Source organism: Amphiura filiformis, chromosome 3 (genome assembly GCF_039555335.1).
Source record: "Amphiura filiformis chromosome 3, Afil_fr2py, whole genome shotgun sequence".
Lineage (NCBI taxonomy): Eukaryota > Metazoa > Echinodermata > Ophiuroidea > Amphilepidida > Amphiuridae > Amphiura > Amphiura filiformis.
In genome coordinates this window covers 58,182,557-58,254,645 of record NC_092630.1, presented here as the reverse complement: position 1 = coordinate 58,254,645, position 72,089 = coordinate 58,182,557, and the positions used below count along the sequence as shown (strand labels likewise).

The window sequence follows — 72,089 nt, the reverse complement described above, 5'->3', positions numbered from 1 at the left end:
AGGATATACGGACCGTATCTATACTTGATTGCGGATTACGGAATGCTTTGGTTGACGCCCTTTACACCTTGTGACACGGATACCTGTTACATGGATAGGTGCACCGGGAGGTGCACATGCAATCGATGGGATGAGATTTGTTAAAAAAAGAAGCGTAGAAAAGAAGAAAAGAAGTGATGATGACAATGATTATGGTGATAATATATTACTAAAGACACTGCCGCCGACGACAACGATGATGATGATGGTTGGCGAAGATGGCGTGATGATGATAAAGACGACGACGATGGCAACGACGACTATACGGCATGTACGACGACGATGATATGACAATGATGATGATGCATTCTCATGTAGGGAGGCGGATAGGTGTTATAGATGTTTTCACTGCTAGCAGAAATCATGTGAATCTGACGGCACTTAGGGTCTTTAAGGTATGCCGATTACAAAAAAGTGGAAAAGCCCCAAAGACTGTCATAAAACAAGACCGCAAAAAGTCAAGAATTAATAAATTAAAGCACAAAGATGGAACTGTTTAATTCTGCAAATATGTGCAAAGTTCTACCAAGACCTGTATACTTCAACAAATACTCAAGAGAAAGGCAAACCAAAAGACGTTAATACAAGCAACAGAGGTACCTCCAATACTACAGAATGAGGTAGAAGATGCCTTAAGACAAATGAAGGACAACAAGGCAGCAGGCATTGATGAAGTTACAAGTGACATAATCAAAGTCGGAGGAGAAGAGCCAATACTACAGCTCACAAAACTTTACAATCAAATACTGGAAAGAAAGAAGATATCAAAGAAATGGAAAAAACCTAAAATTATTTTACTTCACAAAAAGGAGGACAAGGTAGACATCAAAAATTACCGCCCAATCAGCCTTACTTTCACATATAAGTTTCTCGAATATTATCAAAAACAGATTAAAAGCTACGTTAGACCAAAATCAGCCCAGACAGCAAGCAGGTTTTAGGGGAAGATTCTCAACCACAGATCACCTATAGGTAATAAATCAATCTTCTTTGTTTCCAGCTCGATTTTTGTTGGTTTTATAGACTACCAAAAAGCATCTGACTCCAAAGAGCAAATACGGATATGTTTGTTGTACTAAGGAAGATCGGAATAAATGAAAGGTACATCGCCAAAATACACATAGATAATGATGTTTCCAAGGAGGTGAGAATAGAGAGAGGAGTGAGACAGAGAGATACATTATCACCAAAGATTTTCACAGCAGTTATGGAAGAGGTTTTAAAAAGTCCAACCTAGAGAGAAAAGGAATGAACAGTAACGGAGAGATTTGCAGATGACGTTGCACTAACAACAACATCGGTGAAGGATATCAACTGAACGGCTTGTGCAAAGAAAGAATACATATTGGACTGCAAATGCCCAAAGCAAAAACACAGTTTATGTCAAACTTTGAGACAAAAGAAACAATCGCCATAGCAAATCACCAGATCAAGAAAGTTGACAACTATAAGTAACTAGGACAGACCATGAGAATGGATACCAACACAGCTGAAGAGATCCTAATCCGTGTAAAGGCAGGATGGAGATTCTTTGGTATGCATAAAGAACTGTTGGCAGATAAAAACATACCACTGTCACTGAGTTTATGACCAGTGTGTGCTAACAACTATGACCTACAGGCTGAGTCAAAAAGAAGTAAACTCGTGTTTGAGGAGCTGTAACTCGAGATCTGTAAGGAATCTGCTAAAAAGGAAAATACCACTGGAAAGAGCAAATTCTACACGTCTACATAAAAACAGGAATTGTTGCAATTGCTCACAGCAAACTTAAGTTATACTCATTTGAATACAACCACCCATTTTTGTAGCTGCACACGGTTTCACTTCCCAGGTAGGGGCCTACCTATCATATTGATTGGTAAGGCGCGATATTCAAATGCATGTTAAAAGGGCTCTTTTCAATATGAATTTTACCTCAGTGCACTACATTCTAATGAAACGGGCCAAATGACAACATGGCACCACAATTTACCGTACGGGAGCGCACGTTTCTGTCGACAAAGTATCATGAAACTAAGAGTCCCACCGAAGCTCAGCGTCTTCTTTGTCTCCAATTTCCTATAGCTAACCGGGTTTCGTGTAAGGGAGCAGTATATAAGAATGTGAACAAGCTCAATGTGCATGGGACGCTAATGAACAGACAGCCGGAAGCTTCAGGCAGACCACGAACTGCTAGATCACAAGTGAACATTGCTAGAGTTAGACATGCGTTACAGCAAGAATATTAGCTCAATCCTTTACCCAACATTCCCCAATCAAGCTTCTGCCGGATCGTTCGTGAAGACATGAATTGGTATCCCTACAAACTATAGTACCGTCATGGACTTTGTTGAATATTAATTAAAAGCAAACGTTTTCTGTTCAACAATAAATCCTGTTAGCAATTGCAACAATTCTGTTTTTTTATTTAGACATGTAGAATTTGCTCTTTTCAGTGGTATTTTTATTTTTAGCAGATTCTTTGCAGATCTCGAGTTACAGCCCCTCAAACATGAGTTTACTTCTTTTTGACTCAGCCTGTATGGTACAGAGACTTGGTGAACAACAAGAGAAATGGAACAAAAATGGGTAACAGCACAGAGAACTATGGAAAGGAAAATGCTCCACCTCTCATTGCATGATAGAGTTTAAACATACAGAAATCAGAAAAGTAAGCCAAGTCAAAGATATCTTGCAGAAGATTAAAGAAACAAAGTGGAGATGGGCATGTAACTTATCAAGAACTGAAGATAACAGGTGGACGAAGAGACGTACAGAATGGCAGCCAAGGACTGGAAAGAGGAGAAGAGGAAGATAAGACGTTAGAGAGTAGTGCCGTACTATTACGCTGTCTTACCTATTCGGCGAGGATGACAATTTTGACCTCCTCGTCTGTTTACAAACAGACCATTCCGCTTGTCCAAACACTCAAATATCAGAAGGATGGTCCACAATAGCGTGATTAACGTAACTTGAATAGGGATTAACAAGCTTTCAAGTAGAACCATGTGCTTCTTTTGTCCAATTTGCCATCAAGATTTCATATGGAAACAGTTCAGACCCAGAACACGATCATGTCAGAAAATAATATTTTGTTCTAGGACTGATAATTCGGACTAGTTGGAGAAATGACATCACCACCTTTATGAGTACAACAGCTTGGGCATCAGCGGCTATGAACAGAAGTAGATGGAAATGCTTCTTGGGGTTGATGCATTTATATTTGATTTTTTTAGGGACAATTTTCTTCATAAAAATAACACAAATCACGTGATTTTTCTCAGGGGGGGGGGGTGCTCGTGCATCAGACGCATCAACATCTCAGTAGTATGCATGCATTATTTTGTACAATTTCACTCCCAACAAGTGATACGCATTTATCAACCTATAAATAATGCACGTGCGCGTACTAATCGAAGTGCTTTCGGACGCATTTTTTCTTGCGGGTTGATGCATTTAGATTTGTTTCTATTTTCCAACATTTTTAGTGACAATTTTGTTATTTAAATAGCCAAAATCAGGAATTTTTTTCTTATGTAAGAGGTAGGTTAATAAATGTGTATCATTTGTTGCTAATGAAATTGTACAAAATCATGCACATGTACTGAGATGTTGATACGTCTAATGCACCCCGTCCCCCCACGGGGCTTGTGCATCAACAGCTAAGTACACGTGCATTATTTTGTACAATTTCACTCCCAACAAGTACGTGATACGCATTTATTAACCTATAATTATGATTCATCCCCGTAAATTATCGGCACCTATAATTGGCTGATCAAGCCAATCCGCATCTCGTGCCCCGCCCTTTTCATTCGCTAAGTTAATATCACAGTACGTTCATATAGTCTCCTCCGCCGCAGATAATAATAAACCACAGAACTGTATTTGTGTATTTATTGTATATACTCAAATTATATACGTTGTTCGGTCAAAAAAGAATATTGTGTTTTAGTCTCTGGTATGATGCGGCATTTCTATATTGTTGTTCTTTAGTTTATATCCAATAAGTTGTATTTTGACCATCAGTCAGCAGCCCCTAGTATAACACGTTTTTTTCTTCGTGCAATATAGCATTATAGCTGTTAGTCGAAGCAGCCAAAAACAAAAATCGGTTTTCATTATCTATATCAATATATCATTGAAAAATGTTTGATGTTTTGCAAACGTTCATTCTACAAATCTTATACTTTGAAAACTTGCTTGATTTATTGTTGTTAATGAGTTATGTACGTTTTACAAAAGTGTTGCTGATTCAGCCCTCTTTACAACATCTTAAGAACCACAGGAACTACAAAAGTATATCTGTGATAATTGAATTCTTCTACATACTCGCTATGAAATGCAATTCTTGCCAAAGCTCACTACCATTCGCAAGATGCTGTGAACTACCAAATCGCAACAGTTTAAAATAGTTGCTAACCTTAAAGACGCTTGAAGCAGACTTTCTTCTTTTTTTCTCCCGGGTATTTTTTTAAACAATGTGCGTGTCAGACCTATAGCCTTACGTTGAATTGCAATGAAAATTCATTTTGTTAATTTAATCTTTTAGATTTACACAAAATGGTAAATGTTCACATCACATTACTTAACTGCACTGATCATTTAACATTTTGCTTTTGAATTCAAAAATACCAATGACTCATGCAATGCATTTATAAAGCGCTTCAAAACTTCTCAGTCGTCCTTAAGGCACGAATATATCGCGCATACCAAACATTTCTAAAGTTTAATCATTTTGATTTACAGATTATGTATTTTACTCTGCGGATATTGATAAAACCCATACCTTACTTTTATTTTAATCACTACTTATACTAAAATATCGACTGGCGCATCTCAAGCATACTTGTCATTTGTTGAAGAACATTTTTTTAACTTATTTGTTGTCGCACACACTGGTACAAGACCGTACCGAAGAATTAACCATAGGCAAGGTAATTATTTGAAAGAAATCGGTGTGTCCAAAGAAAATACTTCGTATTACTTGAAAATTACAGATAAGAAGTTGTGTGTGGGCATAAATAGAGTCAAGCACAGTTACGAAAATAATTGATACCATTATGAGGCTTACAACTGTACCAAAGCAAAATAGAACAACCTTTAATTGATTAAAGTAATTGTTCTGACATATAATCAAACTGTTAAAGTAAATATATGAGTGCGTCATTGTCAACACTTTATAACTAGCACTGTGGCTGGGCAATGTGTCTGTTTTCAAATGGGAAGGTCTAATAAACTCCGTAAAAGGACGTACAAGGACAGTGTCGCCATTTTTGTTTTTGAGCTATGAGCTGATGTTCTTTACGTTTTAAATTAATTAAAATGAATCATGACTTTGGTATACATGAGGTATCCCAATATAAATATAATGGAGTGTTTATTTGGGAAAAAATGAAACGAATGTCCCCCTTAACGGGTACGTGAGATACTTAAGTAAGGATCTCCGAAATTTTTTTCAATAAATTCTTAACCCTAACACCCAACCCTGCTTTTTGATATCGGAAGTTAAAGAAGATACGAAAAAGGAGAGAAGATGAACAAAGAAGTCACTTGACACCCCCGGGATTCGAACCTTTGACCCCCCGCATGCCAACCACACGATCACGGACCGGTAGCTACACGGGTTATCGCTGCCCGGGCAGCAATTCCGTGACCATATAACACTTAGGGTGATTGCGTGAGCATATAACACTTAGGGTGATTGCGTCATCGCAGACCCTGGGATTCACGCATGCCCAGCATTTTTCATCGTGGTATTTTGTGGTTTTTTTCGGGTGTTAGGGTTAATTTATCAAAAAGTAAAATTCGCGGTTACAATAAAAGATATTATTGTAGGGGTAATTGTATTATTATACATGTTATAATATGTCTGACACCAATATGGTGTCCCAACTTTATAGTCATTTTAGATTTATGCTCCTGTTTACAGATCGCCTGGAATTGTATATTTAGGTTTCAACGATTGTTGGAAAAAAAGTGATGTGTTTTTGAAAAGCGTTTCCGCTTGGAATGTAGATATCTATTGTGGATCTTACTGTTCATGAGCTTAATTTATAAGCTCTTTTGTCTGATAATTTGCAACGCCTTTTACATACCATAAGGGTCGCTTGCATAATTTCCCGATATTTTTAATAGTATCGGTTTTTAACCAAAAACCTAGCCACATTAGTTCCCTATAGACTTTACTAAAACCGCAGAGAATTAGATTGGCTGTGTGGTTGATCAATTTGAATCGAGAACCAAGCGTATCGTCATAGGCCATGTACATATTGCAGGATATGGTGCTGTTGTAAGAAGTAGTTTTGGACCGGGCCAGCGTGAGCTGGGCCGGTACTTATTAGTCGGAAATAAAACATTGTTGTTTCTAGAATATGAATAAGATAGAATTCGTAAAGAAAACAGGTGGACCTAGAGCAAGTTGTTTTGATAATGTTTAAACGTGTAAACATTAAAGTTGTATGTGAAGGGAATTTTTGTGTTGAAACAATGATGAAAAATTAACAGGTTGTTTAATTTTTTAGGAATGAAATTAAACGTTGTTAAATTGTTACAAGTCAGTCGCTCTGACGATTATAGCATTCACCTTGAGTACTCTTTCATGTGTAGTTTCACTTGGGGTTACCAAGTTAAAGAGACTGCCATAGTCAAAGGTCACCATGGTCGAGGTCGGGACACGCTATTAGTATTACATGTACTACCCCACTGGGTTTAACTTGCAGCTAGCATAGCAGTATGCGACTGTGAGTGAACCTGATAGATAGTGAGGGTCTAGTCTCCTTCACTATTTATACCACCGGACTATAAACTATCTTTGCATAAATTGTACACCCGTGCACTAGTAAAAATTCCTTTTAAAAGGGAAAGCCAGCCTAAATGTAGAAGAGGTCTTGTAATTAGTTTGGGTCACCGTAAAAGGCATTTTTAGGATCACGCTTACATCCAATTTACATGACAGTCCTCCAAACCATCAATAATGAGAACATGCACACTGAAACAGCATGTTTCATTCATTACTCCAAATTGTTTCGTCTTTTTGTCTTTTCTGCTTTTTACCTATGCCTATTATTAATATTAAGAAATAGGCCTACATTGCAGTTTTTAGTTTATTCGCTATATAAACTCACCTTACATGGACATTTATATTTTATATCAATTCGCAATGTATAGTTTACTATATATATACTAGATAGTGTCAAGCACATAAAGGACTGATTACTCACTGCCATGACTACAAATACAATCTTCACTTTTAGACTGTATTTTTCTGATTGTGTTGATTGTTAGTCCGAAACTCCTGCGAAGCTATGGACATGGCATCTTACCTACTCCGTTTAATAATAATCTACATTGTGTGTTTTCTCTTCAATCATTTTCATCATGTTGAATGTAATTTTATGAAGTGTCATTTTATTTATAATTAATAAATTAAGACAATAATTTGTTTATTTTCTATAAGTGCATGTCAAATGGGTACATTGTTCAATACTATAGGCCTACATTTATAAATTATGCCCATATTATAGCTAGGACCTAAAAACTGTTATCCATTAAACGATACAGGATAGCATAGATAATTACTTGAACAATACTTGTAATTGTATATTCTAATTTCAAAACAATAACATCAACTGACCGCAGGTAATTGTGCAACTTGCAGAATATTAAAGGAAGATTACCGATATGTTTGCAGAATGATTTCTTTAATTTATCATCAATTACACGTACATCGTTATATTTTATGTCCCAAATATAATTTCAGACCATCTCTTGCCATCAAATACTATCAAAGAAAAGAATATATCAAAAGCATTACTCATACTTCACATGGAATCAATACTGTCCCGGTCCATCCCTTTTTAAAGGGATTTTTATTAGTATATTCTTGCTAAGAAGAACATTGTGTACTTACCCCAAACGTGTCATATAGTCTGGATGTGTATTCTGGTTCGACAATTATATCCAAAATGGTCGATCTTCGTTATTGGCCAACATTTGACCACGTTTTAAGAAATTACAAACTGAACACCACACCAGCCACACGTTCAATCGACAACTCTCTCGAAGCTTGTACTTTTAACTGTTTGTATCGGTATTCCTACTTGCTTTTTCGTATCGATTGATCTAAAACATAGGATTCGAACTAGCGCCCTGACCCTAATGAACTGTATTCAAAAGTTTTTGGTCAACCTATGGTACCTAAAGTTTCTTAATGGTGCGTTATAGTGTACTTTGCAGAGATTGGACTTCATAGTGTGGCGTCATTGGTGTATATGGGCATATGGGGTGTGTTTGTGTCACAATTGTGTGCTGGGACCGTTTTTCAATATGACTGTATATAGTTTCTACTATCAACGGCTTATGGTTACAGAGATATAAGGCTCTCTGGTTTGTTCGTAGGAACCCTTGGAGATGCCCGCAGAAAGTTAAGAAGCAACTCTACTTCGCCCTAGTAAGACCTCATTTAGAGTTTTTCTGTGCTGTGTGGGACCCACATACAACAACAGACATCCAAAGATTGGAAATGATACAGCACAGGGCTGCTCGGTTTGTCACCAAAAACTACAGCAGAGCCAATGGTTCCATGACAGAAATTCTCAAAAAATTACAATGGCCAACACTTGTGAAACCACATTGAAACCATTGCCACACCCATATCGGACAAATCAAAATGAAAATTACAAGACAACACCATCCTGCCAAATTCAGAGTTCTTAAAACAACTCAGTGAAACGTATATAAACACAGTTTTTATCCTCGCACAATACCGGACTGGAACGACCTCCCTGCAAATATCCTCAACATTAGCACTAGTGCCCTGACCCTAATGTACTGTATTCTAAAGTTTTGGGTCAACCTATGGTTTCTTAATGGTGAGTACTTATAGTGTACTTTACAGAGATTGGACTTCGTAGTGTGGCGCTATATTGGTGTATATGGGCATATGGGGTGTGTTTGTGTCACAATTGTGTGCTGGGACCGTTTTCAATATGACTGTATATAGTTTCTAGTACTATCAAAAGGTTATGGTTACAGAGATATATTAAAGACAAAAATGTATCAAATGTCAAAGCTCAATCACACAGGGCTAAATTTTTTAAATGCTCCCATTCCATTCCCCGGGGGGGGGGGCACTTCCATGACAGATATGCATCATGTGCCTCGGGATAGACCCCCTTTTTCAAACCGGCTTGTACCCAATGACCCCCTTTTTGTGTTATGGTCCTACCTATTACCCAATGACCCCCTTTAAAAACATTCATGTACTCAATGACCCACTTTTTCTATTTCCTGCCGTATAGCCAATGACCCCCCTTTTAATTCCCAAATTTAGGTGGTATTTGTGTTCTCCTCCAGAAATAATGAGATTTTTCACATTTCCAAGGTGGCCAAGTTGTTTTTATGCAGTTTGGCACTTATTTATGTGTACTTAATGATACTCTTTTGGCAATCCTGTACTCAATGACTCCTATTTTACTTTTTGTTACCCCAATGACCATCCTTTTTTCAAAGTTTCATACCGAATGACCCCATTTTTATTCAGGTTGTGTACTGAATGACCCCATATTTTTGTAACTGTACATTTGACCTGAATGCCCCCTACTTTTAACATGGCCGAGGCACATCCCTGCCATTTCAGATAGGGAGTGCCTCCCCCGGTTCCATTCCCATTCGGAATAGGCTCAAATATTTCATCTAGTCTCAGGATTGAAACAAAACAACAACAACAACAACAAGTTGCACTGTATCTTATTAGACACTGAGATACAGGACAATTTAGGTCAAACGACCATTCTGTTGACCTTTGACTTTTGTCTCTTACGCTCGGTAATGGAAACACGGTAGATATTGCTTGTTTTAATCCTTGAACAATTTCAGACTATTATTTCTAAAGAACAAAATAAATCGAAGCATTTGCACCCTGTGTTATTGACCTTTGACATTAGACACCTTTTATAAAAATAATATAATACAAAACTATAATACATTTTTAATCCTTAAGACACGATAGGTTGATATGCATTTAGCAGTAATCTAACACTATGGACCACAATAGCCTCACCCCAATGACATAGTTCAATAACCTTAAATCAAACAATCATAGTGCAAAATGTGACCTCAAGTTGCAGATTATGAGTTTTTGTACCCAAATTTTCAAAGGTCATTCAATGAATGGTCAAATGTATTGGGATTAAAGAACTTTGTCCTGATAGATGAGCATGTTGTGGATCCTAGTGTAAGCATTTGTCATTTTGACCCATGAATTATGAATTTATCTCCTCTTGGTGTTAGCCCACACTTTTGGGATGGATGGACATAGGACAAATTCAAAAATTGTTTTAACCTATTGCTGTGGTAGTTAATCCTGTTACATAATCAAGTCTACGACGAATTGGGATACTACAATAGCATGATATAAACAAGAATACTTATGTTCTTTTGGTAAATATTCCTATTTTCTGTACCCCTAAAGAAACCGGTGTCACCAACACCGTTGGGATATCGAACGGTGTCCAATCAAGATGTAATTCTTATGCCTTTGATGCCTTTGACTTTTAGATGAAACGATTAAAGTAATGATATGTCTTTCGGCATTCGATTCAGGGAATACCACCGACACTGGAAATTGAGTCGAAAATAACCATTTCCACTCTTCTTGTAACCATTAAAATTAGACAGAATAACAGATTCAATTTGACAAAAAAGGATAAATAAGATACAAAAAAATAAGTTTCTGTTCTGCGTGTAAAGAAGACACACGATTTTAGGGAGAAACTTTGTTAAACTAAATTATTATCTTCCGTTCAACCATAACAAATTGTTTTATTTTGCATTTTGACCATAAAAAGAGTTTGCACTAAAGGATACTGACCCATTTCAGGATACTGGGGAGTGGCAGGGTGAGGGAGAGAGAGAATGAGGGAAAGGGAGCGAGAGATAAAAATTAGAGAGGTCCCCTTTTATGGGTTGAAAAAAATCAAGAACTCAGAGAGTAGTCGTAGACGGTGAAATCTCAGACGCAGCACAGGTTAAATCTGGAGTCCAAGGAACTGTCCTAGGCCCCCTCGTGTTTCTTATTTGCATTAATGACATAGCAGACCATATTGACAGTTTTACCAGGATAAGATTATTTGCAGACGATTTTCTCTAATAGAGAGTTATTCAATCACCAAAAGATACAGAAATGCTTCAGAAGGAACTGTCAGGATTAGAACCAAAAAGCACCCACTAATCAAATCGTACAACATGTGTAATGATCAGCTGGAACAAGTCCCACATCATCCCTATCTAGGTGTAGAAATATCTCATACTCTTGAATGGACCTTCCACCTTAATAATATCAATGCCAAAGCAAATAAGGCTCTCTGGTTTAAACCAGTAGGAACCTTTGGCGATGCCCTCAGAAAGGTAAGGATCAACTCTACTTCGCCCTGGTAAGACCTCATTTAGAGTTTGTACATATGCTGTGTGGGACCCACATACAACAACCCATGATGCAGTCATGTCTACAGTAGAATTCATTTCGACCTTTGCAGGACTTAAACCCCATTAAAAGCTATTAAACCAAGATAACACTCATTGAAGCAGCTCAACTGATTAAATCAGATCTTCTCTGGTTGTGCACAAGTGTCTGTTTTCAATGTGTGACATCACAATAAAGCTGGTATTATAGCTTCAGTTGGGTAACCGATTATAAAGGAAACGAAAGGAAACAATGGTATGTGTACTTTTGTTCACGAAATGAGACAAAGACCTGCTTTTTGTTAACCAGCATTCTTCAAAATGAGCAACATAATGATTGTTGACTTAACACGGTTTGGAAATAATTTCTTCATATTTTTGGTGTTATCTGTCGTTTACATATCCTTCCTAAAATACAAAAGTGCGACCCTCTCCAAACATCTAAATTAGCTAAAAATTAGGGACATGTTACAAAACTATATTTTCTCGAACCTATTTAGAATAGTTAAAATGTAGCTTATACCCTTTTTTAGTGGCATCCTTCAGAAGTGAGCGGTCCGATACTAATATTTTCGGTCAAATCTCCATTCAATTAACACGGGGAGTTGGCTAGCTATGCCTTGCCCTCACTCATATTTTACAAAAGTGCGACTATTTCTGAACATCTAACCTAGCTGTAATTTTAGGTCATGTTAGAGAAATATATTTGCTAGAAGTTTGGAGAATAGCTAAAATATTGGCTGGTTATTTTTCACACAGTGATGTATAAACTAGGCATGTGCCCATTCTTCCAACGTACATCATTTGTAGAGTTCACGCGTCAATGGTGAGAGCACTGTGTATTGTGTATAGGAAAACGGACAGTAACTGCAGTATGCAGGCCATGCAATAACAGACGTCCAAGATTGGAAATGATACAGCACAGAGCTGCTCGGTTTGTTACCAAAAACTACAGCAGAGCCAAGGGTACTTCAATGACAGAAATTCTCAAAAAATTACAATGGCCAACACTGGAACAACGTAGAAACAGGGGCGTAGCCAGCTTTCTTGGTCAGGGGGGGGGGGCAAAATAAAATTTTGGGGGCACAGACGAAAAAAATTGCATTTGCATCATACAATACATATGTCTTCGAGCTTCCCGAAAAGGGCTTTATTGGGATGATGTGCGCGCGTAGCGCGAACAAATGGTATTTTACACCGTAATTTCGCCTATTATCCGGCTAAAAAAGGGCTTTATTGTTTCAATGTGCGCGCGTAGCGCGGAAAAAATTTGTATTTTACACTATATTGGCCCTGACTTTTGCTAGAAAAGGGGCTCCTTGCCCTTTTTCTTTTCCTTTGCCCTCCTGATTTTCTCTTTCATTTTTTGTCAGAGGGGCACTTTTCTTTCATTTTTTTGTCAGGGGGGGCACTCTGCCCCCCTGCCCCCCCGCTGGCTACGCTACTGCGTAGAAAGCTCGTTTAACCACCATACAAAGTGCAACCATTTCCATACCCATACCGGACTACATTAATCGTCAAGCAATGAAAATTACAAGGCAATAGCAACGTATATACACTTTTTATCCTCGCACAATACTACAGGACTGAAACGACCTCCCTTCAAATATCCTCAACATAACTAGCACTGAAAGCTTCAAAGCAGCTATTTCCGATCACATCATGAAGTAACCCATTCTTTTTTTATGTGTTTTGTTCATCCAAATCCATCATTCCTATCTCAATTAGATATTGCTTTTAGCAACGTTATTGAGTATTTTGCAGATGTAGATGAAGATGTAGATCTATGTTTTGAATAGGCCATTTGTCACTTTTAAAACTGGACCTTCGTCTAATAAATGCTTGTATCTTGAGGTCACATTGGATTCAATGGAGTGTCATAATGTGCAGGATTAAACAGTGCATCTACATGTATATCAAAAATTAATTTACACAACTATGGTTTAGTTTTAAAATCTTTTTCCAAGCGTTCGGCGTAGTATATTATCTGTATTATATCATCATCATTATGTATGTAAATGCTGTTGTATAAGTCATTCTTCCTGTGAAAAATGCTAAGTACGCATAAATGCCTTATTGTTTATTCATTTTCTTTTGACATTTCTATAAATGCAAAAAATGCAACCGCTTAATGGGCAATCCTTGTATGTATACGTAAAGAAAGTAAATACCTACTGGGCGGTTTGATGAGAATAGTAATGGCTAACTGAACTAATTTAAAAAGAAAAGAAGGCACGCTTTAACCCTTTGATGTAGCTTAATGGTATTATAGGTTCATCCAAAATACTCCGTACACAACATATTTTCAAATAAATCTAGTTAAATGTCCATGTTACTTTCAGGGTACTCTTTTCATTCAATACACGTGTTGCATTAATTTTTTTAAAAGACTTGAGTTTACTTTACAAATTCTCCTTCTTTTAGCCCCAGTATCATTTTTATACATGCCAACTGCGATATAAGTAGTAATGTGAATACCATTTTAACCATTTAAAACCAAGAGTTATCTTAGTTCTTCGAGATATTCACGCTGATTGCGGTTTTAAACTTAATCATATCCGTCTCGAAATGTGAAAAATATGTGGACCGTAATTAGACGGTTATTCAAACTATAATTTGGTATTTTCCAATTTCTAAAATTAAAATTCCGTTAAATTAATCGGATAATGATGGTCAACTAAACATCTCAAAAAAAGTAATTACCCCCTTTAAATAATGGCCATTATTCAAAAACGGGCTATTGTATTACAGATCTGTAAAATGCGTTGGAAGCAGAATTTATTTCTACACATTTTGACACCTCATTTGTAGCAATTGTCTAAATATTGACGTCACAGCGTACATTTAAATCAATGTTACCCAAGATTTGTGTTCAGTATAATGGAAGGAAATCTGTGTAATGATATCTGAGTATTTTTGTATTGTTGTAAGTGCTACTTTCAAATATGGACCTCAATATATTAAATTGACCGGTGTTTTATTGTTTTCTGGGCTATCGTATCAAATGAGGTGTCAAAATGCGCAGAAATAAAATATCTGCTTTTAAAGCATTTTACAGATCTGTAATACAATAGCCCGTTTTTGAATAATGGCCATTATTTAAGGGGCGGGGTAATTACTTATTTTGAGATGTTTATTTGTTTGTACACATGTGATAATCGATCTTTTATATTGACTGACATGCAGTGGTTATTAATTGATTAATTGTTATAATGCACGTAATCGTCAGTTTGGAATGTTTTGAAACACATCACCTTTTTTTACTCGTTAAGCATGTTTAAGGTGGTAGTACACCCCTTGATAAATTTGTGACTATTTTTTGCATTTTTCTCAAAAAATAATAACGCACTGGTAACAAAAGTTATGTATATTACAGGGGAAAGGAATCCAGTTACTACACTGGAATTTCAGTGACTCAAGACAAGCGGTACGTTATTTATGATAAGAAAAGAGGTACCGCTAGAATGTACCTCATTTCCATGTTAACATAATGAACCACTTCTCTTGAATCACTGAAATATCAGTGAAGTAACTGGATTCCTTGCCCCTATAATATAACTTTACTTACCAGTGTGTTATTATTTTTTGAGAAAAATGCAACAATAATCACAAATTTATCAAGGGGTGTAATACCACCTTAAAGGAAGGGGTATGAACGTTTGGACAGTATTTATTGTGGGACATTAGAGCACATCAGACATATCGAATTGCATTCTGAATACGAAGAATGTCATTCTGATATCAAATAATTTTGATTTTTGAAATTCGCAATGTAATACACATTTTATGGCAAATCATTAAAAATTGACATTTTTGATATTTTAACAGTACTCGAAGTAAACTTTATAAATCTGATGATTTATACTTAACGTGTATGTAGGTGGGATGAAAGGTGAAAAGCCGACGATCAATTGAAAATTTTGACCTTTCGTATTGAAGATATGGATTTTTCCCAAAACACCAATAAAAATTAGGTCTTTTTGGGAAAAAAATATAAAAGGTCAAAATTTTCAATTGATCGTCGGCTTTTCCTCCCAGCTACATACACTTTAAGAATATATCATTAGATTTATAAAATTTACTTCGAGGACTGTTATATATCAAAATTTGAAAAATATCAAATTTTTATAATTTGTCATAAAATTTGTATTATATCGTGATTTTCAAAAATGAAAATTATTTGATATCAGAAAAACATGCTTCGTATTCAGAATGCAATTCGATACGTCTGAGGTGCTCTCATGTTCCATAAAAAATACTGTCCAAACGCTCAAAACGCAGTCAGTGCGGTGTTTTAAACATGTTAAAAGCAGGTCAGTAGGTGAAAAACTTTTTGGTCTCAGACTGGGGGGGATTTGCCATTTGGTCTAATGCCATTTGGTCTAATATCCATATCGTCTACATCCATTTTGTCTAAACCCATTTGGTCTATATCCACTACGTCCAATAATCATTTGGTCCTGTAACCATTTGGCCCGATAACCATTTGGTCCGATAACCATTTAGTCTAATAACCAATAAGTCTAAAACCATTTAGTCTAACAACCATTTAGTCTAATACCCATTTGGTCTATAACCAATAGGTCTAATAGCCATTTGGTATAATACTCATTTGGTCTACAAACCATTTAGTCTTACAAGCATTTAGTTTATTAATAAATAGACGAAATGGTATTAGACTAACTGGTTATTAGACCATACGAGTATTAGACCTAACGGTTATTAGACCAAATGGGTATTAGACCAAATGGTTATTAAAGAAATATTAGACCAAATGGTTATTAGACTATATGGTTAGTAGACATACCGGTTATTAGACCAAACAATATTAGACTAAATGGGCTTTAGACTATATGATTATTAGACTACGTGGCAATTAGCCTTTCTGGTAATAGACCAATTGAATATAGACTAAATGGGAATTAGACGAAATGGTATTAGACCAAATGGCAATAGACCAGACTGGGAATGGCCGTGATTTCTCACGTTGGCTACATTTGGGGATAACCACCCTCTATCACTGTCTATCACACGCGACAAGTGGGTGTTTATTTGCCAGATTAAATTCATGGGGTATGAACGTTTGGACAGTTTATTTGTGGGACATGAGAGCACATCAGACATATCGAATTGCATTTTGAATACGAGAAATGTCCTTCTGCTATCAAATAATTCAGATTTTTTGAAATTCCGATATAATACAAATTTTATGGCAAATTATTAAAATGTATATATTTTTTAGTTTTGATATTTAACAGTCCTAGAAATAAACTTTATAAATCTAATGATATGTACTTAAATTGTAGGCCTATGTAGCTGGGAGGAATGGCCGTCCATCATTTGAAAATGTGTATTTGTCATTTTGTATTGAAGATACACATTTTTATTACTTTTTAATTTGCATTAATTTGTTAGTTAACAGTGGTTAATTTATTAATTCGTTATCTTAGTGGTTTTTAGTTGTTTTTAAATCAAAAATAGAATTCTACTCTACGTTTATTTCATTTGAACTTGCGTTTAAAAATGTTCATCGTGATCGTGCCACCCAACGGTTTAACAACCATTCATAAAAATGCAAGCGGTCAACTTATTATATTAAAGCCAAATCAAATGTCAAAGTCGTTTTTGTCGTATACTAATTGGACACGGAAATTCTTTTAATGACGTTTATAAACAGTTACGATGTTTAGACATAAAGACTCTTTTTTAATTGAAAATATTCAAGCCCCCATGCACCTAATAGTATATCATTGCATCTGAAATGTCAAAAACAGCTATAATTGTTTACAAAGAGCAGGATAATTTTAAAGTTATAATCAAGCTAACTTTAGTAAGGAATAAGCTTAATAATTATTTTGTTCTCAAACATATTTCTTGTTAAAAAGGTCGGGTTGGATATACACATGTAGTGAATACCCTAATTCAATATTGGTGTATTTATATAAATGTGAGACGATCTGGTCCATGGGGGCCAAAGGAGGCAATTTTGAAAAATGAGTTACTGTAATTATTACATTATACATACAATAGGCTATCATTTACTGAAAACACCTAAGGTATAGCATAATTGGTTCTAAAGTTATGAAGTTTTTTACCGTTTATTTTCTTATGTATTTTATTGTTTTTTGCTCCACATTTTTACCTTTATCTCAGTTTCAAATTTGCCGCCTTTGGCCCCTATGGACCAGATCGTGTCACAAATTATCTATCAAACAAACAAACCAACAGATAGACACACTGAAAGACAGACAGACACATATAATGATCATGATAGATGAAGCTTCATGCACGTGCTAGAGCTATAATTGTGGGCAAATTAGGAATAAAAAAAAGTGAATGACAGAACCAAACACTCGAAGGTTTTAAAGACAATTAAGATGATGTGAGAAACCATGTTAATTGTGATAATTCATTATGATTAGCTATTTAAAATCAACATTTCAATTAATTTTTAAATTAATTGATTTTTAAGAACTAATATTTTATTGACGTAATGTTTTAAGGCTGAATATTGAACTTGGTGCATATTTGGGTGCAACGAAACAAGTCTCAAAATAATGATGATAAAATACTAATTCATATTGCCTACAGAAGATTAATTAGGCATTCATATAGTACACAGTAGCCTACAATGAGCCGATGTTGAATTGACTGTGCAAGTTTCCCCTCGTTTTCCATCAAATGAATATATCTACGAGCATGACGAGCATACGCCTTATCGATATTTGCACCAGCTCGGGAGATATGCCATAGCCTATATCAATAAGTTGGCGCGCACATCAATCCGTAGCCTGCTCATCATTGTGTTTACGTGTAAAAGGTATACGCATATAGCATTTTATAGAATTCTATTTTGAAACGTTATTCTTGAATTTTATTAATTATATTGGGACAAAATATAAAGCAAGAGTTTTCTTCAAAATATAAAACATAATATAAAAAAATCTTGTCATATAGATTTAGGAGAGATCAATTCCCCAATTGCAAATGACCAGTGGCGGCACCGGGATTTTTTTCGGGGGGGGGGGGAGGGGCATGGGGTGCAAACTGAATTTTGGGGGTGGGGAAAAGGAGGTATGTGTCGGGGAACGAGGGGAAGCAAATACCCCTTGTCTCCCGTAGTGCCTCCACTGCAAGTGACCAAATATATAGGTCAATCGATACATTTGCAACGGCCCCTGTAAATAACAAATGATTGAATTTGAGAACAATATTGATTTCCATTTGACTCTTTCGTTCCGTTTATGTACATTAAATATTTTTTGTTTAGATTGTGTATTTATAAAGTAAATGTATACATGTTAATAACATTAATCTACAAATTAGGTGTGTATATTATAATAGGCCTCCTATATTTCCTTACTGGAAATGTTGAGTCCCGGTGTTGAGTGTACATTACCAACTATTGTAGTTCAATCTGAGACGAAAAGGCATACTATTTTCGTCTCAGGTTCAATAATATGTCATGCAGAGTATAGTTTATTCTTTTACGCACAAGTATTCGTTTATTCTTGTTGAAGTATAAGGCTCTCAAGTTAAAGTATTTGACACATTCAAAGTATTTGACACATTCGTTCATATAGTTATGTATAAATATACACAGTTAAGCGTAATGAAGCGCATTCGATGTATATTGTTAAATGCAATTATTTTGAAATTGTTAGGGTATACACCCACACGTAACTAAGGAAACTCATGCAGTGGACACTTCAATAATTATCATGCTTATTGAACAGATAAAGCTAATGATGTAAACCCAAGAATTCCAATAAGTGTGAAAAAAGATTGTTTTATACTTAACACTACATGTATACGATAACCATAGCAACTGCCAGTGAACTTGTATAGCGGTAACATCAAATAATTTAATAAAGAATACACATTGAGACATTACACCTTGTAATGGGCAATTACATTTAAAATCCACACTACCCCTGTGGAAAATTTAGCTAAAGTCTGCCACAGAGGGCGTATGATTTTCAATTAGAATTGAGAGTCGGGTAACTTCTATTTGAAATACTCACTCCAGTTGTGGAAGATATAAGGTAAGCCATAATACAGGGGGAGTACGGGTTTCAAAATGATTAACCCCGACCAATTACATTTGAAAAACATACTCCCCCTGTGGAAGATATTTCCAAAATCTTCCACAGGGGTAGTGTGGATTTCAAATGGAATAACCCAATTTATATAAAAGGCGGGGTTATTAAGCTATCCATCAAAGGGAATCCGCATACCATTTTAGGACACCTGTATGTAGCACCAAACACCCTTAAAGTACACAAACTCGGGTTTTACGTGCTATAAATATATTTGAATGAATCATTATTCTATTTTTCAAGTCGGGGCACTTCTCAGACACAATCAAACAGATGAAAATTATTAAAGAAAATACGTCAAAATAGTTGCGTCAAATTAGTAATAAGAAGGCGAACTTTTTGATCAGACTGTGATCAAAGCCGGGGATCCAAGTTACGTTGCGTGGATACCAGAATAACATTACACCTCGGTCAAGTCTAGGGAACAACCGGTTTTCACTCCTTCGTCACTCCCGCTGTAAATATTAGATCCCTTAAGTTTGTAGGAGAATACCGCGAATATCTGGTTAAATGTTTTACATACACACGTATAAACATTTAAAAAGGAAAAAGACTTGAATCCGGGTTTCCGTCGTCATTTTCGGACCAGAGTTAAGTTTCATGTCCAGTAAAGTGCAGTAAACACGATAAAGTACATAATTAAGTTCCCGGAGAGTTCACAGCGGAAATGCTCCTATATTTGGATTTTTTTCCCGAACTAGGGTCTACTCGAGTTCGGCGCGCACGGGTTGTATGGTAATAATGTTTACAAGTATACTACTATATAACTGGTCACCTACTTTTTTCTCTCTCATGAACATGTTGAATGTATCACCAGACAGACCCACGCGAATTCACCACACTTTACCTATTTTTATTTGTGGATTCACCGATTAGATATCCAGATGTGGAGTCTAGCTTGAATTCCAATAATTAAGCAAATCTGATTCAAAATCTCCGATTTGATATTCCCGCCTTTGTAGATTACGTAAATGAATTAGTTTTGGTTATTCTTTCATGTAATTATGCACGAAATTTATGGTTAGGGTTAGGATTAAGATTAGGATTAGGATTAGGGTTAGGATTAGCTTTCTTACACGAAATATTTCATGAAGGATCAACTATTTTATAGTAGTTTTATTGTCACTATATTTGTAGGCAGACCTACACATGTACTAGTATATCCCAACCAATTTACCAATCTGTACTTCTTTCCAGCAAACATAAAAATGTTCTTAAAAAATTACGCGTTTTAGTGTTATTCAGAAGTTTTTTAATAAGTGTCGGGTTACATATTTATAAAGGATATAAACGTGTTTAAACGTTTTATATGAAAGAACACTGCAATGTTGTCAAAATGTTATTGTAAAACATTTTTTGTCAAAACATTTTTACACAATATTTTTTCAACTCTTTAATAGCATTATGTTAAAATGCTTTGCGTCAATGTTTTTGGAACGTTATTAAAACGTTTTACACCCTTTATATAACTCGACAATAAAACGTTTTCTGTCAAACATTTTGTAATGGCTTTTTTTGTCACCATATAGATATATCAAAATATCAAGGAGGAGGTAGGCCCTACTAATTACATGTGCATCCTCTGAATTCCAATACATTCCAATTCGGTGAATTTGTACTTTTCATTTACACACAGGAGATTATGAAATATGATTTTTCCATATACTGACCAAAATGTCATTAATATGTCCGGTTGGTCATTGTGGTCGATGTCCAGCATTAATGAAGACACAGGTGTACATTAAAGAGGAGCGCTTTATACTGTAAAATTATGATAAATATATGCCGGTATCTTAAGGGTACACGACGTATTGTTGGTCGAAGCAGTAAAAATATATAATTTTCATTATTTAAAAACTTGCAAAAGTTAATTCTACAAATCATATACTTTGAAACGTGCTTGATTTATTGTTGTTAATGAGTTATGTACGTTTTACAAAAGTGTAGTTGTTTCAGACCTCTTTACAACATAACTCAAGAACAACAGGAACTACAAAAGTATATCTGTGATATTTGAATTCTTCTACACGCCGATATATGAAATTTTTGCCAAAGCTCACTACCATTAGCATGATGCTCTGAACTACCAAATCGCAACAGTTTAAAATAGTTGCTAACCTTAACTTGCACAAGACGTTTTATGACGAAATACGAACAAGTACTCAAAATCACCCATAACCAGAAAATCTATTGAAAAATCTCTTCTACGAACGATCAATCGATAATTAAAATAAAATTTGCAATCAGAAACATTGTCATACCCTGGAAAAGATCATTTGTAAGGAAATAATTCAGCCAAATGACATGATTAACCAATTTCGTCACTTTGGTCAAATTCCAAAAACTGTAATTAATACATGGGCTATTCTATTTGAAATCCATACACCCCCTATTGATGACATTACTTTAATCTCCCATACAAGAGGTGTAGCTTTCAAATGGAGTCACCCATATTTCAGGTAACCCAAATTCCCACTCCATTTGTTGAAGATTATTATTATGTTTTTCCATATAAGGGATGTATTATAGCCCAATATATGTTGGCTAATATAATTTTTGATCATCTTTACTCCAGAAATCAATTAGTAACTGACAATTGTAAATTAATTGTTGTAATCAAATTATGTGACATCATCATCTTGCATGGTCAAATACTTAAGCACTTTTCAAGATCACATTATTATGACATCATACTATAGCCTATATCATATACAGCAAGACTTTTGGCAGTCTATAGAGATATAGTAAAGAACAAGGCAGGGTGTCTTTTTGACATTACTAAGTATTGAATACCCCAGGATTGAATATACTGCCACTTGGTTCCGACTGACTGAATTAAATTAAATCAAATTTGATTTGGTCGAGTAGCTATTTTTGTTTATTTTTAGCTACTTGGTGTGCGAAAAGGTTATCTTCCGGCTGGTGGTGAAATTAAAATAATTTAAGGTTACTACACCCAGGTAAATTAATTGATGCGAACAGATAGTATTTAGTATGTTGTGTTAAACCATTTACTCATATATAATTCGCGTGTTGCAATCCCATCCCACCCCCATTTAGAAAAACACGAATGAATAGTATAAAGAGGCATATAGTAAGGAAATGAATTATAGTATATAATAAATAAATTAAAGCCAATAACAAGTTGTAAATCATGCTCGTAAATGGACATTTGATTAAAAAGTCATTGTTACGTCAATGAAAGAATAAATTTCCATAAATATTTGAAATAAATGAAGTATTTACAAAAATGTTTGCACTCGCAAATTATTTATAATAAAACTAAAGGGCTTACTTAACGTTGTTGTATAAGAAGTGACTCTTTCTTTGAAAAAGGAATAATTGAAGTAAAAATAATTATACAGAATACTGTATAGTGGACGTCAGATTATATAACCACGGTATTTTGAACCAAAATGGTCTCATCGTAATGGCATAGTTCAATCAATTCCATCTAACCATCGTAGCTCAACAATTGACCTCAAGATGTGGAGTATGAGTTTTGTATAGGCTACCCAACTCATTGAGAGGTCATATCATGAGTATACAATACATGTTCATGATGTTGAGGTTAAATGACTGTGCCCTTACAGAAGAGGTTATTTGTGATGTGAGGGGAAAACAGCTTGTGCGCAAAAGAACTTGTAAAAATCAACACCCTAATTAGGAGGGAATGCAACATACTGACCAAAATGGTAATTTTAGATAAACCAGTGTCAGGAAAAATTGCACCCTGCAACATTTAACGGAAGTGGTGACACGGACATTCCTATCTTAATAAAAATGAGCTCGGGACATGTATCCAGATCTTCTCTGGTATGTCAGACCGAATTAAATCGAAATGTAATAATATTTCGACAAAAGGTGAAATACCAATACATAATCGTTAATCGGCCATATAAAAAGCATGCTAGTCCACCATGTCTATATTTATATTTATTCTTGTCAAATTATTGATATTATTGATATTTTCATTAGTCTGTCGATTTTAAGACTATTCTTATAGTACCACCCTGCAATGAGTACACACCCCGGACACACCCATATAGCAACGCATTGTTTTTCTTCTATATACAATAACATAAATAATAGAGATAACAATTACGTAAAAATATCAGGGACAGAGGTTTATTAAAATAATATCAACAATTGACCGCAAATACCAGTCTCATTCTACTGTGGTCTCTATCAAGCTTCTGAAATCTAATGCATAGTAGTATCATGCCCATCTCTACGCTATGACAAGTTTCATTCGCTTCACTTCCGGGCTAAAATAGTCAACGCTGGGAAAGACGCCCGCGCACGGAGTGACTTGGTGGTGGTGGTAAATTGAAGTGAAAAAATACAGGAAAAAAACCCTATAAAATGCATACATAGGGCATTGGCTCGCCAGTTGACGTATTGCGTGACTTGGTTGACAGCTAGATGTTCAGTTTTGTTAAACCATTGGGGCTACTTAACATACCAACACTGAGAAGACTAACACACCTGCCGAATTTTATATAATTCATTATACTCATGGTATTCCTGATTTGATGGTTAATAGATAAGCAGTTTTCAAACACATTATACTAGCTGGATTACTTCTTAAACAAGTTGGAACCACTTGTTCTTCATCTTTGGAAGACAAAAAACATTTACTGTATGATATTGGAATTACTCTTACTAAAGACGCTTCGTGATTTTTCTACTACTATACACACTTTTCTCTTTTTGTGTAGTTTTAGAAAGCCTGATATATATCAAGACAAGAAGATTTTGTGAAGGAAACAAATATAATTTGTACTTAACAACCCTTTGGGTGTGAACGAGTGAAAAAAACATAAGTGTCGTGATTCGACAAAAATGAGGAGGAGGATGTGCAGTCCGGCCACTTGGTACGCCATCCTGGCGTGTGTGATTTTATTTCTATCGATCCTTGCCTCTGTTCAATGTTTGCCTCTGGACAACTCACCTTCTATCTTACACAGAAAATCCCTCTGATAGAAGAGGCAGATGATGATACGGACTTTAGCAACCACGGAAGCATGGACACTCATACAAGCAGAGCATCTCTTACGCATCATAACTTCTACTGGTGGCAGGTAGAAAGAGCGTCTGGCGTAGAAGCCGTTGATACATTAGACAGAGAAAAAAGGTTCCCTAGAATAGTAAGTATTCAAAATACAGTAAACACATTCCTTACTTAAGCGATTTTAGAAAAGCTAAAAATTGAGCAGGTTTGAGCTAACGTTGAACTGATCAAATTTAACTCAATTTCCTCCTTGAATTACGTGCGCTGAGGTCTCGTGGATCGACGAATAGTGCACTTTCAGTCATTAACGTGAGAGTATGAAAATAAACATTCATAGGATAAAGATATAACAAAAAGAGCATTTCAACGTCTTCCGGAAATTTATACTGTAATCAAATCATATTAATTTAAAAAAGCAACCATTATTTTATCTTTAGTTAATGAATTTTATGCATTATTATATCCAATGCATGCTATCATCTTGTCATCTCCTAATTTATTCACTAATTTTTGTTGTGTGATTTGTCTCTTATTAACCATGCTACCCGCCCCTGCTAATAGCGCTTCTTTCTATCTGCATAGTTTGTTTTAACAATTAAGCGTATAGAGTTCGCCGTAACTTTACTTAATGTTCTTCAGGGCAAAGTTAGACTTATCGGGCGTCTGAAAATCTTGACAAAAAGCAACGCCTTCTTAAAACATGCCTTGAAGCCGGGTTAAACCAAATTAATGTACGAAAGATTTGCGCTGTAAGTGAGAAACTTAAGCAAAGTTATTTGCGGAAACTTGCCGAAAATAGATTTGTTGACGCTCTTTATTTTTGCCAATGTGGATATTCTGATTTGATCCAAAATACTTCGTATTTGCTTCAGATATTCCAGACAAAGCTTGATTAAACTCTCTTTTCCTGCAATTTCAAAACCTCGTTTTTAACACCTCGTTATACCCCTGTGCGGTAGAATATCTAATAAATATCCTCTAAGTACACATTGTGACAACTTATAAAACAATAATAATTATATGTTAATAGTTTATATTTAACTCCAGTGTCCTCATTCTATCAGGTCCATCATGTCCAAAGTGTTTATTTATGCAGTTCCCACATCGCGTATGGTTTATATCACAATATTAGAATCGATGCAGGTCTTTGCAGATTTTGCTTTAAGGGTAGATATGAATAGGAAGTAATACCAGTCGAGTCGGATTTTAGAATGATATTGGAACCCCAGAGTAACCCTATTACATTACTGACAGTATTAGCTAGAACACTACACGAAATGAAATTCCGATAAAGATTACCTGTTCTGAATGTCATTTAAAAAACACCATGTAATCGTGAAACAAAAAATCATAAAATTGTTGGGGAAAAAAGTACCAAAATGTGACGTTTTATTAAATCAATTGTGTTATTAATCGTAAAGTAAATGATAATTTCAAGGTGTAATTGCACTGATTTGAGAGCAAAAAATTTATTTCAATAATAAAATGATTTCAAAATGAAAGTGGGAAGGCTTGTTGGAGCGACGCAAACTTGAACGTGCAGTGCATACCAAACGTAAGATTAAGGTGTTTTAACCTTTAACTTGCTATGATACTCGCGATATCATCAAATAAGCTGTCGGAATTGTGTATCTTCTTTAAGGGATAATAACGTTAATGTAAATACCACGCTGTGCCGTCCTGTCATCTTTTTCGTGGATGAAATTAGATAAGTTCCAGATAAAATACTCTTGAACAGATTCGCGGCTTTAATATCAATTATGTGTGATCGCGAACAAGGGGCTGGTGATATATTTCAGTTTATTTCACCTTTTTAACACACATTAAAACAGCTTTTTTTTCCAGTATGAACCATCTTAAACTGTTCTGTATTGCTTATAATGTTTATAAACGCTCTTATGTGACTACTAATCGTTGATGTTGTGGTTACCTAATGTCTCTTTTATACAAATCTAAATCACATAAACCTTTCATGATATTACTAGGTATACCTTCAGTTTAAATTATTATTACCTGAAGAGTAATATAATTATGAACAAGCAAAAATAGAAAAACATGATATGGTCAGAGAGGTAACTAGAGGGCAAATAGATTAAAAAGAAGCAGGCACTAAAATTTAATACAAAAGGCGAGAAGAGGGCGGTGAAATAAGAAAGATAATAAGTAAAAATAAATTCAAAAAACAGACGCCAAAATTTTCTCGGTTAACGAAGCGAAGTGACGTATAAAACAAGCACATGTCGGCGCACTTATTTTGCATAATTATTTTGAATTGAAGAGAACTAAAGAATGACATTCAAAAAGAAAAAAAAGTGAAAAATACACTAACAGACACACCTTTATTTTTTAGGTACAAAAGTGAAGCAAAGGTAAAGCGAACACATGTCACAACATTGATTCCAAATATTGGGTTATTTCAGTTGAAATCACACCCCCTGTGGAAGACATGACCTTAATCTACCACATTGGATTTCAAATGGGATTACTAGTACCTGAATTGGCAACTCCATTTAAAATCTGCATCAGTGTGTCGGAGATTAAGGTTATGACTTCCATAGGGGGTGTATGGATTTTAACAGTAATGGCCCAATTTTCAAAATGCAAATAGCCAAGATTGACAGAACTCGATGTGGACGTTGTAAAGTAGAGGCTTCCGGTGATGGATCCTTTTGACGTCGTGATCATTTCACTCACGGAAAGGTTACGAATCGCTTATCATTTGTGAAAGTTAACTTAAATGAAATCTAACAACACAGTACCTGCGCACAAAGATGCCGAGATGTGTTGATTCTTTAGAGGTATACGCATTAACGGAGGTGTTAGTTCTTTTGAGCTGTATTCTGTCTTAAATGATTATACAACCTATCAATACTATAATAAGTCTGCGGTAGCATACAGTTTAATCTGCCATTAAACTGACTTAAGTTACACTAGCTACGCTTGCAAGAGAAGTTTACCTCTTAATAGCGCTATATAGCGTTGGAAAAGAAAATGGGTTTAAAGAAGTTTTAACTCAACTAACCACCTTTATTTTTCGATTGAAATAAGCATATAAATGGGAGATAGTATTGAATTTATGTATAGTATATTAATCACACTTCTTATAGTACAATTGATATCATACTTAAACATTTTAAAAGACGTTCATCGTTTTATAATGTTTCTGGATAAGTTTGTAGCAAATACAGATTTAACTTAGCGATACTGTACGTACTACGGGCTAAAGACAGCCCCATAATATTCCTTAAAGATTTCGAGAGAAAAAAAACTGAAGAAGAAGAGAACAAAATTCAAAGTTCTGCCTTTAAGTTTTCAGAAAGTAAAAATCACTTTAATACGTTGCTTGCTATTTTCTCTTTAAAGTAGATTCGGTAAACATGTTTTATGCATTTCTGTGTCAAAGTAACTTAAGGTGACCTTGGTGACTGCAATGATTTTTTTTTTCTATTTTAACTTTTCCTTTGAAAATTTGAAACATCAATAATGCAGTCACTCCACTTCACGTCTAACAGTATAGACATTCCGCAAATAGTGCTGTCTTAAGTATAGACATTCATTATATTACATTATTAGCAATTGTTTAATTACATCATATGTGTTTTCATAGATGAATGCACGCTTACTTTGACAAGAGGCGATATCTCCGTATTTATCGTCTGTGTAATGAAATAATTGATTAGATATTGTAGGGGTCGAGATAATTCAGTAATTGCATTGATGTGACTTCGTCTAAAGGTACAACCAATAATTGCGTTGAGTTTGCATGATTTTATTTTGTCTCTGTTTAATCGAAAGAACGTGAACATCTTCTTTAAAGATGAACGTCAAACTCCCTCCGGAGTACGGTTTCCCGCCATTAAGGCAAATTTCTTCGATATATTGTTTCTTTTCTTTCCGGCAAAGTCGTTAGCAAAGCACGCCCCTTCCATATCTTATCAAACGAGTGGCGCTTTCTCGATTTAGCGAACCGTATAGCTTCTAGTGGCACACGATTGTATCAAAATTGCATTGGTGCCTAGAGAATTTTCTTCCGGACATTTAAGCAAATCTGTATGGGTTCAGCGAGGGAAAATGATTTAAAATGTCAAAGGGAGTCTTGATAGTCGCTAGAATGATAAACTACGTCTACTTTAATTAACCATGAAAGATGAACATGCGTAACACTTCCTGAAAATAACCAAAAAATGTAACACTATATCATATTTTTATTTTTTTGTTTCCACAAACGCAGACTTTCTATACGAAGTGTTGTTTTCTGTAAAGCTTCCAAAGAAGCAATTTATGTTTTCAGCAAAGCAAAAGATAATTTCTAATATACTTTCATGTCATTTTTATCGTAATAATAATTATCATTGGTCAGTTTAGGTTGGTGTATTTCTTCACCACTGTTCACCTGTTAACATTATAATTAAATCATGTTGTTTCATGAAAGGTTAAAATAGTTTCATCACTAATTAATTACTAGTCTTAGTAATTTAATAATGCGATTCATTTCCCACTTTTCCACGCCTCGACATTAATCCATTTCCGCCACCGTGTTTCTGATTTGAAAAAACATTCGAATAAGAATACGATTTTTGTTCACATTTTCTAATTGAAACCAACGTCCCATTGCGTCGCTTTAGCACTCTCACGTATATTATAACGGCATCTGATGTGTAAACAGCCGGTCCAGTTAAGCATTACTATTGTACGCAATTCACGAAATATAATATCAACATACTCATTCGCTTGTATGATTTAGTTACATGCAGTCAATGTGAATTCCAAAAAAATGTACTTTGTCTCATAATCATAGTTTAAAGCAAAGCACTTGTATAACATTAATTGAGACATTTTGTCCCATTTGGATGTGATACATACACAGCAAACATAAAACATTTTAAAAACGTTTTGGGGTTTGATTTTGGCAAAAATATTTTAATATTATCAGACTTTTAATGTTAAACATTAAAAGTCTGGTTATATTATAAAGATCATGAAAACGTCTTTAAAACGTTTTGTATGAAAATACATTACAGCAACATTTCTAAAAATGTTGTAAAAATTTTACCGTAACATTGTTTTTGAAACATTGTTTTGCCAAATATGTTAGAATATTTTGCAGTAAGTTTAAAAAAATACTTTATGTTATGAAAACGTTTTATACCCTTTATTTACACTTTATCACCCGGCATTTAAACGTTTCCTGGCAACATTTTCTAACCTTTTGCGAATAATGTCGAAAACGTTTTGTGTTTGCTGTTTATGTATTTTTTTTCTTCAAAAATTGCTGTTTCTTCTTTTGTATGTCTATCTTCATAACACATATTTAACATATTTGCAGTTCCTTGCACTCTGTCTGTTTGATTTAATATCATATTGATTTTAACATACTAATTTCGCTACTAACATAACTAACAATGTGTGGGCAACTTTGCTTGATCTTTTTCAGCCCATCGGTGAAACATGCCGAACTCATCATCAATGTGCTCACACTCATTGCTGCGCTATGAAGCTTGGCATGCCGGTCTGTCGCCGAAAACCCTCAACTGGACAACCATGTCTGTCATCCTCGTCCAAGAATATACGACCGGATACGTCTCAACTTTTTACTTACTGTCCATGTTCTAAAGGCCTGAGATGTGGACGCAGTAGATCAAGATCGAGTCATGTATGCTTTGCTCAACACATACTAACATCGCTTACCCAACCGCGTAACAAAAGAAGCACCACCACAACACACTTTCTACCCGAAAACGTTTTGTCTAACAATTGTTTCTGCAATTTGCTTTTTGTTTTTCTATTACTTTCTACAGCCCATGAATTCGCGATGTAGCGCCGATAGTGACTGTGAAGCTACTCATTGCTGTGCAATGAAACTTGGTATGGCTGTATGCAGAATAAAACCCCTATTTGGACAAAACTGTCGAGACTGGACACCATTAGATACAAATGCTTTATTTTCATTATGTCCATGTGCGGAGGGTTACACATGCAGGAGAATACGCGGACGAGATGTTGGAGTTTGTTACACTTCCCGTAGATAGCAACATCGATATATTACAATATAGTATTCTTCAGTATTTGACCATACACTTTGTGGTTTGTTTGAACTAAAATAGTCCGTTTGGATCTGTCATGGTTCTTATGGATCATCAGGTGGTATTCTACTGTGATCAGATCATACTGATTGTTCCGTCCAATGTGATAAGCTCCGGAGTTGCTTCTTTGAACTATACCTTCATCCAGGTAAATCGCAAAGAAATAATGGGCAAAGTTCGCAGAATGTGTTTTTTGTGAGTGAATAACGCAGTTTCGGAGACGATTGTACTATCTCAGAATAACAACAAGTACCAAATTCAAAAATAAATATGAATGAAATATGAACGAATGAGTGTTATTTTAAATAACTGTTAAAAAGTAAATTATATCCACCTTTATTTTGTCTGAAATGTCACTATTGAAAGTCTAAGTTTTGTTTTGGTTCTGTGAGTGGAACTTCAAGAGTAACAATGGGTGTTAGATTTTATGATTTATGTGTGAAATGAATGAAAAAAAATCCAACTGAAATCCTTAATTTATTTAATTGTAATCCTAGAAATCTTCATCATTTTCAATTGTATTCTGTGGTTTTCAATCGTATTCCTTGATTTTATGTGTATCAGACAAAAAATGTAATTGTTTTGTTGAAAGTGCGATTTATTGTTATAAGTACAATTGTATCAGAAATATTTGCCTCCCAAATACGTTGGTGTTTCTGTATTGCCAAAGTGGGGTCCCCAGAACTGTATAAATGTTGAATATTAAAACCTTGATTTTTATGTTGTTTAATTTTTACATTGACTTCTGAGCAACCGTTTCATATTGAAAGTCAATGTCTTCTTTTTATGTATTCATTCGAAATAATTGATAGAATTTATGGTTACAAGTAGTGCTGTTTAGGCAAAAGGTATGTATCGCCGTGTTTAGCTACTAGAATATTTTTCTAAATCAAAGGTGGTGCTGGCGATGTTCTACTATGCAATGTACAGATGTACAAAACAAAAATGTAACCGTTCTTATTTATATGTGAATTAATTTGTTTCTTTGTATTCAGTCACTAGTTCTCTCCCTCTCTCTAGCGTTATTTATCACTGTTAATACAAAGTATTTTTGGCTAGCCAGTTTGGGTAACATTTGGTTTTATTGGATTCAATTTGTTTTAACTATATAAAACAACCAAAAGTTGTGATGTGAACCGGTTGCTCATAAATCGGATCTTTCTAGCAGAGACGGGCGTATAAAATTAAACGGATACGTAAAACTGACATTTTTTTCAAATAAGAAAATAAAAAGCACAATCATGGAGTTGTGTTTAATTTTGATAATTTCGCTTCTTTGATTAATATCGAGTATGCAAATTTGAGTTATTTTTTATCAAAGATCCTAAAAATAATTTATTTTTAGGATCTTTGCTTTTATTTATTTACGTATCCGTACAAACAATACCTTTCTTGTCAGTGCAATATTGTAGATTGAATAAGTTATTAAGATTATAAAGCTTTGAGTGTATTTAAAAGTAAAAATATAAAATGGCTTTATAGAAAAACAAAACAAATCACGCTATTGTTCTTGTATAAAGGGCTTTCTTTCTAAAATGCTTTCAATGTTACGAGGTTTCAAAAGACAAGCCTAAGTTCTACGTAGTATGTAAAGAAGAGAAATAACTTTGACTTTAATGCTTTTGAACTGGTGTTGCGATAGTTGGTCGAAATAATTTTAGCTGATTTAGACTTATTTTTGACGAAGACCTGAACTCAAAATAAAACATAAAACATCTCTTGGTTTTTAGGTTTTATGGTGAATACCATGGAGAAAACGTGTTTATCTTCTATGTAGTATGTAAAACGAAAGAAATAACTTCAAAGCACAATTGATGTTATTGTACATTCAGTTTTGACTTAATGCTTTTGAACTGGTGTTGCGATAGTTGGTTGAAATAATTTTAGCTGATTTAGACTTATTTTTGACGAAGACCTTAACTCAAAATAAAACATAAAACATCTCTTGGTTTTTAGGATTTATGGTGAATACCACGGAGAAAACATGTTTGCCTTCTATGTAGTATGTAAAACGAAAGAAATAACTTCAAAGCATAATTGATGTTATTGTACATTCAGTTTTGACTTAATGCTTTTGAACTGGTGTTGCGATAGTTGGTTGAAATAATTTTAGCTGATTTAGACTTATTTTTGACGAAGACCTGAACTCAAAATAAAACATAAAACATCTCTTGGTTTTTAGGTTTTATGGTGAATACCATGGAGAAAACGTGTTTGCCTTCTATTTAGTTTGTAAAACGAAAGAAATAACTTCAAAGCATAATTGATGTTATTGTACATTCAGTTTTGACTTAATGCTTTTGAACTGGTGTTGCGATAGTTGGTTGAAATAATTTTAGTTGAATTAGACTTATTTTTGACGAAGACCTTAACTCAAAATAAAACATAAAACATCTCTTGTTTATTTTTGTAGGTTTTATGGTGAATAAAATGTGTGTTATTTTTACAATTAATTCGACATAATAATGGGAAAATAAAACCAGTGCCACGAAGATCATTTGCGTGTCTCTGAAATAATTTTCAGGCACTAGTATGCTTTAATCAGAATTTAGACAGTGACATGCGAGGATCATCATGGTCACTGCTGACTATACATCTACCTCGAGTCACCGACACTAGCTTTGAAGTTTAGTGTATTCTGCGTTAGCTTAGCATTACTTGGTCCGTGCACATACTTTTACGCGCGGGATCAACGTGCCGCATATGTACACGCAAGAAACCACGCTAAGCCAACGCAGCACACGCCGAACTTCAAAGCTAGTGCCGGTGATTCGAGGTAGATATACAGACTACAGTCATTCTACTCAGAAGTACAATGTACAGACGCGGACGCACACATTGTGCCGACTTTGAAGGCACGCATATCTGTAGCAGAGACGCAGCACTACGCACTGTTAACGCGCTGTATACGCGAGCGTTGTCACTTTGTACTTCAGAGTGGACAAACTGTATACAGACTATACTATAGTTGGTGTTCACAAAACAGAATGGTAATAATATAGTCTCGCTAATACATTATCTTGATGCTCGTCGCAGCTGAAGTATAAATTCAACTTAATTTATGCAACTCGTGATATTAATTGTAATATAAACCACTCATCACTTAAATAAGGCATTGTGTCGTTATTATTCTGTTAAGCTGAGAGATTCCAAACTTTTTTCGATCCATTTATTGAAAAAAGAAAAAAAATAATCAAGTGATTTAATGTATTGTTGTACTACCACATTCCGCGCTACGATTATTGAACCAAAACTAAAACGATCAAACTTTGTTTTAATTAAAAAGAAATAATAAGACATAATTATAAAGACTAGTTTGCGTCTGAGGTCATTGTCAACCAAACTTCCACACGACCCTTGATTGGTTAGTATCGCGTGAAAGGAAGGTTGATTCATCCGGTGCTGATTGGAGAAAAGGAATCGCAGAAAATGGCGAAAATTACGGTAATTTTCCAAGACAAAACTTTTCTAGGTTTAATTGACAGACGCAAACTGGTCTTTTTAATTCTGTATTTGATTATAAGTATAAGTGCATGGTATCTAAGAAAATAAACAAGGTGGTGTATTTTCCTCGTAAACTTGGATAAACATGATCTTTAAAAGTGTTGTATTTCATTTCAGTGTATTAATTATTTAAAAGTTAAGTGGAAATTCGTGATGATTATCCGCCAATAAATGCATCTTCACTTAAAAGTGGAAATGAAATAGAGTAGTGCCTGACTATGTAAATAATACTATAGTAATTGATAGGCAGCTTAAGAAACAGTACATGTATATATTGAAAAAACAGAACAATGTTGTTCATATTTATTAAAACAAAACTTACCATGTTTGTTTTTGTTGTAAGATACCAAATTTATCTGTAAATTATTGAGTATTTATCAAGAAATGAGGGTTAGGAGAAGGATGGGAATGCGGAAGTCATTAAAATTTTATTTCAAGAGAAATATCCGTGTGTGTTTCAGTTTGTTTTCGTTGTATCTTTTCTTGCACGTAGGGATATTTTGTTTTAAGCACTAAAGCACTAGACCAAGACATACTGTAAGTAACACATTCATGTAAGGAAATGCATTATGAAATATTGATTGCTATTGCACGAGGCGTTTCAATTCCCCCACCTACATTTTCTGAGAATGGTGACCGATAATGAAATAAAATATTTTAATCGTTTTTTGGCTCTTCTTTAAATATTCAGCAGGGTACGGTCGGGTAACTCCCAAACCAAACCCTTAATTTATGAACGCCCATAATTCCATATTGCCCGCAAATGTTGCGACATACGTCGTACTTTCACCCGTAAAGTTTCGGATTGCGTAATTAAGAGAAGTAGGAGAAATGGCGAACAATGGGCAATGGAGAACACCACGATGTCTGATGACAAAGGAACAAAGGTGAAATGCAAACTAAACGCACAGGTTTCCTTGTTCATGATTCTCCTGGAAAATAAAATTTTAAAAAAATCACAGAGACTGCTTTAGTGCATTATGTTTCAGTGAGCTCAATATATCTCCGCAGTGAAGGAAAGTAACGTTTGTCTTTTGCTGTTATTTATATAAATATTATTCCTTCTTTCATGACGAGTCCACTTGAGATGGTTGTTTTAAAAAAAGGCGGGACAAAATATTTTTTTTGCATTGGTGTAATGGAGAACGGTCATCATCTCCATGGTAACGGATGTGGGCGTGGCCATCCTAACAATGTAATGTTTATTATCTCCTATCGGCCATATGCAATATTATCACATAATTTCAATTTTACTGAGTAGTATAAACCAGTATTGAGACTGTTACCGCCACGTTCTCTATTACCCCCCAGATCGCGGGTAATCCAATAAGGGTCGCCATTTCTACTTTTTGTTATTACCTCACACTGAATGAAGTTGTGCTTACCAAAAAATTACGTCGTTAGAGATTATGTGTTTGGTCTTCAGTTTTCCGATTAATTGATGTTGTACTTACGAGCCTTTAAGTAAATTAAGTATACTAATTAAATGATAGATAATTACTACCCCATCAACTCGGCACGAAACAACCAAGAGGTACTGCTTTAACGGCACGTGATTCGAGATCGAACAGGTTTAAAAAAATTAAAAACAACAAAATCAGCAACAATACTATGATGTCTTTAAAAAAAAAAAGGCAAATTCCAAACCGTTTATACCTTCTCTCTCCCACGCCCTCTCACTCTCTCTCCCAACCCCTCTCATTCAAGGTTGAAGAATAAGCCAAATCGGCATTGGAAGTTTGCAATGCATTGCAGGACAGTTTTTGCAGTTTTGGGACACTTTGTCCTTTGACCTTTCAGAAAATTCAGAAATATTGGGTTTTTGTACGTACAAAATATAATCTAAAATGTTTTACAATAATTAAAATAAATATAAAAAATATTAGTATTTTATAAATTAATTATTTAGTATTTTATCGACATTATAACAATAATAAGGAAATTAATAATAATTACGTATTTTTTTCCGATATGTCAGAGGTCAAAGTGTCCCCAAACTGCTCTCAAAAACCGGAAGTTAGAATGGCGATTGGGCTTATTAAGGGTCTTTTTATCTTTTCAGTTTCCGTAAGTCTATTGTTCAGATACGAAAACGCAAGTGATTCAGTAAGTTTACTGTAATCTGACTTCATTGTTAACTTTGAAGTACCAATCAGCTTATTTCAATAGAAGCGGGAGAGACAAGACCGATGTTTTTAATGGTCTATCGCCCTCTCGTCTTTGCATTGCTAAATTGATCTATATTAATTTGACAAAATGTATGCCAATCCGAATGATAATGTCCACTTTTTTTCTGTAAAAACGTTGAAAATCAGCCCTTAAATCAAAAAAATCCGCTTATGAGCCTGTCGCGCCCCAATGCACTTGTGCAGGGCCACAGTGTCGCACTTCCCTCGTATCAATGTTTATCTCCCTATTTTGCTTCCTCCTGCCCCCCCCTCCCTCCCCGGTCCCTACTCTCTCCTCTGGAGCTTTCTCTTTCTAGTCTTTCCGTCTCTCCCTCTCCTCTCTTTCTTCCTCACCCCTCCCACTCTCACTTGTTCAGTCTCAAGTATCTCCTCCCTCCTCCCTCCCCTGCGAAATTTATCAGTATGATCCATGACTGAAAATAAGCTCTGCAAAAATAAACATTTAAAATAAACCCGAGTCTTGCATATAGGCCCAACCAATTATCAGATTAGCTTGCCATTGGTACGAATGAATAGAATACATTATCTTTGCTCCAATACAATTCTTTTGTATTGCATTTCAATATAAAACATGATTACCAAATCACCACTTGTACGCGCCTCATTGGGAGATATTTGACTATTTCAGACTCTCGTTTCATCGCCAATATGAAAGACTTTGCTTATAACTTGGCAACATGGTTAGTATATTTTTCAATGTAAGACAATTTTTACGAGCCACTTACGTCTAGGCGTAAGTGCATATACACCAAACACAAGTCAATTGAAGCCGTACAATTTACCGCGAATTTAGGACCGTAAAATTTAGACTCTTCTTTTGTCTAGATTAGCACCCAACCGCACATCTCAAGGTTTTATGTAAAAAATCAATATAACTTACCAAAACGAAAACTGAAATTCACGAGCTTCAAATTTTCAGTAACTAACAAAAGGCTAGAATAAAAGATCACCCGTGTAAGATACAGTCGACACTACCTACTGTGCACTTTCGATGCGCAAGTACGCGGTAGTACCGATGCAAAGCTAAATAGTTTATAGCTTGGTATACAGAATCATACGGTTTGTAGCGTATACTTTTCTGGCCGGTACCGTGTTGCCGGTGATGACGAATAAAATTACAAAAACGACTGCACATGAAGTCTGAGTGACCGATGGGAAACCGCGATTCCGCGAATCATGAACAGAGTTTTCGATACGAACATTGTTTTGTTTCATTTGGAACTGTCTTTGGCCTAAATAGAGAAAGCCTATTTTCATGATTTATTCACTACTTTACTGCCGTATAATGCATAATTTGTTGAATGTGTGGTGGTGTGATTTTCGGTGTCACAACTGACTGAACTGTCATGTCCATGTGTAAAATGTTTTAAGCTTACCCGGTCAACTCAATGCCGGTATCCGCGGTACCATGTATGTTGTCTAGTCTACACTGAGTGATGACCAGCTGACACTCATGCACTAGCTGCACTGCCGATGGCGATGCGATGATATGGCGCGGCACCTTCCATTCCAGGGTAAAGCCTCCAGCATACTTTCCTGCCGCTTGCCGCTGCGGCAAGCGGCAGGGCGTTTCAACCAATGACAAGCCTTGATTGTGTCCGTTTGTCTGCAATACGCGTGCGCCACGCCGCTCAGCGGCAAGCGGCAGGGTAGTATGAAACCAGCATAAGTTCTACTTAGTAAAAAAGTATCAATCATTCTCATTGCTCCACATTTGTTGGTCATAATTAATATATGCAGTGCATGTGAGTGGCAGTGCCAGCGATGGTCGACGTCATTGTGTTGCTCGAGAAGTCTAGCCAAGAATTTGCTCACCGATAGCTTCACATTCTATAGGTATCCCAGGCAAACCTTAGGTAACACATTTGCTAGTCAGCGAAATTCGCTGAGACCGGGGCCCAAACACAATGCATATTTACATAGTCATAGAAATTTGAATTTTTTTCGAGAATAGGTCGGTGAACATGGTGAAGGAAACCTACATAAATATGTTTTCTATAATTCACTTGACCCAAATATACGATTTTTATGGTGATAATCAAGTCGCACATGGAATTTTAGAGAGAATTTGATAGAAGTAACATAAAAAAAAGCTGCTATCGCCATGAGACTAAGATCTAGAAACACCCCTAAATGCCGTTTTGGGGAATTTTGCTAGCAGAATCTTTTTGATGAAAGTCAATCTTTGACAAGATGTAACGTTGTTACGGAAAGTGCTATGACAAAAATGTTTTCAGTTTTGGCTTTCTTTACTCAAGGGCTTTAAGTTTAATTTGATATGTAAAATGATGCAGTTTGATGGCAAATTTGAATTCACCTAGCATACCTACATGTACATTCTAGGCTAGAGACCATTGCATTCAAAATCTAGACTTCGGATTTGCTGAAGCATGACACCGTGTACTAAGCAATGGAAGTTACTTTCTAAGTTTACACTGTCACAGCCGATCACGACAGATGATCGCATCAAAACAAAAATGTTGTGAAAATTACACTTCAGCACAATTTTAAACTGTCCATAATAGGCAAATCTTACTCAAAAGATACAGTTGACTCATCGAAATAACTTTCATCCAAATTTCAACATTAACAGAATAAATAACCTCCGGTGCAAAAAAGTGCACCGCTGTCTGACCGAAAACGATAGCAACATACAACTCTAGCATCGAATGCGTAACTATCGTGTGCAAATTCGGAGCTGGTCATGTGTCTTATGGTGGGACCCCAAAATACCTGGTGATGTTACATTTTTCTCGCCTCTTTCTAATTTAACTTGTTCTCACAGGGCTATTCTTGGTCCAGTTGCATCAAGTTTGGGCTCATTATACAGCCTGATTATTCTAATTTTCAAATGTATAAATGGGCAATTCCAAGCAAAAGTGGACATGACTCAAAAAACTAAAATTGCCTTTTGTATTTCTTTTAACTTTCATAATATTCCAAGCAGATGTAATGTTCAAGTTCTAAACTTTTTTCTGCATTTTTCTAACATTTTGTTTTAAAAAACTTTCTTCGGAGAGAGTATTTATAGTAAAAAAATCCTGTTCAACTTAGATATTTTCTAAGTGGGTCTATTTTATTAAACAGGGCACTTTTCTTTTTAATTTGATACATTTTATATCTATGAAATATGGTCTTCAAGAAATATCCATCACATTTTAAATAACCCCCCGCTAGTTTTTTTTTTTTCATTGTGTTTTCATAACACTAAATATGGTGTAGCACAAGTTACCGAGAGATGCATTTTTTAATATATTTGGTCCTGTGTCACAACCTGGGGTACGGTACCTTTGTGTTACATAGTAAAAAAATTAAATGGTTCAAACATTTTATCTACACATCTCATTTGAAGTGGTTCATCCTCCTGAGCATTTTGACACCTCTTTTATGGAAATCGGTTAAAAATTGAGAGAGTGAGGGCAAAAACAATCACAAAGTAGGGAGGATGTAACCCCACCTCTTTTTTCCACATTTACAATCATATTGAGCAAAGTATTGGTCTTTTAAATGAACTTCTGTATTTATTTATTTACTTGGTTTAGATGTCTGGGAGTCCATTTACACATTTTTTACTAGATTCAAATTTTTAATAGGGGTTTTAAATCAAATTTACGATATGAATCCCTCCCCTAATCCTCCTCCCTAATCCTCAGCCACCCTTGGCACATTTCATGGCAAACGTCATAAGAAAATAATTTAAAAATATTTTAAAACAGGATAAAAACATGAGTAATCTAGAATAAATTAGCCTCAATTTAAGACCTAATTGAATCTTCTAAGTGAAGGAATACTCAAGAGACAGTGTTTTGAAATCCAAGCTGCACATCAAAATGTAACAAAGCCACCTTTTTGTGTACCCCAGTATATGACACAGGATCATTTACAAAATGTTGACAATTTAATTGATGCCACTTATTATTTTCCTTCTACCTTGAATAAAAATAAGAAATTGAATTTATACAAAACACTATCCACCACATAATAATGACCCTTAAAACTGTAGCACGAGTTACCAGTAGCACGAGTTACCGATGTAGCACGAGTTACTATAGCCCACTTCCCCCCTGTACCAGCAAAGGTAATGCAAAATACCACTTGGCAGTAATAGAGGTATCTCCCAACTGCATGAATATGCATAAATGTAACCATAGTAACAACTTTCTAGCAGTAGTGTAGCCAGTTGGGGGGAGCAGGTGGGGCAGACTTCCCCGGCAAACTAGAATTACGGGGTTCGTAATTAAGGTGGCACTCACTCAAAAGTGTGTAAATAACAATGTTTTGTAAATACAAATGATATGCAAGTAGGCTCATTAATATGCATAAATATGCAAATAACATTCATGACAAACATCAGGTCACAATATACAATCACCAAACCAAGTTTAAAGTTGATTGGTTATTTTATGCACTTAATTGTAAGTTCAGGTAATTTTTCAGCATGGTTGGCAAAGGTCAAAAAATAGATTTTGCTTAGGGAGTGTTCATAGATACTTTGGTGGGGGGGCTGGAAAATATTTTTTTTCATGTCGAAAATTTTTTTAACCCCCCCCTCTTCGCGAACCCAAAACTTTTTTGACCCCCCCCCCCCTCTTAATGGACCTAAAACTTTTTTGACCCCCCCTCATATTGGGTTCAAAACTATTTTGACCCCCCCCCCTCATTATACAGTACCATTCTACATCAAAGGACAAAGGAAACATATTAATGATACTAAAATTTGTATTCATGTACAATGAAATTGTATGTGTCGTCAAATGTCATTGATATAAAATATGTGAAATTGTGGAAATGTTTTACTGGAACTTTTTGTTGCGGCGAAGCATGCGAAAATCTTAGACTATGTTAACCCAAAATACAGGGGCGTAGCCAGTTTTCTTGGTCGTGGGGGGCAAAATAAAATTTCGGGGGCACATTGCATACATATACCTGTTTTGTGTTTTAGAGAGACTGTATCTGAGCATTTCATGTATTTCAGCTTCCAAAAATTTGAGGCTTTATTGGGATGATGTGTGCGCGACTTGCAAAAATTTTGTATTTTACACTTTTTTTGCCCATGATGGGGATAAAAATGCCTTTGTGAACCTGGTCCCACCAGGACCCAAGCGTGTCTCTATACGGAGCGACCGATTAAACAAACAAACAAACACTATTTTGGCCCATGATCAGGATGAATTTTCTTTTCCTTTGCCCTCCAGATTTTATCTTTCATTTTTTGTCAGGGGAACTTTTTCTTTCATCTTTGTCATGGGGCACTTTCCGCCTGCCCCCCGGCTACGCTACTGCTGAAATGGTGTGTTTTGCTATTGCGATGGGCCAGTTTGCGTGATTCGCGAAGCGCAAAATTGTGCAAATTTACCCTATTTGGGCCCAAAACACGGTGCTCTTCGATGGGCAAAAAAGGTTGCATACAATGTAGGGCAATAATGTTTTTTTTTCTCTCCTACTAGGATTTTTAGGGGGATGCCCCCATGGCAAAATTAGGGGGTGGAAACGTGTACCCCGGTTCTCCAAGTTCCTCTGCCTATAATTGTAATGCAACATGATTTAATTGTATATAATTTAGTGATAATAAATTAATAATCTGTACTGCATGAAACGTTATTGTAAGAATTGTCAACACTAAAGAAGAGCAAAGATATTGCAGCTTTTTGGTGATTTAAAGAGCAGACCAGAAGGAACTGACACAAACCTCAAAATTAAGTTATAGACAACAAGGCAATTTTCAATACTTCATACGGTACTTAATTTAATATATATCTTTGACTATTGACTGAGTACTTAATTTAATATATATCTTTGACTATTGACTGACCGTCTCAAAATACATAAAGGACCTGATCAAATATCCTTATCTGGAATGAACTTTTGTTCTGGTTTTACTGGAAGATTTTCGCGCGTAGCGCGCGAAAAAATTTTAGGCTATCTTATATTTTTTGCTTCAGGACTAATGTAGCTAAAGTTTTTACACCCCCCCCTCTACGTGCCCAAAAAACTTTTTAACCCCCCTGTTCATACACCCAAAACTTTTTTAACCCCCCCCCCCCTATTCAGAATTCCTAAAATTTTATGACCCCCTACATATTTTCCAGCCCCCCTACCAAAGTATTTATGAACACTCCCTTATACCTTTGGAGGTTGAAGTACTTTGGTAGTGTGTTACAGTGACGGGCATTGTTCGTCCATTTTTGCTTGTTGCCATGGTAACAGCCAATTCTTAGTTTTATGCAGTTTTTAGTCAATTTCAGGGTAAAAAAGTGAAATTTAACCTATTTTGGCTGGCTAATTGCAGCAATACATGACACAATTTTACAAAACCAAATATTACATGATAAAGACCTACCTCCATACGTTACGAAGCAAGTTTGAAATCTTTTGAAAATATCATCTTTATGTGTTTTTGGGAACTGGCAACACTGCAAGTTTTCACATAGTGAAAAATGTGATATTTTACCCCATCTTTGCATCGAAAAAAAATCTATATGCCGGAGCACTCTGGATATTAATATTATAGCAGGTGGTGAAGGTGACCTGGCCCCATGCATATCTGATGAAAACAGCTTGGGCACTTGTATACATTGTAAGCAGTGTTGCCATAAAATGATGCATTTTGGCAAATTTAACAAAATGAGATTTTCACAAAATATGATATGAATTGTTACACAAAAGCAGGTTTCTTAAGATTGATTATAATCTTTCCATATCCTTATGATGAAGGTGTCTTAGTTAGACTCATTTCTAAAGAGAAAAGCTTGTTATATTGTATATCAAAAATCAGTGTTGCCAGAAAATGATGCATTTTGGTAAATTAAAAATGAGATTGTTTTTACAAACTATGGTATAAATTGTTACACTGGTGCAGGTTTCACATATCTCTCCTTACATATGATAAAGGGGTCTTAGGTTCACTCATTTGTAATAAAAAAAAAAAGCTTATTATATTGCAAATCAAAAAGCAGTGTTGCCAGAAAATGCTGCATTTTAGTTTAAAAAATGGGGTGTTTTTTACAAACTATGCTATAAATTGTTACATTGGTGCAGGTTTCACATATCTCTCCTTAGTCATAATGATTAAGGTGTCTTAGGTTCACTCATTTCTAATGAGAAAAGCTTGTTATATTGCAAATCAAAAAGCAGTGTTGCCAGAAAATGCCGCATTTTGGTAAAAAATTGTTTTTTTGACAAACTATGCTATAAATTGTTAAATTGGTGCAGGTTTCACATATCTTTCCTAGTCAGAATGATAAAGGGGTCTTAGCTTCACTCATTTGTAATGAGAAAAACTGTTATATTGAAAATCAAAAAGCAGTTTTGCCAGAAAATGGTGCATTTTGGCAAATTCAACAAAATGAGATTTTCACAAAATATGATAAGAATTGTTTCACAAAACCAAGTTTCTTAAGATTTATTATCTCTCTATATCCTTATGATAAAGGGGTCTTTGGTTGACTCATTTCTAATAAGAAAAGGTTGTTATGTTGTCAATCAAAAAAGCAGTGTTGCCAGAAAATGGTGCAGTTTGGTCAATTAAAAAAATAGATTTTTTACAAACTATGATATAAATTGCTACACTGATGCAGGTTTTTGTGTGTCTCCATATCCTTAATGATAAAGGGGTCTTAGGTTCACTCATTTCCGAATAGAGAATTTGTTATATTTTATATAAAAAAATAGTATTGCCAGAATGATGCATTTTGGTAAAATTTGTTTTTTCTAATGACAAAAGCTTATTATATTGTATTTATATCAAAAGCAGTGTTGCCAGAAAATGATACATTTTGGTAATTTAAAAAAATGAGATTTGTTTTTTCAAACTTTTTTCTTGTGTCTCTCCATATCCAGATGATAAAGGGTTCTTAGGCGCACACATTTTCGATGAGAAAAGTTTATTATATTGTATATCAAAAGCAGTGTTGCCAGAAAATGCATTTTGGCAAAATCAACTACTGAGTTTTTACTATGTGATTATTAAGGTTTGTACTATGACATTTGATTATTGCATTATCTAATCTTGTTTGGTTCATGAATTTAAAAAATTAATAAAAACAATTCTGACTTTACAGGCCTTTCAGAGACACCCTGTATTGGAAGGTATTGTGCTTTGAATAATTTTATGACTGGAATTTATCCTGCAGCGTGTGCATGAACTTTTCATATTGTCATTTCATATTGTCAGAAGATGGGGCACTGAGTTTAGCCATAGCAGATCTATGTGTTTCCACACACACAGTAGGCCTAGGCCTATAATAAGGAATTTATTAATTTAGGTGTATTTTATCTTGGATCAAGTGTCTTCCATAGTAAACTTGCCCATATTGGTATAGCTTTCTACCTGTAAAGATTGTTTCTGCTAGAATTAGGTTTTTATGTCGCATATTTAAAAGGAACAATTTTTAACTACAATATTTCAAGACCAAGAACCAAATTGGGTGCTACTCTGTGACACAATTGGGCGAGTAGGCCTATGGCATGATTCCAAGTTGGTAATAGGAATTTGCTTCGTTTGCATATTTATTATTTTCTTCTGATGGCCTTCCAGATGTGGATATTTTCAGAAAAGAGATGAAGTTGTTTATTCTACTTGAATAATTTAAATTTAGGCAGATATGAAATGTGCTGGATATGTTTCTGCTGAGCCATGAAATGATAGTGAATGTTACTTGCTTACTTACTAACTTACTGAGCTAACTTACCGACTAAACTTTTTGTGAGAAATGGACATATCTTGAAATTTCACAAAGGTATGACATCCAAGTGGTGTCAAAGGAAAGAGAAAAAACTAAAGTATATGATAAAATATTTCCCCACCCGGGGGTGACACTCATAAAAAGACCTGGGTCAATAATCATATGGGTCCTTTTCATGTCTCAAAGTGCCTAGAAGGTATGACCCCCGAGTGGTGTCAAATGAAAGAGGTATAAGTACAGAATATAATAAAAAATAATTTCCCCACCAGGGGTTGCACTCCTCATAAGACCTGGGTCAATATTCATATTTTGGGTCATGTTCATATCTCAAAATGCCCAAAAGGTATGACCCCCTGAGTGATGACACCACTTAGAGGGGGGGGGGGGTCATACCTTCTTGGCATGACACCACTCAGGGGGTTATACCTTTTTGGCATTTTAAGATAAAGATTTCAGGTAAACTGAGTATGAATTTTTGGATTGTTATAAACTTTTTTTAATTACACTCAATTTTAAAAGTAGGCCTACATACAGCTTCGGTATGAACATTTTCAGCATTTCACGTTATCTCCCAGTAATACCTTGGTGGTATTTACCAAGAAATACCAGTATTTTACACCCTATTAGTATTAATTATTCCACATAAAAAGTTAATTATCAACATTTCAGACACTTTGTATCAAAGCAAAATAATTTTATGAAACATAACCTTCATCCGTGGCGTTGACCTTTTTAAAGACAGTTCTTGTTTGTGATTGCCACGGTCAAAAGGCCCTTATGGTAGGGATATCATGTGCATCCCTGGTAAGACCAATCACAAATTGATTAGGTGTGACCGTTGTGTATAGGGCTTTAATATACATTTGTGTTTCAAAATCATTTAACTGTACCAATTTTCCAAAAAGTTAGAACATAGGTTATACACACAAAATGAAGTGTTTTCCCGGGATTGTTTTCTGTCAAAACTGTCTTCTATAACCCAACTCTCCATGTAGTCACCATGTGAAATAGATAGGCTAGGTATATTCAAAAATACAATTAAATGCACCATTTTCTGGCAACAATGCTCTTTGATTTACAATGTAACAAGTTTTTTTCATGAGTGAACCCTTTATCATATGACTAAGGAGAGATATGTGAAACCTGCACCAGTGCTGTAACCATTTATATCATAGTTTGTAAAAATATCATTTTTAATTTACCAAAATGCATCATTTTCTAGCAACACTGCTTTTTGATATACAATATAACAAGCTTTTCTCATTAGAAATGAGTCAACCGAAGACCCCTTTATCATAAGGATATAGAGAGATAATGAATCTTAAGAAACTTGGTTTTGTGTAATTACAATTCATATCATATTTTCTGAAAATCTCAATTTTGCCAAAATGAACCATTTTCTGGCAACACTGCTTTTGATTTTCAATATAAAAGCTTTTCTCATTACAAATGAGTGAACATAAGACCCCTTTATCATATGACTAAGGAGAGATATGTGAAACCTGCACCAGTGTAACAATTTATAGAATAGTTTGTAATAAAAACCCATTTTTTACCAAAATGCACCATTTTCTTGCAACACTGCTTTTTGATTTTCAATACAATAAGCTTTTTTTTATTACGAATGAGTGAACCTAAGACCCCTTTATCATATGACTAAGGAGAAATATGTGAAACCTGTACCAGTGTAACAATTTATAGCATAGTTTGTGAAAAATCTCATTTTAATTTACCAAAATGCATCATTTTCTGGCAACACTGATTTTTGATATACAATATAACAAGCTTTTCTCTTTAGAAATGAGGCTAACTAAGACACCTTCATCATAAGGATATGGAAAGATATAAACAATCTTAAGAAACCTGCTTTTGTGTAACAATTCATATCATATTTTGTGAAAATCTCATTTTGTTAAATTTGCCAAAATGCATCATTTTATGGCAACACTGCTTCCAATGTATACAAGTGCCCAAGCTGTTTTCATCAGATATGAGTGGGGCCAGGTCACCTTCACCACCTGCTATAATATCAATATCCAGCAGTGTTGGAGGACTCGGGACTCGGACTCGGACTCGAGTCCGGACTCGAGTCCTTTTTTCAAGGACTCGGACTTGGACTCGGAAGCTAAGGACTTGGACTCGGACTCGGACTCGGACCCCAAGGACTCGGGGACTCGGCTTCGAGTCCTCCTCGAGTCCGGCAAAATAGGGTCTTTTTAGGTCATTGTTAACTTCTTATGCTTGATCAGTGATCACATCACATGATTAATTTAAGTAATTTTGATTGCAAATAAATTCAGTTTGTAAATAAAAGTACAACCAAAAAGCAAGATTACTTTCAGTTATATATTTACTTGGTTAAATCGATTTTAATCATTGACATGACTGCTTTGCTTTGTTAGACATAAGTGTAAAATGTACATGAATAATTATAATACTCTGGGCACTCAAGTTAAATTTTGGTAAGGGTGTGTGGCGCCGAACTTTGGGAAATATAAGAACTGATTTGGTGGCAAAATAGGGGCTTGATGAACTGAAATTTTAACATTTTTGTGGAGGTCTGTGAACTAAAATTGGGCCAAATTATAGGCTTTGGAGCTAACAACTTAGGCCTATTCAAAATGTTTCCAAATTTGAGCTAAAGAGTGTTAGGCTCAATGAACTGGAGCATGATGCAAATGTGTTAAGGAACTGCCGGATGGCCGGAGAGCCTGAAAAGGGGACCCTTGACCGCCGCACATACCTGTACCACCTTTACATGTGAGTGACCCCCAGCTACCCCCACCTCCGGAATAATACTGCATAGGCCTACAGCCAGATCCAACACCTCTTCGTTTGTCACCTGGGGTTTGGTAGTGACGTCATATTTTGATTGTAATATTGCATCTTTTGCCTCTCTAAAACACAAGCCTAATAAGTTACTGTGAGTCTGTGCTTATACTCTGTTTCCAAGGTCTGCTACCTAAGGGGCTGAGCACAAATTATGAGCATTGGGGGGAAGGTAAAATTGGGGTAACAATTTTTTTTGACGGATTAAAAGGGAGGGTGGAAGCAATTTTTGGCAAGCCGAGAGGGGGGAACAAGCAATTTTTGGCACATATGGGGCAGTTTTCAAATAAAACGCTCTAAAAAGGCTTAGAAAACAGTACGGAAACGCTTACATAATGCAAATTTCCCTGCTCGCTGCGCTCGCAACATATATCTAAACCATTTAAAGTTTGTCAATTGGGATCCCCCAAAATGGCATGTGCAAAGGGGGTGCAAAGATTTTTTGCAGGCCGGGAAGGGGGGAGCGATTTTTGGCAGGCCGAGAGGGGATAAGCATTTTTGCAATTTCACCCCTCCCCGGGCTCCGCATAATTATTGCACAGCCCCAAAACCATACTAGGCATGCTCAGTGGGACTAGCAAATTATGTACTAAAATTCTGGTTAAGTATAGGCCTACGTTGATAAGGTATTGGTGAAAACCCCGGGGCTTGAATCCCGGGGGGGGGGGCACTTCAATTTGAAATGGATATAGGTGTAGGGCTGGCGCTTTCGCACTAAGGGGCATTCGGTGAGAGCAACATGTAAAAAATATGGGGTCATTGGGTGAGAGCATGATTTTTGGCATTCAGTGAGAGCAAAATGTAAAAAATATGGGGTCATTGGGTGAGAACATGACCTTTTTTTAAATGGAATCTTTGGTGAGAACCAAAACAGCGCCACAAAACCTCAAAAATCGAATTTCTAGTTCTAAATGGCTTCAAATTTCTTTATTGTTCAAAATAAGAAACAAAATCAGTGATAAATGAAAGTTGCTGTTCGAATTGAACTTATAAGGGTCTTTGGGTGACAGATCAAATGGAAAAATAGGGGGTCTTCGGGTGACAGAGCGCGGAGCGAGCATGTGTTCGTAAAAAAATATGGGGTCTTTGGGTGACAGCGATGCTGAAAAAGGGGGTCTTAACAGCCCTACATACGCGTCACCTCCAAAGTTGGAGTGCCCCCCGGGGCTTGAATTTGATACATAAGGACTCGGACTCGGACTCGGACTCGAACATTGAGGACTCGGACTCGGACTCGGACATCAGAAATTGGCAGGGACTCGGACTCGGACTTGGACTCGGACACCAAGGACTCGGACTCGGACTCGGACTCGGATGACGAGGACTCGACTACAACACTGATTATCCAGAGTGCTCCGGCATATAGATTTTTTTCGATGCAAAGATGGGGTAAAATATCACATTTTTCACTATGTGAAAACTTGCAGTGTTGCCAGTTCCCAAAAACACATAAAGATGATATTTTCAAAAGATTTCAAACTTTCTTCGTAACGTATGGAGGTAGGTCTTTATCATGTAATATTTGGTTTTGTAAAAATGTGTCATGTATTGTTGCAATTAGCCAGCCAAAATAGGTTAAATTTCACTTTTTTACCCTGAAATTGACTAAAAACTGCATAAAACTAAGAATTGGCTGTTACCATGGCAACAAGCAAAATATGGACGAACAATGCTCGTCACTGTAACAGGCTACCAAAGTACTTCAACCCCCCAAGGTATAAGCAAAATCTATTTTGTGACCTTTGCCAACCATGCTGAAAAATTACCTGAACTTACAATTAAGCTGCAGAGTGGATCAATGAAAATGTAGGCAAAATATGCAAATAAGCTCATTAATATTCATAAATATGCAAATAACACAAAACTATACAGCACATCAAGCCACCATATCCTATCACCATACCTAACTATCTATCTGGCATAGTATACCAAGTATGTAGTTGATCGATTATTGTGTTGAAGCTGCACAGTGGATTAATCAATTCGCTTCCTCCCGAGCAGCCGAACAAAGAAGCAAACAAAGAAACAACCAGGCAAACACACATGTGTGGGGGCCCAAAATTAAAGATAAAAGTGCCCTTCTTACAGAAAAATGAAAGTAAAAATATGGAAGGCAAAGATAGAGAACAGGTTCAAGGAGCCAGTTCCACCTTGATCATGCGCCAAAATAGTGTAAATACATGTATACCAAATTTTTACCAAAATAAAGTCCCTTTTTTGAAGCTCGAAGACTTAAACTTGTACAGTCTCTCTAAAAGAAATGCTCTATATGATTATACCCCATTACTAATACCTGGTCAAAATGATGCAACCAAAATTTTTAGTTCCCCCCCCCCCAAAATCCAGCCCAAGAAATATAGATACTGGAAATCCTGAGACTAGCTAACAGCCACAGTGACATTTCAAGTTGATACTGAGATTTGTATGACTGATACAAAATTTGTTCATGTTGTTGAGTATGATGGGTCTCATTTTCCAGGTGAAGTGATTGAAATCGTGCAAACTGTATTCAGTAATGCACCAAGCAGGTAATCACAGGAAATGATCTCCACCAAAAGATGACCAAGCATTCTATACTGGTACCTCAGAAAGTAATTTTTAAATTTAAAGAAACTTAGGTCGTGTTCACACTATGCCTGTTTTGCCCTGGGTCCCGGGTACAACCCGGGTTAGACCCGGGTTGGTTATAAGTGTGAACAGGAAAAAACCTTAAAAAAACCCGTATGACCCGAGGAAAGAGAAGTGTGAACAGAAATTCACTGTTTGACCCGCATTACTAGAAGTAAACGCAACCATTATCACCCCATTTCTATTGTGTCTGTCTGCACTGGGAAAAGAATGATTCAGTTCTTTGGCAATAAAATCGATAAACATCTATGTCACACCCGAAGGATGAACATGTTGGATTATAATTGAAAACAGCGGTACTGTTCACACAAATAAGAATTATGAACACAAGACAACAGTAATTTAAATCTTCTGTACATACCAATCAGAATAAGACTGATCCATTATGATAAACAGGTAAATCATAGGCCTATCAACAGGCCTCCAGAAAATTTTCTGCTGTCTGGGAACTTAATGACAAGTGCTGGAAATTTTCTGTGAAAGAACTGAAATAGGCCTATGTGCGCGTAGCGGACATCACGAGCGCGTAGCGCGAAGTCCTAACAGCCGGGGTCCAGGGCCGCTTAAGGGCCCTGGAAGCTCTCAGGGTTTAGATGCTCTCTCGTGCAATCTGAGCCTTATTTTGGAACAGTTTTCTATAAAAATTTACATCCTTTTTCACAAAAAAACACAACTTAAAATTTCAAAGTATTACTGTCAAAACTCACAAATTTCCAACAATGTTGTCATTTTTTTGTCGTAGGTCATAGTACATATAGTATATGATTGATACCGGGTATAATCACATCTAGGGCTCAACCGATTATTGGAAGTATTCTGCAACTTTGAAGAACCACTGGACCTATTCTGAAGGGCTAGGATTATTGACAGATAAATTTGAAAAAAAGTTAAGTTATTAACTGTTATGAATCAAGAATAAATGACAAACAATTATGAACCAGAGCTATACCCACAAAGTTTGTTAACAATTGTTAACAGAAAATGAAGCCTCCGAAACAACAAATATTGAAGTCCGGTTCTCAAAAATACAGGGCCGTTCACAATTAAAACTAATGTGGCAGTTTTTACTGAGCATATGACTACACTTTCTGCATAAGAAAAATTATCTATGAACTAACTGAAGAAAACACAGGGCTTCACAAAAATGTTACTGTTTTTTAGTACATCAAAAAGGCCATATTTGGTCGCATGTCACAAATAGGTCACCCAAAATGGAGCAGCCGTAACATGAAAACGCTTTTGTCACACTTCAAGTTAGGTTTATTCTAAAAGTATAATACCTATTGTAGAAAGTTTGGTGTCATTTTGTAGATAATTAAATGCTCTTTTTCAAACACAAAAACTCCTAATAAGTCAATTGGAAAACAACTTTGAGATTTATACCTCAATATGTAAAGATGTGTCAATGGAGCAGCCGGGTCGGGGGAGCCGGGTCGGGGGAGCCCCATAGGGTTATGCACAAAATTGTGAAAATATGGCAAACTTCAAACCTTTGTATCTTTAAAAAGTACAACTAGCATGGACCTCAAATTGCACATATATCATCCTGGATTGTAGATCTACTTCATAGTAGATCAACTGTAACAAAAGATGTGGCCACGTGTTTTGAACTCGCCACCCTTAGCATTACATCACAAATATTATGAATTTTTACACCAATCAAGTTTCAAATTAGAATATCTCCACAACTATCAACCCTAAACTAGCAAAAGTATACATTTTTTTAAAGCTGAAGGCAAAAGCAATTTAAATATACACATTTCAACTCACTGTACAGGGTGACCTTGAAGTTATACAGGGTGGAATAAAAAAATCCAAATAAAAATGGGTCATTTAATGCATTGCTTATTACTAACTTGCAGTTATAAACTGAAAGTAAACAACATTGATTTGGTTAGAGGTTAGGGAGCCTACTGACTCTGGAAGAAAAAAAATCACAGCTGTTTGGTAATCTCGGAATACAGGGTGTCCCAAAATATGTTCAAATTTTTTTACAATTCAACATATTTTGAACTGAAACATTTTATCCCTAACCCATACAAAAAAAGTAAGTCCATATTTAGATTCCTCATCAAATTTCCTCTCAGAAAATGTAAACTTTGACTATGATAGGATAAGTAATTAAAAATTTACAGCAACTTTTAGATTTTGAAGACATCCGCAGTGCTTACTACAGTGTTTAATATGAAAACGGGTAGTTTTGTACATAAAAGTTTGCATTTTATAGACTAAACCAATCAGAAAGAGTTACAAATGATTAAAAACAATTAGCAGAATTAATAATCTTTCAAAAGAGCTCTTAACCATGTCTGTAGCCCATATGGATGCAAAGATATGATCAGTTGATTCAACGCACACACAAAATCTTTATTTCCCATAGACTTTGCACATACACTGTACCGCCACCGCCTCATCCGCCACCGCCTCATCCACCACCTCGGTCATTCTGAACTCAAACAACTCTAACTCCACTATCTTAGCTGATAAACAATTCTCCTTTGGAGGTCTGTTAGGGCACATAGCTACAAAATGACACCAAACACTTCAATACCTTTTGTTTAAGCAGAGATATAACAATTTGAATGAGTCTCGATTTGGAAAAGCGTAACAACACCACCATTTTTGGGTGGCGAGTTCAAAACGCGTGGCCATGTAACTAATAAATTACCTAATTAAATGCTAATTAAGACAGTTTTCCCTATATGTTACTGTGCAAAGTGTGTGTAAATGCTCCGACATTTCTAAATGGTCTATCTCTTGCCCAAGTCACCCTGCTTATTCAAAAATACACCTATTTTTAAAATGAAATTTGATGAGGAATTCAATTTTGCTATTAGTTTTAGTGCCAGAAATTGAGGAAAAAAGTTTTGATTGATAAATGTCATAAAAATTGTAAAATTATTTTACAATTTTTGACCACCCTATATGTTTAACGCAAGGGATACCAAACTTTTTCTTCCTAATTTGTTTGAAGGACCCATGCAATGACTTTCTGAATCCATATTTATTTTGAGCTACATAGATAGCTTTCAGAAAAGGAAAATTTGGGAGTTTGTCATGACAAGAAAAATGTTAATTTTGTTGTTGTTCCACCCTGTATATTTCTTACCCACCCTGTATTATGACATTTACTTTGTTGATTTGGCATCCTTGTAATATAAGCTTTCCAGAAATATATACTTATAATGGTCTAAAATGTATTTGAATTGAATCAAACTTTGTGATATTTTTCTCATTTTACACCATGTTAGTTGTTACACAAAGGATGACCAAAGACATGACAAGCGACCATTTATGGACATTTTAGCCGGCCAAAACCGAACGTAGTAACTCCCAAAGATGATTATGCTACCCAAGGTAGCTGCTAACTAGATGACTTATGTGGCCAAAAATCGTGGAATTCTGTAGCTTTATTACACCACTATGGATCAAAATGTTAAAAATCCAAAGTTACACTCTTTACCGTGAAAATGACCATATAGGAGCTTAACCTTCTGGGACTGGCCTGATTTTGTTACAGACAGACTCTCTGACTGGGTAGAAGAATTGGGTTTAATATTTAGTGGCCAAATATTTTCACTCAGCATACATTGGAACATGTACCTGTAGCTATACATCCAAAATAAGTTGGTGTGAGGGACGGACATGTCGGTCCCTTAAGGGGTACTACACCCCTAGCCAATTTTGTGCCTATTTTTGCATTTTTGTCAATAATTATAGCACATTGGTGACAAGTAAGATATGTATATTATAGGGGCAAGGACTACAACTACTGTACTGAAAATTCATCAACTCAAAGCAAGTAGTTCCGGGTTGTTGATTTATTGATCAAATATTGGTTTTCCCTCATTTTTGACTGTAACTCCACAACTGTTGTCTGTGCTGAAATAAAATTTCCAGTGCAGTAGTTGTAGTCCTTGCCCCTGTAATAAACATATCTTACTTGTCTCCAATGTGCTATAATATTTGAGAAAAATGCAAAAATAGGCACACAATTGGCTAGGGGTGTAGTACCACCATAATTAGGTGCACGGTGGCTCAGTGGTTACGGCCTTGGACTCATAATCCGAGAGCTTGCTCGACGTGCGTGGGTTCGATTCCCCGTCCCACCACCGTGTTGCGCCCTTGGGCAAGGCGCTTTTGCCTCGCTTGCCTCACCCCACCCAGGTGCAATGGGAAGCTGTTAGGGGTAGTCACAGTCGTTGTACTGATGGACCCTGTGCCACTTGTAGGCTGCAAACGTGGTCCTGACATATATTCTAATGACGGCGGAATAAATGTAAAGCGCTTTGAGGCTGTTTACGGCATAAAGCGCTATATAAATATCTACATTTTTTAAATTTTTTATTAATTAAAGACTAATAACTCTTAGATTTAAAGATTGGTAATTTAAGTTTCTATATATCTCTAGTAAGGTGAGCACTAATATAGGGTCCCGCTGTTGTCACTTCCTATTCAAAGGTGTAATGCATGATCGTTCCCAAAGTAAAAAATACCCCCTATTTTGCGTGGTTTCAAGAATATTTTCAGCATATATGTTACCCATATTTTACACAAAAACGGGTACAAATTAGCCTTAAAATTACCCATATTTTTTGCATTTCAATACACTTTTATAAAAGCATCCCTTTTTACATTTCAAGAACACACCAAACACAGTGGCAAGCATGGTAGGCCTAAGTCCCTAGTGATATCACCGGGGATAGGGTATGCTATTTTAATTCCTTGAAATATTTCTCAGAGAAACAACTATTTTGGATTTTTATGTGTGAGGAACGGACAAAATTTCTAGTGTTCACCTTCCATGACCTCCAACTCTCTTCTGAAAGACATCTAATTAAAAATCTCATTGATATTTCATGTGGCAGGGGTTGCACTAATATGTAAACAAAAATATTTTCACTCAAACATACATTGGTACCGGTACCTGTACATCCAAAATAAGTTAGTGTGAGGGAGGCAAATGTCCATCCCTCACATTAATTAAGGACTAATAACTCTTAATTTTTAAAAGATTAGGAATTTTAGTTTCTTTATCTCTAGTAAGGTGAGCATTAATATAATAGGGTATAATATGCTACACTCCTCAAAAGAATTAAAGGATCAGTTGAATATAATCAGCATTTTTGAAAACATTGGATATGATGATAATATAATTGATAATTGTGCTTGATCTTTCATTACATAACTTGTTCCCTAAGTTGTAAACAAATTTCACTCATTACAAATATCCGCTATCACCCACATCTTAACGGGATGGGGAAAAATGAACGCTAAAATTTCGATTTTGAAGCCATTTTTCAAACGTCACCACGGTCAAGGTCAAGTCACATATTGAGATGGGTTTTGTATGTGATGTGTGTTTGGGTCTATACGTCACATTAGTGGGTATACGATGCCCTCAATGTATACCCGGGGGTGGGGATAGTCCAGTGTTGTAGTCGAGGACCTCATGTCTGAGGCCAAGGCCAAGGACTTGGTGTCCGAGGCCAAGGCCAAGGACATGGTGTCCGAGGCCAAGGACAACCCTCCGAGGCCAAGGACTTTTGTCTCCGAGGCCAAGGCCAAGGACTTTCATAATAATGAACCATACTAAACCACGCCCGATCAGGGGGGTCAACATAAGGCAATTTTATATGCACTTTAAATAACGCTGCTCAGTAAGTCATAGAACTTTATAAAATAAACATGTCTAAAATGGACTCTTTATCCTAGTTTCAACCAACAAAACCCAATTTGTTCATTATATCGAACAACCCAAAAGTTCGATGAAATCCTATAAACGAAAGTCCTTTCGCTAGAACGCTAACCCCTCCACCCTCCCCTCTAACGCAAGTGTCAAATATTGAAAACTCCAACCTGTATTCATAGGATACAGTGCCGTTGCTATGGTTGATGGGTTTGCGACAATGCTAGGATACTAGTGATCACGTTTATGGAAGAAACAAATATTCTTATTTTATTTTAAGATATTTTCTTCGTACCTTTTTAAAAAAAAAAAAAATAATTAGGATTTGCTGTATTTTCAAATAAAAATAATCAGCTGCTTACAAAATTAACTTACAAGTTGCAGGTTGCGAGTACTGTACACTACAATGTATATTGATTTAAAATCATTTTGAAGCAACCACTGTAAAATTTCAATATCGTAGGCCTACTTCAGAAAATACTGAAATTTTATATTAAATCCTTTTAAAAAAGATCAACTTTGACCGATGTTTTAACAACTTTTGTTACAAACGTAATCTGACTTTTCGACCCCTCCTCCCTAAGGCTGCGATCACATAGATACAATATACGGTATTTGCTCGTTCGATTAGGCTGATATATCACATAGGAGTATACTCACATAGGAGCGTATTTCGTATATAGCGAATACCGTATACTTCTATGTGATCTCAGCCTAACGGAAGGACTTTCGTAAATAAGACTTCAACTTTTGGGCTGTTCCCCTATCTAGACAAGTAGTGAAGATTACAATATATATATGTACACTTATGTGTTTGATCCGCATACCTACCATTTTGATGTCAAAAGACAGTTATGTGGTATATATGTGCGACAACGCAGCCTAAAATGGGCACTGATCTATCTTAAGATCAAACGCAGCAAAATGTTGCTGATGAGATTATAACTAAAATAGATAAAATTCATTTGATCACAGTTAGGCCTACCGGGTAATTGAAACATGTCCTACAGTAGCGTCCAATGAGTTTCTTCAAATATCTAAAGAACCTCTTGTGTCTATTCGATATTCCTATTTTAGGAATCATATTGGCTGAGTGGAATTTTAATATAAAACCACATATTTGGCCTCCATGTGCATGTTTTGCAAAGAGCAAAGATGATAGTTAAGAGTGCACCAAAATATTGACAAACTGTTTTGTATTTCAATCAGGTACAAAAAAAAGCTATCCTTGTCATGTTTCTCTAAAAAGTTTTAATTATAACTAAACAGCAGATTGTACTCTTTCACTCTTTAAACATTTGCCTGCATTTTTGGTGATTTTGCCTGTCCTTGTCAGGTCCTTGTTGTCGAGGACCGAGGACTTTGGGGTCCGAGGCCAAGGCCAAGGACTACACGTCCGAGGCCAAGGACTACATGTCCTGTAGGACCAAGGACTTCAAAACCTGTCCTCGAGGCCGAGGACTGTACTCGAGGACTACAACACTGGGATAGTCATTAATGTAACCGCACAAAAGATGATATCCCGGCCCTCCTCACATATCTGAGGGTAGGGGTCATAATCAGTGATCAATTTTCGAATATTTCTTAATATAACAAAAAATGCTACTCACTTTCAGATTTGAGTAGCAATTCCAAAATTGGGAGTAGCATTTTGCAATTTCAGTTGCATTTCATCCTGATGATTCCACTCACTCCCCACTTGGTTAACAGGTTGCCTGGTGTCATCAGCCAGCTTTCATCAAGTTATGTTCAGTTACACAGTCTTGTATAGCATTTATGCATGTAGTCAAATGTGCTTCTACATAGCCACTGACAGGTTCTGTATCTTTTTTGTCTTGCAGCATTTTCTCTACCGGAGAAGTTTCATGAGTTTGGGGTCGAAGAACTGCACCGACTGCAACATTGGCATCTGTCATCTGCAGGAGCTCTGCTGCTTGTGGTATCCCGTACCCATTCACTGTGATCATTAGCTTGAACGATCTCTGGAATTCCTGGTGAGATTGTCTCTTTAACTTTTATATTTTCAGGTCTTTAGGCTTGGAGTCCCCAAATTTCAGCTTTGCATTCCAAGATGCATTCCTTTTTTGAACTACCTTTTTCCACCCATGGCCAAGACCATATTGCATGTATCAATGAATAAACTAAAGTTGAAGTTAAACTTATATGATGGATAATCAGTAACTGGGCTTTCATATATACCTAAACTGAAGTCCCCACAAGGTATTTACAAATGTATTAAAATCGAGGCTTGTCATTAGTCAATGGCCATGCTAATTAGGGCAATCAATATCTAGGTATTCATGTTTTCAAGATAAAAATCAATATATTTTATTAAGAGGGACACATTCATAAAAAAGAAGAAAAAACAATGTAGCTTGAATAGCCTCAAAGTATGCATGCAATACAATAAAAGAATTTTAAAAACTAACCTCCTTTTCAGTCTGTTCCACGGAGTCAATATCTATCAATGACAACAGATGCATCATCAGCATGCAGTGATTAGGCCATCTTGATTTGATAGTTTGTCTCAAAGCCCTTCCCAATTAAAAAATTAATTAAATATCTGTGGCAAGAATAGACCACCTTTTCATCTCTTATGGAGGTTGCAATGTGGCTAATACATGTATGAAGCATTTTATTGAGATTTACTATGTCAGACGTGAAATGTTTGAAACAAACTTTATAACAAAAGAGTGAAATGAGATCCAAACATGTGCTAACTAATGTATAGTAAAGAAGATGTTTGTCTTGATGGGTGACAATTTGAGTCAACCATGAGAGACCAAAAGAAAGTCTCAAACCCAGATATTTAAATTTTGAACAAGCTCAATCATAGTATTGTCAAATGTTGATGGTACATTGTAATTGAACTGTTAGGAAAAATGTTTGTGTTTGTTAAAAGCATGATTTTTTTCCAAGCATTGAGAATGCATTTATTATCTGTCACCATTTAGCTAAATAAAGCATTAACTTTGGTTAAATTTGGAAACATCTGGTAAGTAATGTAGCCTAAAATTGGGCTACTTTGCATTGCAAGAGTCAGTTCGCGGCAGTAATGTGACTATATTTTCCTTTCAATTCAACCGAATTTTGAAGATTTTAGTCTCTGAAGCTCCAAAATGGAATGACAATGGGTTTTTGTGACCATTGATTGTTTGGTCGGTAACTTCCCATGAACCGTATGTTTTTAAGTGAATTGCTTTTCCGCTCAATTGGGTGATTTACGTTCTAAATCCGGGTGAATTTTCCATATATCTGATATTGGGCACTTATGTTGGAATCTTTAAAATTGGGCTCCTTGAGAGTCATTCCTTGCAGCCTGGCAAACCAATTCGCTACGCCTTGACACTGCAAAATTTTTGGCAACACTGCTTTCTTAGATCCATCCAAAGTTCACCTACTTGTCAGTTGCTACTGCTTTAGTTTGTTTTTAAGCTCTTATAAAACAGCAGTTCAATTTATGTTCTCATATTTTAACATGCTCAATTTTCAGGCCAGCGGAGGGAATGAAGTGTGATGTAATTGGAGATAAGCCATACCCTAAGAGGAGACAGGTCATTCCAGGTAGACAGCAAGAGCATCATTGTGTATTATAGGTCGGGAAAGAGGAGATCTTGGAGCAGGACAAGAAGAAAAAGGTGGCTGATGGATTCGTCATCACATTTGACACACGTAAGGTGGTTGTGTCGAATATACAAGAAAAAAGCTCCCATCTTTAAATTCTTTGGATTGGAAAATGGATTGTTGTAAGCTGAGATGTGCAGATGCTCACTAATTATAGCTCAACATGGCCAAAATATGGCAAAAACAGTGAATTAAGACTATCAAATGGAAGTTTGTCAGGGAAACACTGGACAATTGCTTTGAGCATCAATTGAGTACAAATGTTACTTGTGTAGCAAATTTCATAAATATGACCTCATGTTCAAACCCCAATACTGTACGTTTGAATGTTTACTAAAACTCATTGCAAAGTTTTAAAAATGTCTGGCCAATGTAAGGCCTATCTATGGGCGGCCGTGAGGGCCAAAGGGGTCTCAAAAGTACAATAAGGTCTCAAAAACACACAAAGGTCTCAGAAATAAACACACAACAAGGTCTCAAAAGTATATAATAAGGTCTCAAAAACACAGAAAGCTGTCAGAAACAAACACACAGTAATGTCGCAACAGCCCAATACGGTCTCAAAACAGAAAGGTCTCAGAAACAAACACACAACAATGTCTCAATAGTATCTCAAAAACAGGGAAAGGTCTCAAATACAGAGAAAGGTCTCAAATACAGAGAAAGGTCTCAAAAACAGAGAAAGGTCTCAAAAACAGAGAATGGTCTCAAAAACGGAGAAAGGTCTCAAAAACAGAGAAAGGTCTCAAAAACAGAGAAAGGTCTCAAAAACAGAGCAAGGTCAAAAACAGAGAAAGGTCTCAAATACAGAGAAAGGTCTCAAAAACAGAGAAAGGTCCTTAACAAAGAGAAAGGTTTCAAAAACAGAAAAAGGTCTCAAAAACATGTTATGGTCTCAAAAACCTGTTATGGTCTCAAAAACATGTTATGGTCTCAAAAACACGTCAAGGTCTCAAACCAGGTATTACAACCGACCGCATGCAGTACTGCACACATCCGCTTGCAGTTCCGCATGCGAAACTGCACATTCCGTCACGCACACCCGCATGCGGAACTACACATCCCAACTAGCATTTCCACATGCGGTGATGCACATCGGGATGTGCGGTTCTCCGCATGGGGAACTGCAGCATTTTTGGTGCATTTCCGCTTTTTTTTGCATGCGGCAATGCCACAAACAAATTGCAGATCCCCATGCGGAAATACGCCAAAATAATTGCAGTTCCCCATGCGAAAATACACCAAACATATTGCAGTTCCCCATGCGGAAATACACCAAAAATATTGCAGTTCACCATGCGGAAATACACAAAAATATTGCAATTCCTCATGCGGAAATGCACCAAAAATATTGCAGTTCCCCATGCGGAACTGCACATCCCAACCTGCATCACCGCATGCGGAAATGCAAGTTGGGATATGTAGTTCCTTACTTCCTCTCCTCATGCGGAAGTGCGTGACGGAATGTAGTTTCGCATGCGAAACTGCAAGCTGATGTGCAGTACTGCATGCGGTACTGCACATATATAACGGTCGGATGCAATACCTGGTTTGAGACCTTGACATATTTTTGAGACCATAAAGTGTTTTTGAGACCATAACATGTTTTTGAGACCATAACGTGTTTTTGAGACGTGTTTTTGAGACCAAAAATGTGTTTTTGAGACCTTTTTCTGAATTTTTCTGTTTTTGAGACCTTTCTCTGTTTTTGAGACCTTTTCTGTATTTGAGACCTTAATTATTATACTATTGAGACATTCTTGTGTGTTTGCAGACCTTTCTCTGTTGGTATTGTGCTAGTGAGACATTCCTGTGTGTTTGTTTCTGAGAGCTTTTGTGTTTTTGAGACCTTATTATACTTTTGAGACCTTGTTGTGTGTTTATTTCTGAGACCTTTGTGTGTTTTTGAGATCTTATTGTACTTTTGAGACCCTTGTGTGGTTTTGAGACCCTTTTCCTCCCTCACGGCCACCCATAGATATCTACTACAGTCTATGATTATGACCAATAGCTAATAGTCCTTTGGCTTTGAGAAAGTGATATCAGTGTGTGCATACATGTGGTATTAAATCGTGCGTACAGTGACTCAAAGAAATATGTGTTTACAGGTACAATCACTAAAGGTGGTACGTCTGTGCTCGCTGTTCGCATGATGTAAATTTTACTCCAACAAAGTTCTGACATCACTCTCTCTCTCAAGGAAGCCAAATAGACTATTAGAGTAATAAACATTTTCTATGTGTATTTGTATTTAATTAAGGCCCATTCAGTGATTCCAGCGTATGTGTAAAAAAATTATAATTATTCATAATTTGCCTAAATGTGGAAGGATAAGTAATTCAATTTTTGAAATGAAAAATTGGGCAAAAAAAAAACAAGAAAACAGCAGTATTGACAAAGTTGAAGCTGGAAGCCCCATTCAAAACAGTAGCTAATTTCTACTGAAGTAGAGAAATTACAGATTTTGTAAATGTCTTCTTTTGTCTTTTGTACATGGCTATGTTAGCACATGACACTGACAAAGGTGCCAAAACCTGAATTATGATGATTTTATGATCCTCCGATGAAAGAAATCACTGAATGAGCCTTTACAGGCACCTTTAGGAATTGGGTATTTTTTGAACAAGAATACATGATATGATAATATATTGTACAAAGTTCAAACATGAAACAATCTCACAAAGGGAGGATGCAGCAGTTAAAAAATTAACGAAGTTAGCGTACTTTGTCCGTATGGACTTTCACTCTCATGTGGCAAGCCAGGGGGATGGGTTGGGGTAGTGGGCAGTGTTGTAGTCAAGACCTCTATGTCCGAGACCAAGACCTGCCGTCCGAGACCGAGACCAAACCTTCCGAGATCAAGATCACCCCTTCTGAGACCGAGACCTCTAAGTTCCGAGACCAAGACCTTGGTTTAATCCCGGGGATACTCAAGTTTGGTTGGGGTAAGGATTTGCCGCTGAGAATTTGAAAGGGGACTCATCAATGTACCAAGTTTTCAAGAAATTTGGACCCAAATTTAACACAATTTGTCTTAATTTTTATAATTTTCTTTTTAAATTTTGGGAAAATTTCAAAAATGTTGGCTACAGTGGAGGCAAAATTTTCTACAAAAATTTATATAAAAGGACCCATTCTTATACCAAATTTGGCCTAGAAAAGGGGGTCATCGATATACCAAAAGGCTAAAAATGCTACCCATGTTTGCAGCACATCCCCCATAGGGTAAGGAATAAGTAATGAACAACAACAGAAAATCATATCTTTTCCTCATGTTCTTCTTGTCTCGAACTAGAAAACGTTTCAGACCGAGACTTTTGAGGTCCGAGACGGAGACTTTTAAGTTCCGAGACCGAGACACTGCAAAACCAGGTCTTGAGATGGTCTCGAGACCGAGACCTGGTATCGAGACCTACAACACTGGTAGGGAGTGTGTTTAGTGGAAAGGTGGGTAGATGTGCAGCAGATTTAGGGTGCATTTTCAGGCTTTTGGGTATTACTTTGGGCTGCAATTTTCAGAAAACTGGTTTAGAGATGTGCTTTTTATTCTTAATTTCCCCTAAAAACTAGAAAAAGGGCAAATTCTTCAGCACTATCTGTGAAGTATTTGCGCTTCTTAAAGCCATAATGTACGATTAATGTCAAATTTTAATTTTGTTATTCTTGAACCAAAACACTGTTATTAAAAATAATGCTAATAATACCTGTCAGAAAGATCTTCTGTCCATTTTATGCTGAAATAACAAGGTAAAGTGAAAGAAACCACACTGGCTATTTTGGCTGTTTAACATGGATTTATATAGGGGAATTAAAGTTGTAATATGACTTTAAGTTCAAATTGTTCACATTGACCTACAAACACTGCCCACAACAAATTTGGCTGATTCAATTAAGGGTTTTCCGTCGTCACCCGATTCGACTCGACTATTGCGCCTCTTTTCAACGCGTGCGTACTCCGTGTCTTGCTCGGCGTTGCGTTGCAGACATCGCAGAGAACGATGCGTGTTATGCATGTCAATGCTATTTTTGCGCACCGGCGATAACCAGGGCCACAAAATAAAGAAAACAATGTTTGCTGAGTGCAAGAAAGGTGGCCGCTTATAAATATAACATGTAGGCCTACAAACCAAATTTTGCCAGCGTGCTTCCACTGATAACGGACCTGGACCCCTCCCCAAAGTAGGCTTACAACAGTATGGTCCATAGATGGTATGAAGTTATAGGCCTACCCAACAAACACAGAATCAAGTGGTTTTTTTAAACATTAGGCCTAAACGAGTGTTGGTTAAATTGGTTAATTCGTTTTAATAATATTTTGGCCTAAATGTTGGGTAACAGCTACCGGTATATTATAGGCCTATTAAAGGTTATTGTAGAACGTTTCATAATGAAACGCACCACACGGCAACTTTTAAAAGTTTCATAATCCAACATTTAAATGGTTAAAGCATTTTGTGTTATTGGGTAAAGACCTAGGCGTACTACGTGCACTGAATTCATAATGCATGCGATATAGACAACACCATCAAAACTATTCAATTTCAAACAAATGTGTCATACATTTACAAAAATAATATCATAGCCTAATAAGCCAAACGTTTTTCTACAGCTATAGGCAACCCAGTGTTTAACTTTGCTTTAATTGAACTGCTATGTGATATGAATCCACATCGAGATAATTCCGTATTATATAGTTTTTGTGACCAAAAAAGTTTTCCTCTCGGTAAACGGCACTAAGCATGCTAAGTAGGCCTATGCCTATAATAATTGTAGGCCTATTATAGTCAAACACTTCCGGCCATGGTGTCAAACGCTTCGTTTTAACATGTTTAATAAATCCTCTTCTTGGTCGATCGAGTCAGGTGAACCTGGTGAAAGCTGAAAATTCCTCACTTTGCGTAATTTGATAACTCTTTGGTCCAATATCTTTGCAGATTGCAGAATGAGAGTCTTTCTTACACCCGTTTATGACCAAAATACACCAAATTAGTAAAAATATTAAGGCATGAAGTCTTAATAATCGACATCATTAGAATAATTGTTCCTATTATGGTAACTTCTTAGGTAACTTTTTTTACAGTGAAAACTTTCCTGCGTAAACAGACAATTCCTTTTTTGTGGCCATATGCGTAAATGAACGCTTATCCGGCATCAGATCGCGCGTGTATACCAGCGCGTTGGTACGCACCAAAATATCCATGTACACAATTAACTACGCATGGTGTCGCAGAAAAAATGCATTTTTGACCTATTTCGGTCAATTTACGCGAAACAAGGTCCGGTACCCCAATTTTTTTTTTGCACGATTTACAGAGATTTTTCTTTTTCATAACATATATAAAATTTAAAAATTTGATCGATACAATTTTTTCTACAACGCAAAAGGTTGTCTATTTTAAGAAAATGGCTGATTTTGCCATTGAAGTGTACAGAGATTTTTGGAAATGTACAACTCTTTTAAAACGGCTGTAGCTCAAAAGTGAGGTCCGGCACCCCCTGTTTTTTTTTACTGATTTATTATCTACACATATTAATGTACAAAATATGTCAATTTAAAAAAATTGATCGATAGGTTTAGTTACGACGGTAAACCCTTATATGGTTTCAAAAACATGGCTTTTTTACAAATTAGTTTTTATAAATTTATGGATGTGTTAGAGCATGGAGCAATTTGTAACTCCTCTTTAGAGATTTTCATCCACCATGTTTTTCTGTTGGCAAAGGTCCACAGCTATCATAATGTGTTTGTTTGCCATTAATCTGGTGATTGGTATAGTGTAGAGGTCGCTCAAAGGTCAACGCAGGGGTCAAATTTCAAAATTTTGTTAAAAACCGTACTAGTAGGGGCCTACCTGTCTGCAACATACCATTCTAGAGTTACAAACAGAAAGGTCAAACCCAGTATAATTATGGTCAGTTATTTTGGCCACAAACTATACAAAATGTAAAAGTGCTCTGATTTCAACAAAAATTATCCCAAATTGGTTTGTAGTTCTTACCATTTAGGATGTTTTGATACATAGCAAACATTACAAAATAGGTCATGTTCAATAGGCCCTATACAGGGTTGATCAAATCATAAATTTAGGCAGTAAAAACAAAGCATTCTAGACAAAGCGAACTATTCCATATTTGACTTTATTTTACATGACAACTATATTTGAGACCATGCATTTTTGTTGAAATCTGGACACTTGATCACCATGTTGACCTTTGACTGACCTACATGTATGCCTATACCCATCACCCGATTAATGGCAAACAAGCACAAGCAGATCAGGGGTAGCGTTAACCCCCGATAGGGGGTAATTGACCCCCTAAATTTAAAAAATATTAATTTTTCACCCTCTATATTGGGAATATGTGCAAGCTCGGGGGTGAACTCTGACCCTCTACTTTTGGACCTTACTCCTACCCCTGACTACACTGCAAAACATTTTTCACCCCCGAGATTTAATTTTCACCCCATGTATTTGGATTTTCTGCAAGCTCGGGAGTGAAAAACACAGGAAAACAACCCCCGACTTTCGGGCCTTAATGCTACCCCTGATTATGATAGCTGAGATGACTGAAAAACATGGTGAAGGAAAATCCAAAAGCGGGAAGGGGTGTTTGGTAGCCCACAGTCATTCACATGATTGTTGCCAAAAGATCGAAAGGACCTCAGTCATTATTTCAGTCAATTTCAAGAACAATTTGCTCAATTTTAGCCCCATAATGATGACAAAATGGCTTAAAGAGACATTTGTAATGCACATCCTCCCAACTTACTCCAAAGAGCAATCTGGGACTCCCATCATAATTTGTGTGCATAAGTTTTCTTGCAGATTGGATTGTTTGATGACATCGCCCAATTTGTATTTCCGGACAGCCCCAAATTACAACACATAGTCTATGGTGCACTGTATTACATGTAATTATGCATAACGTGTCAAATTCTCAGTCTGCATCAACTGAAATTTGCTTTTTGTGGATATCTGTTGAACTATACCCTAAAAACAGGATGCCAAAATCACAAAATACCCCTTTAAATGACTACTCCCATTTTTGGGCAATCAAGGATGTTTTAAGGGGTACTACATTTTAGCCAATTTGTGCCTATTTTTGCATTTTCTCAAAAATTATAGAGCATTGGTGACAAGTAAGATATGTATATTATAGGGGCAAGGACTACAACTACTGCACTGGCATTTTTATTTCAGCACAGACAACAGTTGTGGAGTTACAGTCAAAAATGAAGGAAAACCAATATTTGATCAATAAATCAATAACTACTTGCCTTGAGTTGCTGAATTTTCAGTGCAGTAGTTGTAGTCCTTGCCCCTATAATATACATATCTTACTTGTCACCAATGCGCTATAAATTTTGAGAAAATTGCAAAAATAGGCACAAAATTGGCCAGGGGTGTAGTACCCCCTTAATGAAATTAAATGCCCATTCAGTGATTTGCTCATCAGGACAATCTTAAAATCATCAAAATTCTGATCTTGGTACCATTGTCATTGTCATAGATGTGCTAACATAGCATGCTAGTAGTTCAGCCAAAAGCTGTGTATTTGAAACAAAATAAGACATTTACATGAATCTGTAATTTTTATACTGACAGTATATAAATTAGCTATCATGTATTTGAATGGAACTTAGTCAACACTGCTGTTTTTGTTTTGTTTTTGCCAAATTTTTCATTTCAAAAATACCAAATGACAATTTTATCGACTTATCCTTCACTTTTAAATAATTTATTAACAATTTTAGGGTTTTTACACTTTTGCTGGGATTAGTGTTAAAGTCAAAACATTTCAAGACAACAGAGGATAACACAAACCAATTACTTGACTTTAAAAAAAGAAGCACCCTATTTTAAAGGGGTTATATTTTATGTTTTGGTCAAAATGTTTTAAATAACATGTCACGTTTTATAAAGGACATGAAAACGTTTTAAAATGTGTGTATGAAAAATACTACAATATCATAAATGTCAAAATGTTTGCAACATTTAAGTAACATTATGTTAGAATGTTTTGCAGTAAGTTTTCGAAACGTTTGTGAATGTTAATATGAAAACGCTTTATAGCCTTTATATAACCCGGCAACAACATTTGAACATTGTCGCAACCTTTTCTAACCATATAACCTTAAGCGAATATGTAGAAACATTGTGTTTACTTGGATTGTATATTTTAAAAAAGCGCAGAGATTTATAGGGCGCTACGCACAGGCACAAGGCCTACACGTTGATGCCCAAACTTTGGCACACTTTACATTAAGAAATAAAGTTACATGTTTATACAGTGGTGATGTGCAGTAGCGTGTCCAGGGGGGGGGAGCTTTGGGTGCTGAAGCCCCCCGCACTTTGTTAAAAATCATGTAAAATCAGCCGTTTTTTGGCGATTTTAGCCATAAAGCCCCCACATAAATCTGAAAAAGGGCTGAGCGCCCCGCAGGAAAAAATCCTGGACACGCCAGTGATGTGTATTTCAATATTTAGCACAAATATAAAAAGAGTGATTGTTTTGATTTGATGTGATTTGTGAAAAGCCTTTGTATGTTGCATTATCCTATTTTGTTTTATAAAGGTAATAAAGGCTAAATCAATCCTTTGCTCATAACCTTTGACATTGAAATCACAGGTACAAAATGAAAACAGTTCTAAAAAGAGATCTATATTTCCATGTTTTTTGTGTACAAAACACAAAATGTTGCCATGTGAAGGGTTTTCACAGATCACATCACATAATATTATCATGATACTCTGTAGTTCTATATCATTCCCTTTTTAACTGGTTATAAATTACATGTTTATAAAATGTAGTGTCAGGTATTGGTACATAAACAGAATATGATGGTAAATTAGTCTGAACATTTTAAACGTAAAACTAAATTAATTTTTTTTTTAAAGGGCCGACCCTGATTTTGGCCAATTTTGGGTCGGTTGGTGGATGGAGGACAAGTAAATGAAACAATTTTTTTGTTGCTTAAGGTGGTACTATACCCCTTGATAAATTTGTGACTATTTTTTGCATTTTCTCAAAAATAATAACACACAAAAGTTATATATATTTTAGGGGCAAGGAATCCAGTTACTACACTGGAATTTCAGTGACTCGAGACAAGCGGTACGTTATTTATGATAAGAAAAGAGGTACCGCTAGAATAACACATATAATGAACCACTTGTATTGAATCACTGAAATTTCAGTGAAGTAATTGGATTCCTTTCTCCTATAATATACATAATTTTGTTACCAGTGTAAAGTTATTTTTGAGAAAAATGCAAAATTATTCACAAAATTTATTAGGGGGTGTAGTACCACCTTAAGGTAATGTGTTTGCCCATACTTTATAGTGTTCGTAATCATACCTCATTTAAAGTTTCATTTAAATAAAACATACTTATTTTGCATAAGTTGTTAGTACAAACTTTATGTAGAACCTGTACTTATTATAAGTTTGGTTCAAACATTTTGAAATTAGAGGTGGGTAACCTGATTGAAAATCTCATCCCCACTTTACCTCATCAAAATGCTGATTTTGGTATCAGAAGAAAGCTCATATTTTTTTCATAAACATATTGAAATTTGGCGTTCTAAATCGGTGTATTTCCGAAGAAATCATCAAAAAACTGCTGAATTAGTCAAAACTATGGTATACCATTGTTTTGACTAATTAGGCAGTTTTTTGAAGATATCTTGGGAAATACACTGACTTGGAACTTCTAATTTCAATATGTTTATGAGAAAAATAGGACCTTTCACTTGAAATCAATATATTACATGATCATGATGATTATCATTAATTAAAACACTGTAGACTACCAATATCACACTGTACAGGGTGTCTCAATAAAAATAGGCCCTGTGGATTTGGGGACATAGCATCAATTACCAGCAGTAAAATTAAAAGTTTCTTACAGATTCAAAAACCATGAAATGTCTGCTATAAAATGGTGCAACAATTATCAAAATCCGTTCACGCGTCACTGAGATAATTGAAAACTGCAAATAGACCCATTTTTGGACCTTTCCAATGGGCAATATACATGTTAACAATAATATGCTGCTTTGTAGTTTAGTATGGAGGAAATACACGTAAAACTCCCGGTGTTGTTGGGTAGGTGATAGCTTGTCTGATCAGAAACTATGCCTCCACGGTTATTGATATTATTTTTCAAATTTTGTTTATTTCACAATCAATACTTTCACCTGAACCATTTAATTTTTGTAAACATTTTTAGAACAATTTATTTCAGCCACTGCAATATTAAGGCCAGCCCTACTGTTGCTTGAGAAATGAGTGAACAATATTTTTAGAAGATTCACTTTTACATATTGTTAAGGGGGTACTACACCCCTCGATAAATTTGTGTCTATTTTTGCATTCTTCTCAAAACTAATAACACAGTGGTAACAAAAGTTATGTATATTATAGGGGCAAGGAATCCAATTACTACACTGGAATTTCAGTGACCCAAGACAAGCGGTTTGTTATTTATGATCAGAAATAAGGTACCGCTAGGATGTACCTCGTTTCCTATCATATATACTGAACCGCTTGTCTTGAGTCACTGAAATTTCAGTGTAGTAATTGGATTCCTTGCCCCAATAATATACATAACTTTTGTTACCAGTGTGTAATTACTTTTTGAGAAAAATGCAAAAATAGTCACAAATTTACCACATGGGTGTTGTACCCCCTTAACCCAAAGAGAAATGTGTGAACAACATTCTTTGAGAGATTGAGATTGATTGATTGATTGATTGATTGATTTATGTTGAATCCAGCAACATTGGAGTATTCATCATTTTATTTTTTCATTTTAAACTACAATGCATATTGTTAATGTGTATTGCCCCATTGGAACGGTCCAAAAATGAGTCTATTTGTACAATCTCAATTATCTCAGTGATGCGAGAACGGATTGTGACGCTTTTTGCATAATTTTAAAGCAGGCACTTTGTGGTTTTTGAATCTTTAAGAACATTTTAATTTTACTGCTGATACTTAAAGTTATGGACCCCATTCCACAGGGCCTATTTTTATTTAGACACCCTGTCGGTAATTCCATTAGGAATTAGTCACATTTACAAAAAACATTTACATTTTCTTTTGCATGAGTGCTTGAAAGGGATGACATTTTATGTTATACGTAAGTTTTAAAGAATTTGATTTTCCAAATATATCAGGTCACCTTCCTTTAAGCCTAAGAAGTATTATACTCAACATATTTGTATGCCCCCTTGTGGGTTTGTAAGAACAAAATAAAGAAGCGAATATAATGCAAACTTGTATCTGCTTTCATTCTACTATTTGTAGTGTCACTTCTAAACAGGTCTTTCATTTTAAGCACCCGGGTCCCGTTGCCAGTATCTGTGTGAAAGTTTCCTTAATCACCCCATCTGTGTTTTACAATAAATTTCTCTTTATAAAAATCCACAACAGTCCACATTTTTCAATGAAATGGTCCAAAACTGGGAAAAAAAAGTTTGATAATTTTAGTGGGGTTTAAGTCCCAATTTTTACAAGCGCACTTTTAATTCAAAGATCCCCTCTTTGGAAGTACCACATCCACACCCAAACTAAATCCTGCGTATGGGCCTGAAGCTATACATAATTACATACTTATATGTGAATGACCCAATTGACTTTCTTCCTCCTGACACCCACTATCAAAGTTGAGATTCTTGTATCAGAAAAATTTCGGCTATGTCACTGAGTCTTGTCAATAATAGAAAAAAAATTACATACAATAGTAACATTACAAATCACAGACAAAATAAGAAATCATTGATATTATGTTTAGGGCTGTGCAATAATGATGGGTATTTTCAAAAGATGTGCCAAAATTGCTGCCCCTTTGGCCTGCCAAACATACTTTCTCCCTCTCGACCTGCCAAAACATCTTTGCCCCCCCTTTATAATTGCACAAATCTTTAATGGTCAAAAAGGAATAATGAGAGGATGACATTTTGCATCTAAATCGAGGTTTTTGTACTGCCCCCCCATTAAAAAGGTGATCCGTTAATGAATGTGTGCCCAAAAATGCCCCCCCATAAAAAATTAACCTCCCCAGGGTTCATAATAATTAGCATTCCGTTATCTCACCCGTGCATGTTCAAAATCAATTTTGCGAATGCAAAAAATTCGTAGCTGGAGTGTTTGACAAGACCATCACTTAAGGGGTACTACACCCTGGCCAATTTTGTGCCTATTTTTGCATTTTTCTCAAAAATTATAGCGCATTGGTGACAAGTAATCTTATAGGGC

The 72,089-nt window shown here is 35.9% G+C and overlaps 1 long non-coding RNA gene across 1 annotated transcript; it reads left to right on the top strand.

The window, feature by feature from the left end:
* The first annotated feature begins 37,315 nt into the window (after positions 1-37,315).
* On the top strand, positions 37,316-61,307 carry LOC140148822 (uncharacterized). Its single transcript, XR_011858529.1, has 3 exons — positions 37,316-37,884; positions 58,042-58,194; positions 59,694-61,307. It is a non-coding gene; the product is annotated as an uncharacterized lncRNA (long non-coding RNA).
* Positions 61,308-72,089: the final 10,782 nt, after the last annotated feature.